Raw genomic sequence first — 72089 nt, 5'->3', positions numbered from 1 at the left:
TGGAAGAACGAGGTGGCAATACTATTTGGGGAAAGATACTGATGATGACATCAACTTGTGTGCAAGTATTTCATTGATACTTTGTTTAATGAAATAAAATAAAGGGAAGGTGTATAAGAAGGATGTCGAATATTTGAGAGGGGAGGCGGCCGCAGAGCCGTTGACAGAGAGAAGAGGCGACAAGGGTTTGGTGTATTTGAGTTTTCTTTTCTCATGGTTTTCTAAGTTGTTTGTTAGGGTTTAGATTGAAGCCAATTTATTTATATGAACTTTACGGTGATATTTCTAATAATGATTCATTGATTAGTGATTTCTCTTCATATAGCTTGGTGTTTAATCGATTATGTGATTTTCTTGATTACTTATACTTTTCAATTGATATAGCGTGCTTGGTTAAATTCTTTGACGCAATATTCTTTAGGATTGATATGTAATACTTTAGAATCATTATCCGTGAAGCGAAGGAAATTACAGTGGAGAAACCATATTTTAGAATTTAAACATATTATCTTCTGAGACATGAGATTGATTTCGAAATTTGTCTTGAGTAATAAATAGAGATTAGTCGAGTTTATATGATTGAATTTGTGGAAATCGAAAACCTTAACAACCCGTTACCCATTTTGTTTATTGTTAGAATTATTTATTATTTCATTTTGTCCCGAATATCTGAAAAATCGTCAAACATCACCTTATTGATTTGTTAGTTTTTGGTATTAGTTAGTAGTAGTATTTTCACACTCCTCGTTGGAACGACCTGTATTTGCCATTATCTACTAGTTAGACACTGTGCACTTGCAGTATTATATTATTGTAGGTTTCCCAACCTACCAAGTTTTTGGCGCCGCTGCCGGGGAGTGGTTGCAAAATACTCTTTTGTTGATATCATTGTATATAGTTTATTTTTAGTTTTTGTAATTAATTTATTTTTATTTTTCCTTTTAGTATTTTTATGCAGTTTGCTTGATTTCTTTTTAGGTACCTTAGTCCAAAGTGCTGCGGGCGAAAAGCAAGTATGTACTCGGCAAGCTTTTGCAAGAGCCACTTGGAAGATCCATTAGAAGTTTGCTTAGAATATTTTGGGTTTGGTTTTGATGATGATAGTGTTATTTGTGAAGTCAATGCCTTGTTAGACTCCGCACCGTTGCTAGACACTAATAAATGGAACCCCAAATTAGAACCTCTAGTTTTGTCCGAGTCTCGACTAGTTCCATCAATCGAAACCTTGACCCTTAAGCCATTAAGTTCTGAATTTTTTCGTCTTGATGATATTAATAATGAAACCATTTTAGATGATAATGGGTCTATGAGTCGTGATATTATTGCTCCTTTGATCTCTTGTTCCGCGAAAATTATTTCAGCTGATTTGGAATCTTATTTAGAGCGTGTTCCGCCAATAAAAACTGTCAAACAATCTTAATTTGTTGCGTATGGGAATGATTTACTTATCCCATATATGCATTATTTGAATATCACGTACAATTTTCGATTGAGAATAAATTTTCATACCGTTTTGGAGGTTTATAGTGTTCACAGGGACATATCTTCAGCTGATCGGATTAGTTGGGATGATCCTCAACTTTTTAGACTCTCTATATATGATTGGATGTCTACTTTGGGGTACCAACCTCACCTTGTTTGAGACTACATGCTATTGGCAAGTAGAAAAATAAATACATTTCGCTTCATGGGAGTCAACCCATCAGATTTGTTCCCTTTACTCTATCTCTTATTTTTATTGTTTATTTTTATATTTCCCATCTTAATTTCTCCGTTGTATGACTCAATTACATTGAAGACAATGTAATGTTTAAGTGTGGGGGAGTGGGTAATTATCCATATTTTTGCAGGTTTTCACTTTTCTTAGAATTAAAAAAAAAATCAATTGCATAATATCTCTGTTTTGCTCGAGGACTAGCAAAATATAAGTGTGGGGGTGTTGATAAGCATGTATATGCTACATTTTATACCCATATTTATATTAGCTATGATACAATATTTTAGTTACTAATACTATTTTAGTGCTTTTGTAGAAAGTACAAGTGAATTCGATCATCCAGCGAATAAACAGCAAAATGTGAGACTTAATGGTGTTTGCGACGAAAATGGAAAAATGTGGTTGGCCTGGTACTTTCATATATCAGCAACCACAATGATGAAATGTGGTTGACCTGGAATTTCCATGTATCAGCAACGACAATGATCAATTATGCTGGCCTGGTATTTCTATATATCAGCATCACTTATTATGCTGGCCTGGTATTTACATGTATCAGCAGCCGGGTTGGCCTGGTATTTCCATGTATCAGCAACCACAGTTATGAAATAGGGTTGGCCTGGTATTTCCATATATCAACAACCATAATGATGAAATGAGGTTGGCCTGGTATTTCCATATATCAGCAACCACAATGAAAAAATGACAAAATGTAGCTGGCCTGGTATCTCCATATATATCAGCAGCATAAAATTGTTTCATGGGCAAGGCACAAACGCAACAAAGGAATTGAAATCAAAATGGGGTTGGCACATGCAAACTGAAAATGAGAAGTATTTTTATCTTTCTTACTTTATTACAAATATATTCCACCGGGAAAGATAATTTATTTGTCATGTGAAGAATTAATTGAGGAATATTTACATGTGAGATTATTTTGGAAATAAAATAATTCTTTCTTCATTTGGGAGATTCTGGAAATAATGAGAGTTTATTATTTCATTGGAAGAACGAGGTGGCAATACTATTTGGGGAAAGATACTGATGATGACATCAACTTGTGTGCAAGTATTTCATAGAATAATTTATTTTGATACTTTGTTTAATGAAATAAAATAAAGGGAATGTGTATAAGAAGGATGTCGAATATTTGAGAGGGGAGGCGGCCGCAGATCTGTTGACAGAGAGAAGAGGCGACAAGGGTTTGGTGTATTTGAGTTTTCTTTTCTCATGGTTTGCTAAGTTGTTTGTTAGGGTTTAGATTGAAGCCAATTTATTTATATGAACTCTACGATGATATTTCTAATAATGATTCATTGATTAGTGATTTCTCTTCATATAGCTTGGTGTTTAATCGATTATGTGCTTTTCTTGATTACTTATACTTTTCAATTGATATAGCGTGCTTGGTTAAATTCTTTGACGCAATATGCTTTAGGATTGATATGTAATACTTTAGAATCATTATCCGTGAAGCGAAGGAAATTACAGCGGAAAAACCATATTTTAGAATTTAAACATATTATCTTCCGAGACATGAGATTGATTTCGAAATTTGTCTTGAGTAATAAATAGAGATTAGTCGAGTTTATATGATTGAATTTGTGGAAATCGAAAACCTTAACAACCCGTTACCCATTTTGTTTATTGTTAGAATTATTTATTATTTCATTTTGTCCCGAATATCTGAAAAATCGTCAAACATCACCTTATTGGTTTGTTAGTTTTTGGTATTAGTTAGTAGTAGTATTTTCACACTCCTCGTGGGAACGACCTGTATTTTCCATTATCTACTAGTTAGACACTGTGCACTTGCAGTATTATATTATTGTAGGTTTTCCAACCTACCATCGGACAGAGCATTATATTTAATAAGGTACAAAATATTTATATTAGAAAGAAAAAAAACAAGAACAAACAATAAAACGGAGCTTCTCGAGTGTGGATCTCGAGTTTGATACCAAATTTTTTAATTTTGTCACTCCATTATCAGAGTGATGCAAATCTGAACTTTTTGAGTTAGTTTATGTGTTAATGTTTTCTTTCGATTTTTCGCTTAAAACTGCAAGGTTATCAACGTGTACCATAACGAAAATTTAAATCGTGTAAGTTTATAAAATTTATGTAAGTCCACATGGTTAGCCTTTTGTTGGAACTATGTATTATGTGTTACATAATATATCAACCTAAAGAATACATGAAATATAATACCTCTTTGTTGATGGTGTTTTTTAGCTTAGGGTTAAAATCGTAAAACCTTACATCTGACATGACGTCACTACGACCACTAGCACATTTATTGGATCATTCAACATGGCTACGTAAAAATTACTGGAGTACCTTTTTTTATATACGATATATTCCACGGCATATCCCTCAATACTGACTGGCAACATCTCCGCGCCAACGCATGCCAACCATGTCAGCCGCACCACCGTGCCAATGGCATACCATGCCATCCAAATCTCCGCTCCAAGGCATGCCAACCATGCCAAACGCACCACAGTGCCAACGACATACCATGCCAGCCACATCTCCGTGCCAAGGCATGCCAACCATGCCAGCCGCACCACAGTGCCAATGACATGCCATGCCAGCCACATATCCGCGCCAAGGCATGCCAACCATGCCATCCGCCCTACAGTGCCAATGACATACCATGCCATCCACACCTACGCGCCAAGGCACGCCAACCATGCCAACCGCACCACAGTGCCAATGACATACCATGCCAGCCACATCTCCGCGCCAAGGCATGCCAACCATGCCAACTGCACCACAGTGCCAATGGCATACCATGCCAGCCATATCTCCGCGCCAAGGCATGCCAACCATGCCAGCCGCACCACAGTGCCAATAGCATACCATGTCAGCCACATCTCCGCGCTAAAGCCATGCCGGCCCTACCACATGCCGCTGGCTGCCTAACGAATGGTTGCAACAATCAACGACTACCCTTCCATCTGAGATGCAGATCTCAGCCGTCCAAGTTCGCCACCTAACGCATGGCAACTTCCGGACCAAGGCCAAATATCACGGTTTTTTCCAAAAACCTAATTTTGGCCGCACCTAAAATATGCCAAAGCCAGGTCGTCCCTACCACATGTCGTTGGCTACCAAACGAAGGGTTGCAACAATCAACGGCTACCCTTCCATCTGATATGCAGATCTCATCCATCCAAGTTCGCCACCTAACGCATGGCAACTTCCGGCCCAAGGCCAAACATCACGGTTTTTTCCAAAACCCTAATTTTGGACGCACCTAAAATATGCCAAAGCCATGCCGGCCCTACCACATGCCGCTGGCTTCTAAACGAAGGGTTGCAACAATCAACGGCTACCATTCCTCATGAGATACGAATCTCAGCTATACAAACTTTCCACCAAACGATTTATGACAATCTCTTGGCCACGGCGCCAATTCTTGGCCACGACGCCAAAACCCTAATTTGGCCGTGCCAAGAGCATGCAAGCGCTGCAACCATGCCGCTGGTTTCCAAAAGAAGGGTTTCAACAATCTACGACTACCCTTTCTCCTGAGATGCAGATCTCATCCGTACAAACCTGCCAGCAAACGACTCGTGGCAATGTCTTGGATGCGATGCTAACTATCTGGTCACAACACCAACCTGGCTACGATGCCTATTCTTTGGTCACGACACCAACTTGGCTACAAACAACAAATCCTTTGGCCACGCCACACGTAGCAACATGCTAAATTTTTCCACGAAAACACTCGAGACATCAAAACATGTCACAAACTGGGGGATGCTCATCACGGTATTGGTCTGGCGGTTTACAGCGTGCGGCGTACACTATGCCCGTTACAGGTAAGTGCCAACCATGCCATCCGCCCTACAGTGCCAATGACATACCATGCCATCCACACCTACGCGCCAAGGCATTCCAACCATGCCAGCCGCACCACAGTGCCAATGACATACCATGCCAGCCACATCTCCGCGCCAAGGCGTGCCAACCATGCCAACCGCACCACAGTGCCAATGGCATACCATGCCAGCCACATCTCCGCGCCAAGGCATGCCAACCATGCCATCCGCACCACAGTGCCAATAACATACCATGTCATCCATATCTCCGCGCTAAAGCCATGCCGGCCCTACCACATGCCGCTGGCTGCCTAACGAATGGTTGCAACAATCAACGACTACCCTTCCATCTGAGATGCAGATCTCAGTCGTCCAAGTTCGCCACCTAACGCATGGCAACTTCCGGACCAAGGCCAAATATCACGGTTTTTGCCAAAAACCTAATTTTGGCCGCACCTAAAATATGCCAAAGCCAGGTCGTCCCTACCACATGTCGTTGGCTACCAAACGAAGGGTTGCAACAATCAACGGCTACCCTTCCATCTGAGATGCAGATTTCAGCCATCCAAGTTCGCCACCTAACGCATGGCAACTTCCGGCCCAAGGCCAAACATCACGATGTTTTCCAAAACCCTAATTTTGGACGCACCTAAAATATGCCAAAGCCATGCCGGCCCTACCACGTGCCGCTGGCTTCTAAACGAAGGGTTGCAACAATCAACGGCTACCCTTCCTCATGAGATACGAATCTCAGCTATACAAACTTGCCACCAAACGATGTATGACAATCTCTTGGCCAAGACGCCAAAACCCTAATTTGGCCGTGCCAAGAGCATGCAAGCACTGCAACCATGCCGCTGGTTGCCAAAAGAAGGGTTTCAACAATCTACGACTACCCTTTCTCCTGAGATGCAGATCTCATCCGTACAAACCTGCCAGCAAACGACTCGTGGCAATGTCTTGGCTGCGATGCTAACTATCTGGTCACGGCACCAACCTGGCTACGATGCCTATTCTTTGGTCACGACACCAACTTGGATACAAACAACAAATCCTTTGGCCGCGCCACACGTAGCAACATGCTAAATGTTTTCCACGAAAACACTCGAGACATCAAAACATGTCACAAACTGGGGGATGCTCATCACGGTATTGGTCTGGCGGTTTACAGCGTGCGGCGTACACTATGCCCGTTACAGGAAAGTGTCATAAAGGTTAGGAGGTTAGTAAATATAAGAATTAATGGTAAAACTTTTCCTTCATCATGGAAACATCAATTCCAGGCGTTACTGATGAGTGCCAAATATTGTATATATTTGCACCTTTTTATTGGCATTTAACTCATCATTTGTGCACTAACGCTCCATTTTATCCCATATTCTGTGTTTTCGTTGTTTTCAAGAATAAATACTTTTCTCAATTAATTTTGCATTTTTAGGTACTAAATAAAGCCTGGTTAACTCACGGAGAGAAAAGAGCAAAGAAACGGCAAAGACTCCCGCAGAAAGGCAGCGAAGAATGATGTTTGCAAGAGACGGATCAACTAGAAGTGGGCTTGAAGAGGAAGAATTGTCCTTAAAGAAGATATGGGATTGGCATACCCAAGGCCCAAAACCCTTACCCAAATCCATTTCCAATATCCAAACCCGCTTCTCTCTTTAGCCGTCATATTGGATCCATTCCATCATCCAACGGTCGCTTTATCAGAGTACATCAAACTCTGAAGTCCCTGTCTAACATCATAGCACCTAAACCCGATCTTCGCCGTCAATTTTGATGTATCTCATCATCCAACGGTCGCTCCACATCCATTCCATCGCGCCGTTGGATCACTCCATCACCTTTTCATCCTACGCTTTTCATCACCGATCATCAAATTTTGATACACCCGCTCAACACCCTAGCACCAAATATCTTCTCCCAAAACCATCGACTTCTCCTCTTCTTCCCAAATTTCTCCTTCTTCCCCGACCAACAGACCTGCAACACCATTCTTCCCCTTCTTCTCGAGATTCACCATCACTACCTTCACCCGACACCACAACAGACTAACCCTAAACCCTAGACTCTCTCTATCTTAGTTTTAGCTTCTCGCAAAGACGCTACAACCAAGAAAGAGAGAACTAGGGTTTGTAGCATAGGCGATGTAAGAGACAATTGGAGCAGGAGGAGTAGCAAAGAAGGAAGACAAGACATGGGTCGAGGGGGAGACAACAAAAGCGGAGACGGGTGAGCTTTAATTTTAATTTTCAATGTAAACCCTAATTTGGGAATTTTGGGGGAAACTGTTAAGAACCCTAATTTTGGGTATAAATAGAACATGGTATTGTGTGTGTGTGGGTATGCCTGGGTTAGCCAGAGCTCAACCCTAGATGCCCGGATTAGCCGGTGCACCAAGCTGTAGTAATTTATGTTTGTTTTCAGTAGTGTTATTATGTTATAATTCAATAACTAGGGTTTAGATGAAACCTTAGCTTTTTGCTGTGTTATTCATACTAATTGTGTTGCTCTTGAATGCTTAAACTGTTAGGATAGTTTCAATCTTAGTACGTCAATTATTTGCTTTCACAGTGTATGCCATGTATCCATTGTAGTCAGGATAAAACAATGTTGATTATGTTGCAGCTCATGCTTTAGAGACTATTGTTAATCCCTTGACTAGTTGTGCTTAATTAGACAGTTAGTGCTCCGGATTGATATTTTAGTTGTGATTGAATCATCCATTGGTGAAACACCTTAGGTAAGTAATAGACTTGACACCTCTACCTTATCTGTTAAAAGGACAAGAGTATCATAATCAGTTGAATACATAGTATGAGTTAATGGTGGATTCGACAATCCTAGAACCTTCATTCTCAGTGTTTACTCTCGGTGTTATTTGCATCTTTTAATTTTATTTATTTTTCTGTTGTAATCCTCACCAACACCTTGTCGTATCGACACATCAAAACAACCCCCATTTTGGTTACTCTTTCTTGTTTAGAATCAGTTTAAGTGAGACCATAGTTTCAGCTTTACACCCACCTTGTCCTTGAGGATCGACCTGTGCTTGCCCTGTGTTACATTATGACACTTTGCACTTGCAGTTAGACATAGTCGTATATACTCTTTCAAGTCCTACCAAGTTTTTGGCGCCGCTGCCGGGGACTCGGTAGCGGTGTGATTGTTTCTTTTCTTCCACTTTACTGATTTTTAATATTCTGCTTGTATATATGTGTTAGATTTTTGGTTTTTCTGTTGTTAAGAGTGTTAGATGTAACTAGTTTATTTGATCTGCCATTTTGTAATAGTTTAATAACATCATCATTCCACTTCATCTTAGTTGTAGTTTATCTGCCATTTGTAGTTGTTAACTTAGCATCACTGCATTTTCATTTTCACTGCACTTTCATTTTCCCTGCATTCCACTTCATCTTGGCTTACTGTTTGTATATATATGTTAGCTTAGCCTGCCATGTGTTAGCTTAGTCTGCCATGTAACATAGTCTGCCTCATTTGCATACTTAGCAAACAGTAACCTTGTGTATATATGTGTTAGCTTTCTCTTTGTTTCTTTCACCTTCATCTCTCTTGATCCATCTCACTCCTGCCACAACTGCATCTATTACTGCATTTGATTGGAGTACTTGAGCATTAAGTCTGCATATTCACCATTGGGTTATTTTTGGTTCTATAACAAGTGCAACTGTGAAGTTCAACATACTGTGAATGCTTGAATGTGCTGCTGTCATCTTGAATGCCTGAAATCTGTTGCTGTGAATGTGGTGTGGTGCTGTCAACTGTGAAATTTGCTGAAATTTGATGCCGTGAATGCCTGAGTTGTATGCTGAGTTAGCAGTGTCATCTTAAATGCATGAAATTTGCTGCTGTGAGAACTAATTCTCTCTTCTGAAAACCACCAGGTACCTGCAACTGCTGTGCAAAACAAGGAGAAGGAGAAGCAGAACAAAACTATTCTAGTGCCTCAAACAGGTGGTGTGGTGCTGTGAAGAAAAGAGCTGAAGAAATTATGAATTGTGGTGATGCATTGGTTTGCCAAAGACAAAGACCCAACTGGTTTGTGCAATGGCTAAAAAGGGGTAAGCCTAAACTTTGGGCTCAACTTCATCCAAACTAAAGTGTAAACCCAACTGAATTGTAAAATGTGGGCTTGTTTAAATTGTATCATGGGCGTGTAATTTTGAATTAAACTGAACTGTGGGTTGTAAAACTGAATTTTGGGCCTGTCCTAAACTGAATTGTGGGCCTCAAAACCCAACTAAAACTTCTCTGTTGGGCTTCGTCCAAACTGCCTAGTGGGCTGTGCAATTCTCCCACCAATGTGGGCTTGCTCCCAATTTTAAAACCAAAGTTTTTCTCCCAATATTAAAAACCAAATTTTTCTTTTTATCTCCCAATGTTAAAACCAAAGTTTTTCTCCCAATATTAAAAACCAAATTTTTCTTTTTATCTCCCAATTAAAACCAAAAGTTTTCTCCCATTCAAAAACCAAGATTTTTCTCCCTCTTTTTAACCAAAAATCCCAAATAGGCTTTACCTTTAAAGCCTAAAAAACCAAAATTTTGAAACCCATAACTGAAAAGTGTGGGCCTTATTTCTCTTTTTGAATTGTGTGATTGTTTGATAAACATAACATGTCTGGATTTTGGTCTGCCACTGGGAATAAATCTATTAGAGAAGCTTACGGGCAAGATTCACCTTATGATACTCCCACAGACCATGATGTCAATAGTTATAGGGATTATTATTATGGACCCTCTGTAGGTCATGAACCTCAATATGCAAACCCTAATGACTATTCACACATGTATCATCCACCATTGAGTGAAAATGAACATCTAGACAATATCCAACTCACACATTCGTCACTTGTGAATCAGTTAGAGGCTCGGATCACTGCTTTAGAAATGCAAACACATGAGAAATCTGTAGCATCTAGTTCACATAGACGACCTGAAATCTATGCATGTACCTTATATGGTGGTTTAGACCACCCTGATAAATATTGCTATATTTTGCATGATTATACGCAATTTAGAGAATCCCATGAAAATCCAAATTATGAAATGCCCACAAATTGTAAGGCTGGTAGTCATTGGGACCATAATCAATCCTTTGAGGGTTGCGATCAATCTTTTATAAACCCTAATGACCATGCACACATGTACCATTCACCACAATTTGAACATGAAGAATTTTGTACTCCCATGAATTTAGACTCCACCACAGAAGCTTTCAGACTCAGTGAGCAAAACTTTGCTAGATCTACATCACGAATTCAGGCATATTTAGATCATATTTTGCTTCACCTACAAAAGGAGGAAATTCATGAGGAAATGTATGTTGTCCCTAATGAAGTGTCTAGTCTCATTCATGTAAATGATGTTGAATATGAACCTAATTTAGAGGAACATGAATCGACTAATGACACCACCACTGTTAATGAGGACCAATATGCATGTTACCATGATGATGATTATGAAGATTATGATGATAATGATGTTATGTTAGAAGAACATGAAAATATTGTGGAACCTTTTGGTTCAATAACATATGACTTCTCGCCCTCGACCTTCATGAATGTTGTTTCTTCTAATACTCATAACAAATCATATGATTTTGATATTGATATGGTACTTGTACAATTGTTCTTCGAAGATGAGCATGACATAGGAATAGTTGAATCTTCTGTAGACACTAATGTTAATATGCATGAAAACAAATTTGATGTGTCTGATTCCTTGCCTAAGTCACAAAATGTTATTTCTTCCGATGTTGATTTGAGTACTACGAACAATCATGATACCGATTTAGGTCTTGATGTTTTGTTCGATGAATGTGAGCATGATTTACCAATTTCTGATTTAGGGGAAATATGTGTTGGTACTATTGATCTTATGCACGTGAACACATCTCTCGATTCCTGGAGTCCCTAGGCGAACACGAATACAACCACGTCCTCCGTATGAGGGAGTTTTCGAAATCGCTTATCGGAAGAGCATACACGTGGTAGAACAGCATCACACCAAACGACATCTCCAACTGGGGTGACATAGTTACAGCTTTCTACAAAAAGTACTTCTTCGTGACTGAGCAGGTTACCTTCTCGGATCTAGGAAGGATGTTCCAACGAGATAACGAACATCCAAATGTTTTGTTAAGAGATTCAGGGTTCAAGTGCTAGACTGTCACGACCCAAACATGACCGAACATCAATTGGTGAATTCCTGCATCAACGGTATGGCTCTCATCTATCGCGCCTTACTAGAGAACCTGCGGTTACAGACGTTCTCTGACCCCCCAGACGCCCACCGACCGAGGCAGAGAAGGAGCACCCCAAATACTGCCGGTATCACCGGTTTGTTCACCACCCGACCAGCGGCTGCAACAGACTAAAGCATATCTTCAAGGAGAAGGTAGAGGCGGGGGAACTTCATCTCGGAAATGAGGGAGTGCATAGAGATCCCCTTCCTTTCAGAAATTGCAGAATCTCTGGGGACTCCGTACACGAAACTGTACAATCCATGATGTAACATGTGTGTGAAATTCTCTACCTTTTCAAGACGCAGCGTCAAGACATATTCACGGTCCTCAATCGTGTTGTGTCAGGCAAACGACTTTTTCCGGTTACGAAAGCTACGCCAGAGCCTCGGCTCTTTTAGGGGACAGCGCTGAAAAACACAACTGGTGACTTCTAACCACGGCCTATCTAAGGGCACTGAATTTGATAACACTTTAATCGATGCAGCCTCTGACTTCAATATCATTACCATCAAAACCCTGAGAGCTGTGGGAATTTTGAAGCAAGAGGCTTCCCACTCCCCATCCGTGGTCAAGAATTCAGAAGGAGAAGCGATGAACGCATACAGCTACATTAGCCTCGAAATCAAGATGGGAGAAGCTATAATGCATGGAAAATTCCACATTGTCAACGAACTTTCAAGTTATGAAATGATCCTGCGGCGTTCTTGGGTATTCGACAACAAAGCCAAATTGGGAGCATCCCCTCTGCCAGTTTCAACGACCGAAAGATTTTCTAACAAGCTGTCCAACCTACTGCCGTACCAACAACTTACCAATGGAACTCGATTGCCCGAGGAAAGCCCATCCGCGCTCGCTCATAGATCCCAAATGCAAGTAAGTCTGGTCAAGTAACCTTTTCTACAACCAGTCACTTCTTCTCTTAACCCCTCGTGGGGACTCGATCCGATTATCAACACGGACACATTTAGGAGATGTGAGTGGGGTGTTGGACCCTTTAAACGCTTCACCAAGAATTTGGAAACTGCAGTCAAAGATGATGGGACCAAGAGTCAAACGGTTACACAACACTCAAACTCGTTTCAAATTAGAGACGTGGTAGTCAAGGCGGCCTCATTTCAAGTTGGAAACATAACAGTAAGGATGGCTGTTCGAACTGGTTCTCCCGAAGAAAGGGAAGATGAGCCATATCTGGTGGCAGACATCCTCTTAGGAGGTTACTGCAAACTCATCAATGCTGATAAGTTGGAAGGCGTAACGATTCACTCACGATGGCTCAAGCCCTTCAATACCTAAAGTGTTGTGCTACTTTATCCTCCAGCGTTTCATCATCAGGAAACCATTACCCATCAAATCATGACCAGAAAATCCGAAGCCCTGCAAAAAATATTTTACCCGAAACTTTGAAGGAAAGAATATACAAGGAATCATCAGACGACAGAAAAGGTATGGAATATCAAACAACTTATTTTGATGAAGGCTTTGGACCCTTTCGAAAAAGAGGTTTTATTCAAAGAATCTAAATAAGCGGGATTTTATTTGGCGAAACCCTAACTTCGCCATAAATACAAAGAAGATAAAAATGAGTCTGTGAAACATCAAAGCGGCTACACGCCAAAGAGAAACGACAAAAAGGGAAACTGGCCATCAGACGCCCGGATCTCCAACGCCTCTGTCAGAGCCCTTTCAAGCACTTTCCCCAATAATATTTCGGACAACAAACGTTCCATTCAGAAGCCGCCTCCGTAACAGCAACTCCGACATCCCACCCAGAAACCGCCTCAGCAGCTACAGTTTCTGCCTCCTGTCCAACACCCACTTCGACAACCGTCTCAGCATATTCCACCACAGCTTCTCCAACGTCCCTGACAGCAGTTTCGGCGTCCACTCCAAAAGCTGCTTCAGTTTCGTCAACCACAACGATGTCTTCCTCGAAAGCTTTTTCAGCGGGCTTTCGAGGGTGTCCCGGTTCATCCTCATCAGAATCAAGGATTATGACACAGTCTTCCGCCGTTTCAACCGAGAGGCGAGTTGTTCAGCCCTAGCGCTGGGCTGTGAAGAAGTTTCGTTACCCTGAGGTCTCTCAACACGCAGAGATGCCTCATCATCTCCACGCTTTTCCTCCATGTCCACCAGAGTCATGAAAGCCTGAGCATACATCCGCACTCCACGTAAATAGGTGGAAGGCATGCCCTGAAGCATTTCTCCAGCTTGACGAAACAGAGAATTAATTCTGCCCAATGCCTCCTCATGAGAAGAAAACCAGTTTTCGTCGATCCCAAAGTTTCTCTCCGAAGAGTCATAGGTACGTTGTCACTGGAGGATCCCATTATCTACCACAGGATCAAAAGATGGGATAAGTTCTCACCCTATCTGCACCAACAATTTACATGAACAAGAAAACAGAGTGAGGAACCAGGAGAAAGCACGATAAGATACTTGTAAAGAGGATAAACGTGATTTCAAGACGATCTGTACGAACGAAGGATTCAAGATCGCCTCTTATATTCAGCAGAGCGATGAAATCCGAAAAAGGAAGACTTTCTACCAGTCATGAATTAAGGAGTGATATCGGCTGGAAAAGATATTTGTCTATGCAAGTCAATTAGGGTTTGATTAAAAAAAAACGCGGAAGTACGTGTTTGTAACATGCTGGCCTGCGTTATCTGTACTGCTCTACTGCCAGCCCCGGAACTTGGAAGCAAAACCGGCGGTATAACATGAGGAGGAGAAGCTAACGCTTTTCATATGGACGTGATACTTTGGGATATGAATAAGGAAAGGATTTCCTACCCGAGCCATGCATGAAAAGAGGAAACCGAGCCAGCAAGAGACACCAACAGTCCGCGCCACGCAGAGCCAACAGCCCGCGCCACGCCAAGCCAGCACCGTGAAAAGCCGACGCCCATCCCTTGCATAGCCAAGCTGAGACCAACCGTTTGCATCCCGGCCAGCAACCACCTCTACCACTCTGCGGCCTACCTAGCAGCACCACGAGAAGAATCTACGCAAAGCCACCAACACAAGAATCACGAATACTCCTTACCTCCCGAAAAAGGTTAGACGGATCTTCCTGATCATATTTTCATGAATTGCCATTTCTATTTTGTTCTTGCCTGTCACCATCTTATGCTTACCTATGCAAAGCCACCAACACAAGAATCACGAATACTCCTTACCTCCCAAAAAAGGTTAGACGGATCTTCCTGATCATATTTTCATAACTTGCCATTTCTATTTTGTCCTTGCCTGTCACCATCTTATGCTTACCTCGCAACAATGCTCTTGTTCCGAGCTAAGCAAGGGACTTAATGTTGATGGTGGTTTTTAGCTTAAGGTTAAAATCGTAAAACCTTACATCTGACATGACGTCACTACGACCACTAGCACATTTATTGTATCATTCAACATGCCTACATAAAAATTACTGGGGTACCTTTTTTTATATACGCTATATTCCACGGCAGAACCCTCAATACTGACCCCAAGGCATGCCAACCATGCCAGCCGCACCACAGTGCCAACGGCATACCATGCCAGCCACATCTCCGCGCCAAGGCATGCCAACCATGCCAGCCGCACCACGGTGCCAATGACATACCATGCCAGCCACATCTCCGTGCCAAGGCATGCCAACCATGCCATCTACACCTCCGCGCCAATGCATGCCAACCATGCCAGCCGCACCACAGTGCCAATGGCATACCATGCCAGCCACATCTCCGTGCCAAGGCATGCCAACCATGCCAGCTACACCTCCGCGCCAAGGCATGCCAACCATGCCAGCCGCACCATAGTGCCAATGGCATGCCATGCCAGCCATATCTCCGCTCCAAGGCATGCCAACCATGCCGGCCGCACCATAGTGCCAATGGCATGCCATGCCAGCCACACCTCCGCACCAAGGCATGCCAACCATGCTAGCCGCACCACAGTGCCAATGGCATACCATACCAGCTGCATCTCCGCGCCAAGGCATGCCAACCATGCCATCCACACCTCCGCGCCAAGGCATGCCAACCGCACCACAGTGCCAATGGCATACCATGCCAGCCGCATATCCGCGCCAAGGCATGCTAACCATGCCAGCCGCACCACAGTGCCAATGGCATACCATGCCTGCCACATCTCCCTGCCAAGGCATGCCAACCATGCCAGCCGCACCACAGTGCCAATGGCATACCATGCCAGCCACATCTCCGTGCCAAAGCCATGCCGGCCCTACCACATGCCTCTGGATGCCAAACGAAGGGTTGCAACAATCAACTGCTACCCTTCCATCTGAGATGCATATCTCAGCCGTCCAAGTTCGCCACCTAATGCATGGAAACTTCCGGCCCAAGTCTAAACATCACGGTTTTTGCCAAAATCCTAATTTTTGCCGCACCTAAAATATGCCAAAGCCATGTCGGCCCTACCACATGCCGCTGGCTTCCAAACGAAGTGTTGCAACAACCAACCGCTACCCTTCCATTTGAGATGCAGATCTCAGCCTTCCAAGTTCGCCACCTAACGCATGGAAACTTCCGGCCCAAGGCCAAACATCACAGTTTTTGTCAAAACCTTAATTTTGGCCGCACCTAAAATATGCCAAAGCCATGCCGGACCTACCACATGCCGCTGGCTACCAAACGAAGGGTTGCAACAATCAACGGTTACCCTTCTATCTAAGATGCAGATCTCAGGCGTCCAAGTTCGCCACCTAACGCATGGCAACTTCCGGCCCAAGGTCAAACATCACGGTTTTTGTCAAAACCCTAATTTTGGACGCACCTAAAATATGCCAAAGCCCTACCACATGTCGCTGGATGCCAAACAAAGGGTTGCAACAATCAACGACCAGCTTTCCATCTGAGATGCATATCTCAGCCGTCCAAGTTCACCACCTAACGCATGGCAACTTCCGGCCCAAGGCCAAACATCACGGTTTTGCCAAAACCCTAATTTTGGCCGCGCCTAAATTATGTCAAAGTCAGGCCGGCACTACCACATGCCGATGGCTGCCAAAAGAAGGGTTGCAACAATCAATGGCCACCCTTCCTCCTGAGATGCAAATCTCAGCCGTACAAGTTTGCCACCTAACACATGTCAACTTTTGGTCCAGTATCAAGCCCAAATTTTGGCCGCTCCTAAACTATTCCAAAACCCTAGTTTTGGTCGCGCCTAAACTACGCCAAAATCTTAGCTCGACCACGCCTAAGCCATGCCCCAGGTTGAAAACGAAGGGTTGCAACAATCAACGGCCATCATTCCTCCTGAGATGAAAATCTCAGCTGTACAAGCTTGCCAACGAACGCATGGAAACTTTTGGCCCAATGCCAAGCCTTAATTTTGGCTGCGCCTAAACCATGCCACTGGATGCAAATGAAGGGTTACAACAATCAACGGCCACCCTTCCTCCTAAGATACGAATCTCATCCATACAAACTTGCCCCCAAACGATTTGTGGCAATCTCTTGGCCATGGCGCCAATTCTTGGCCACGACGCCAAAACCCTAATTTGGCTGTGCCAAGAGCATGCAAGCGCTGCAACCATGCCGCTGGTTGCCAAACGAAGGGTTGCAACAATCTACGACTACCCTTTCTCCTGATATGCAGATCTCATCCGTACAAACCTTCCACCAAACGACTCGTGGCAATGTCTTGTCTGCGATGCTAACTCTTGGTCACGGCACCAACTTGGCTGCGATGCTAACTCTCTGGTCACAACACCAACCTGGCTAAGATGCCTATTCTTTGGTCACGGCACCAACTTGGATACAAACGAAAAATCCTTTGGCCACGCCACACGTAGCATCATGCTACACATTTTCCACGAAAACACTCGATACATCAAAACATGTCACAAACTGGGGGATGCTCATCAGGGTATTGGTCTGACGGTTTATAGCGTGTGGCGTACACTACGCCCGTTACAGGAAAGTGGCATAAGGGTGAGGCGGTTACCAAATACAAGAAGTAATGGTGAAACGTTTCCTTCATCATGGAAACATCAATTTCAGGCGTTACCCGTTACCATTTCTTCCATTTACTCAACCGTTTCCACTTTTTACGAGACCAGGGTACGTTTCGTTGCGACTTGTATAAATAGGTCTCACCTAGTTCCACCAAAATGAGGTTTTTTTGGGGTCAGGAGAATACAACACTCAGAAATCACTTGTTAGCTTTCCCATCTGTTAGCTTTCCACTTTATGATACAAGTCGTCAAACAACTACTCTTCCCGAATCAACTATTCTGGCCTCAACACTCGCTTTGCTTCCCTCCCTAGACCAACCCTTCTCCTTCACTTTGTGACCGAAGCAAGTCTGGAACGACCATTTCTTAGTTTAGGCCGGATTTGTACAGATTGATCTCTCGAATCAAAGTACTCCCTTGCAGTACATTGTTTAGGGTTTAGACTCGTTTCTCACCCACACACTCGAAATTACCAAAATCAGCAGAAACTGTTTTCACCCACAAAAACCCTTTTATCATGCATGGATTCTGACTCGAATTCGGTATAAAATACCTAAAACGTACGACGCCCGGACTTAGCCAACTCGTCCCAAGCCCAAACAAACCACTTATTTGTCTTATCTATGTCTATGTTCAAATTGATAATTTTATTACCGGGGATAAATAAAACTACATTAGAAAAAAGTCTTGACGTTACTTTGACGTGATTTTAAATCCATATAAACCTTAACGAATTCTAACTTTCCATAAAATTAATTTCACCGTTAAACATTTCCGAGATTCATTCCTAAAAAGGCATGGCAAAAACATAAATAAAAAACAGACATCAATTTACTCTTAAAATTTTATCGGACATCATTCACTTATAAATCTTCATTCATTACTTTTCCAGATATAATTTTTCAAGAATTTTGAGGTTGTGATAAGAACCCAATACAACAACTGCATGAAATAAGAAAAATCTGAAAGTCTGTTTTGAAAAAATTATAGTTAATTCATATATCAACCAAATCTAATGAGTCTTACGAATTTGAGAACGTAACCTTTACAAAGGCATCTTTTGCGAAAGGGAAAAGCGTCCTTCCTTGAAAAGCCTATTATTCAAATACATGTAAAATTTTCCAAAAATTCCAAAAACATACATAGTTACAATTATGATACTTCCCAAATATGTTATAAAGTCAGGCTTTTGTTAACTTGTATACCCGTATACATGTTAAGGTTTAATAAAGAACTATTTTATTTCTTTGGAAATTGGGTTCTTTTGCACTAAAAACAACAAATTGTGTTCCCAATGCAAAGAATTACTGTTTCCAATGTAATAAAACAAACAATTCTTATTTCCAATGTAAAAAATTGTTGTTTTAGTGAATCTTAACATGTATACGGGTATACAAGTTAACAAGACCCATAAAGTCAAAACAGAAAAAATTTTGATGAAAATCCAAACATCATTTAAAATATATTATTTCTACGATATTTTGAAAAAAAATTTATTACAGTCAACTATACATTTCCATTAACTAGACACCACAAATTTATTAATCATGCTCATAATAACAACATCAATATCATGATCAACTATCAACTTCATTGAAAACCACTATATACCCGTAAAATGATAAAAACATGATAACATGTATTTAATCACATGAAACTTAATTATAAAAAAGGCTTAGGTTTGTGGTGTGCCTACCTCAAATGCTAGCACCAAAGATATCATAAAAGAACAATAAAGATAGAAGAATGAAATCCCTCGGTAAAGAAAAGCCAGTCTTCCAACTTCCGTAAGGACCATAACTGTTCTCCTCAATATCATAGCAAAGTCTTATATATCTTTTTCTTTCATGCGGCCAAGAAAGAAGAGAACTTTACAGCTACAACCTAAAAGATGACGCAAGTCTAATATATAATGTGAAGTGTTCCGGCCAGCACACTTGATTCCAAGCCCTCTAACAACCTTTGCGCGATTCAAATGATATACCAATGAAATATATATCGAGATGGGAAGGAAAGTGTAGCGCCCCTAATCTAGCAGCTGACTAATTCAAGGAATTAACTAAATAAGAGGCATTAAAAAAAATCTAACTCGTTACTTAAATATTCAATTAAGAAAACTGTTATAAAATTTAACCCAAAACTAACCCCGCTCAGAAATATATATATACAAGAACTCCTCTCATATGATACATATACAATAGTCTTTTGGTATACAAATACGATATGCAATATAATATACATAGTAAAAGTTATCCAACTAACGAAATCAATCCTTGAAGCTTTCACTGCGCAACTTTGATCTGTCTCTGAAACTGAAAGAGGGAATGAGTGAGCACATCATCCCTAAAAGGGGTGCCCCGCAGGAATAACATCTAACTTTCAAGCAATCATGACAAGATTTGGAAAACAATAATGTTTTCCCGAACATTAAAAAGTGACCAAGTCACTGAAATAAACAAACATGCATAAGGACAAGCTCTTTCTTCAAAAAATGTATAATATTCGTGCTAACCACACTCATTAGCTATTGATATCACCAAGACCATGATGACCCACTCTAAACAATAAAAGCTGAATTCATGTAGGTATAAATGCGAAAGAGCCTATCCTGACTGAAATAAACAAACATGTATATGGACAAACTCCTTCTTCAAACAATGTATAATATTCGTGCTAACCACACTCAATAGCTATTGATATCACCAAGACCATGATGACCCACTCTAAGCAATAAAACGTAGGTATAAATGTGAAGGAGCGTATCATATATACCACGCATGGAAATTCTCATTTCCCATAACAATTCATATTGACAACGCAACATTACAGGTCCTTTCCAAACCATGGAAAGCTTAACAGAATCAACAGAGTAATCATAATGCAACTTAAATAAAGCATGTAATGCATAAACTGACAATGCATAAGTTTATTAAACAAAGACTTTTGTAAGAGAAACAACAATGGTTACAAAAGAGTCGAATGTATTCCCACCTTTTTTATGACAAGCCACGCCTACTTCGAGATCCATGATCCACTAGTTCGTCCTTTGAATCGATCATTGTTAAGATAGACTAACTGTTAATCACACAAGAAGTCTAAGAATCTAACCAAAAGGCTCATACAACAATCATACAAGTCTATCTAATGTTTCTAAGCCCATTTGTGGTTTAACACATCTTCATTATCCATCTCTTGTATATTTAAAGATTTACTAATTCCATTAGGTTGGTTCTATAGTTTATTAGCGAAGTCGTATGAATGTCTACAACTTGTAGAATAAGCCAAAGGCTAATTCAGACCACAAAAGGTTTGAAACATCTAATTAAGAAAGACTAATCTTAAGCCCAAGTCCACTAATCCGGCCCATTAATCTAAGGCCCAGTATACCTGAGTTGACCAACGGTCACTAACAGTCAACGGGTCAATTAACAGTCAACGTTGGTGAGAGTCCCGGGTCAACGAGTCAAACTAGAATCGGTCCAACTCAGGTCGAGACAAGTAACTCGTGAGTCCACAGATTCGACTCAGTCAGATACACCGAGTCAGCTAATAATTGACTAGGATGACTAATAGGCAACAGTTCTACTTCAATTTCACTTAAACTATAGTACTTCCATTCTCATCTTCTAGTTTAAAAGTTCAATAATAATTCATTCATCTTAAACAAACTTCATATTTCAATTACAACACTAAACTAAGTTTACCTGATCTGCAATTGCAGGCTCTCACAACTACTTTCAACACAACATTACAACTACTCTTTTTCCATCTCACTTCACCTATAACATTTCAATTCAATCAAAATACAGCTACAGACCCATTACAATAATAACACATTAAGTTAAACTTCATAACTAATTTACAACAATAAACACAGCTTACCTGCAATGGAAGTTGCAATCCTCTACTGAAGTTATTACCCCCAACAACCACCATTACCAACACAATTCAATTCTGCTCAACCCCATATCCACACTCGGCAAAACCCATCAATAGTTCTTGTATTCCATACCCAATTCATATCAGCAGCACCACAAACATTGTTATCTCATAAACTAGCCATGGCATCTCCACCTGAAATTTCAGCTTCACTGCCATCTCAACTCTTAACTTATTCATATCCATCTGCCACCAGACTTGTCTCAATTCAATCATTCTTTCCATCTATAATCATAGACTTATGCCCAAATCCAAACTCAGCCAATTAAACCATATTCACTGCTAATTCAGTTACATTCAACAAGAATATCTATGCATTCATTCTTATAACTCAAACCACCAGCCTTTTCACTTACACAGTTCATACACATATCCATCACTACCAAACTCATTAACTTCAAATCACATAAAACTTATCCATTTAAGCACAATGAATATATAATCTCATTCATGTTCTTCATATATATCAGTTTATAGCAATACCACAAAAACCTTCAATTCAATTACCAGACTACTGTAAAACCAATATAACAGTTCTTTGCAACACCATCTCAACCTCATAGCTTAGCTTCATTAACAACAAATAAAATACATAACTCAATAATCCTCATTTACCACCATTTCAATGTTATTATCAACAACAAGAAATACTCTTACAAAATTTATAGAGGAAAACCAATTACCTCAATCATTAGCACGTTCAGCTTCTACCAATCAAATTCCTCTTCAAACCACGCCTCATAGTCTTCATCAACTTCAATTCAATTCCCAATTACCCATACTATGAACACAAAGCAATTGAACTCAAACTATTATAATTAAGATAAATCGGAGACTTACCCAGTATCAACATCCTCTGACTTATTAATTCACCACTTACTTCAATTAAAGCGCTAGAATTATTGTTCTAGACCTGGAATTCATCAGCATCACTAATTTCATCATCTGAAACTTTGATTCCTCATGCAAATCCATTCCAATGCTCTTCCAAACCCATCATTTAATTTAATCCCCTAAATCGACAACTTCATCTGTTGATTCTTCTTTGAACTTTTTATAAATCCCAATTCTAATTTGGAGAAGAACAAGACGAACCATAATTCTCAATTTCACCTCCAAACAGCTTCAGAGCTTTAATTAAATCTCAACCCAATCGTTCTTCATCTAACAATAACCCAAATCATCTCTCAATTCTACACAAACCCTAACCATAAATCCTAACTTCGATTTACAGTGGCTATTCTATCATCTCATGTTCAATCAACCGCAACATCATCACAAACGGTCAGCTCTTGACATTTTCCCCTAATTTACGTTCTCAAATTCACTCAGTCTTCTCAGAAATTGACGAGCATGAAGAACATAGGAAAGAGAGGAAGAAAAGAAGAAATGAAGAAGAATAAGAAGAAGATAGAGGAGAAAGAATAAGAGAAACAGATTTCTCTTCGACACGTTTCTGATGATAAAGCCAGCGACCAATGATAAAGTCACCTTCCCAAACGATAAGGTGAAACCCGGCGGTTTAAAGGAAAATGACTTGTTTGTCCTTCATACAAAACTGATAATATCTTCTTCATCCGATATCCGATTGACACGTTCGAACAGCCCATTGCGCATAACTTTTCGATACATATTCAACGGTACTATTTTCGTGTCTAGATCGTTGTTATATTAATTCCTATTAATTAAGGTTCGTGTTAAACTAATCGAATCATTATCGACTAAAACATCTCTTGACTATCGTTATTCCAGTCAAATAGCATTGACGAGATTAAGGGTCTTTACATTCTCCCCACCTTATACATTTTCGTCCTCGAGAATCAAACCATCCTTCTGGTCTTCAAAAACTACCCACCTTATAGATTAATCTCATCTCTTATCTAAGCGCAAACAACATGAAACAAAACGCAAACCTACATGGCTTTCTACATCTAAAATTTGTGGCTCTAAGTTCAACTATACTAATTTAAGTTTTATCCAAGAGGGAAGTTCTAAGTTTCTTACATGAAGCTTTATAACGGAAACTATGATTTTTAGATTTAAATTCTCTACACTAACTTCTATTTCAGTAAGTCACTGGTTCTAATTACAAGAGAAAATATTCTATAAGCTTCTAAATAAAATTCCGGATCTATAAGTTCACTATCAGAAGCAAGCTTTCCTTCTATTCCTGGTGATAAAAGAATGCAGACGCCCTGTCTAGGTTCGCGACGCCTGACAATGCCTACCTACGTAACAAGTATCATATGAACATATCAGAATTACCAACCTCACTACTCCCCAATGCTGGATTAACTAAGTGCAAACTTATTCCGATTTATTAAGTATTAATTTATTAAGATTAATTAGTCTTTAACTTCTATCTTAACTAATGTAAGTATGATAAATTTACTTCGTAAAATGTATAAGCAGTCCACATCATCTTAAACAATTTAGTCCTCTGAATTTATTTATTTTATCAATACATGTAATCCAAATTCGATTTCAGCCTAATTTATAATATCTAACATTTTAATTTACTGCTATATAATATATAAGTTTTTCCAAATATTATCTATTTTAGATTTGCTATTAGTATAATTATTGAAAAGTCATTATCAACTGTGTTACTGTTCCCATTATTATTCTTATTATCGTTATTGATTTATTGATACTAGGTCTTAGTCTTTAAATATGATTCTACATTCACGTAAAGATTATTATAGTTGACTTTATTTATTCCTATTGAATTTGTATACTACAACTTATAAAATAATGGCGTTAACGTTGGTAATTATTATGATTTAATTTGAGTCTTCATAAAAATTTAACGTACGTTGGTAGTCTTTAGATTTTGATATTAACAATAAGCATATTATTCATAGGCAATTTTATTATCCTTTAAGTATAACGCCTAATACGTGTTATATTAATTATCTAGATTAAACGAAAAACATATATCTCTAATTTATAATTAATTTAATTCGTTAATAATAATTATTAATCGTTATTATATATTTAATAACTATTTTAATCATAATTATTATTTCTATATCTTTAATGAAATTTTAGTTAAGCTAAGTTCAATATGATACTAATTGATAAATGCTAGCGTTGCTTTATTAAAAATTATTATTACTATCATTTTCATCGTTAATTACTAATATAATATTTTACTATTGACATTGATGGTTGAACTATTATTCTAACTACTCTTACAAAAATTATTAAGTCCCAAAATATCATTAACATTTATGTAATTAGAATTTGTTTACTCTTTATATAAGTCAATGTGTTCAGTAAGTTTTTATGTGATTTACATGATCCATCAATAATACTAATTTCACTATTTTTAGAGTATTAAATTGTTTACGTGTTCATACTTTTTATAGATTAATTATTATTAAATCCTATAGCTAGAGTTACTGGTGTATCCTACAATTTTTACTTCATTACATACACAAACAACCAAACAAGCAAATCAATCAATCGAATAATTCTTTTAATTATTGATAGTTTTTAGTGATTAAGATTTATCTCACCACCCAACCCAGTTCTAAACTAATCTAGTTCACTAACTGCCACTGGCTATTTCTATATTTTCCCATGTAAGATCTAATAGCGAGCTCCGATACCAACAATGTAGCGCCCCCTAATCTAGCAGCTGACTAATCCAAGGAATTAACTAAATAAGAGGCACTAAAAAAAATCTAACTCGTTACTTAAAAATTCGATTAAGAAAACTGCTACAAAATTTAACCAAAAACTATCCCCGCTCAAAAATATATATATACAAGAACTCCTCTCATATGATACATATACAATAGTCTTTTGGTTTACAAGTACGATATGCAATATAATATACATAGTAAAAGTTATCCAACTAACGAAATCAATCCTTGAAGCTTTCACTGCGCAACTCTGATCTGTCTCTGAAACTGAAAGAGGGAATGAGTGAGCACATCATCCCTAAAAGGGGTGCCCCGCAGGAATAACATCTAACTTTCAAGTAATCATGACAAGATTTGTTTTCCCGAACATCAAAAAGTGACCAAGTCACTGAAATAAACAAACATGAATATGGACAAACTCTTTCTTCAAAAAATGTATAATATTCGTGCTAACCACACTCATTAGCTATTGATATCACCAAGACCATGATGACCCACTCTAAGCAATAAAAGCTGAATTCATGTAGGTATAAATGCGAAAGAGCCTATCCTCACTGAAATAAACAAACATGTACATGGACAAACTCCTTCTTCAAACAATGTATAATATTCGTGCTAACCACACTCAATAGCTATTGATATCACCAAGACCATGATGACCCACTCTAAGCAATAAAATGTAGGTATAAATGTGAAGGAGCGTATCCTATATACCACGCATGGAAATTCTCATTTCCCATAACAATTCATATTGACAACGCAACATTACAGGTCCTTTCCAAACCATGGAAAGATTAACAGAATCAACAGAGTAATCATAATGCAACTTAAATAAAGCATGGAATGCATAAGTTTATTAAACAAATATTTTTGTAAAAGAAACAACAATGGTTACAAAAGAGTCGAATGTATTCCCACCTTTTTGATGACAAGCCACGCCTACCTCGAGATCCACGATCCACTAGTTCGTCCTTTGAATCGATCGTTGTTAATATAGACTAACTGTTAATCACACAAGAAGTCCAAGAATCTAACCAAAGGCTCATACAAGAATCATACAAGTCTATTTAATGTTTCTAAGCCCATTTGTGGTTTAACACATCTTCATTATCCATCTCTTGTATATCTAAAGATTTACTAATTCTATTGATTTACTAATTCTATTAGGTTGGTTCTATAGTCTATTAGCTAAGTTTTATGAATGTCTACAACTTGTAGAAGAAGCCAAAGGCTAATTCAGACCACAAGAGGTTTGAAACATCTAATTAAGAAAGACTAATCTCAAGCCCAAGTCTACTAATCCGGCCCATTAATCTAAGGCCCAGTCTATCTGAGTTGGCTAACGGTCATTAACGGTCGACGGGTCAATTAAAAGTCAACGTTAGTCGAAGTCCAGGGTCAAAGGTCAACGAGTCAAACTAGAATCGGTCCAACTCAGGTCAAGACAAGTAACTCAGTGAGTCGACAGATTCGACTCAGTCAGATACACTGAGTCAGCTAATAATTGACTAGAATGACTAATAGGCAACAGTTCTGTTTCAATTTCACTTGAACTATAGTTCTTCCATTCTCATCTTCTAGTTTAACAGTTCAATAGTAATTCATTCATCTTAAACAAACTTCATATTTCAATTACAACACTAAACTAAGTTTACCTGATCTGCAATTGCGGCTCTCACAACTACTTCCAACACAACATTACAACTACTCTTTTTCCATCTCACTTCACCTATAACATTTCAGTTCAATCAAAATACATTTACAAACCCATTACAATAATAACACATTAAGTTAAACTTCATAACTTATTTACAACAATAAGCTCAGCTTACCTGCAATGGCAGTTGCAAGCCTCTACTGAAGTTATTACCCTCAACAACCACCATTACCAACACAATTCAATTCTGCTCAACCCCATTTCCACATTCGGAAAAACCCACCAACAGTTCTTGTATTCCATACCCAATTCATATCAGCAGCACCACAAACATTGTTATCTCATAAACTAGCCACGGCATCTACACCTGAAATTTCAGCTCCACTGCCATCTCAACTCTTAACTTATTCATATCCATCTGCCACCAGACTTGTCTCAATTCAATCATTCTTTCCATCTATAACTCATAGACTTATGCCCAAATCCAAACTCATCCAATTAAACCATATTCACTGCTAATTCAGTTACATTCAACAAGAATATCTATGCATTCATTCTTATAACTCAAACCACCAGCCTTTTCACTTACACAGTTCATACACATATCCATCACCACCAAAATCGTTAAATTCAAATCACATACAACTTATCCATTTAAGCACAATGAATATATAATCTCATTCATGTTCTTCATATGTATCAGTTTATAGCAATACCACAAAAACCTTCAATTCAATTACCAGACTACTGTAAAACCAATATAACAGTTCTCTGCAACACCATCTCAACCTCATATCTTAGCTTCATTAACAACATATACTTCAACAAATAGAATACATAACTCAATAATCCTCATTTACCACCATTTCAATGTTATTATCAACGACAAGAAATACTCTTACAAAATTTATAGAGGAAACCTCAATCATTAGCACGTTCAGCTTCTACCAATCAAATTCCTCTTCAAACCATGCCTCATAGTTTTCATCAACTTCAATTCAATTCCCAATTACCCATACTATGAACACGAAGCAATTGAACTCAAAACTATTATAATTAAGACAAATCGGAGACTTACCCAGTATCAGCATCCTCTGACTTATTACTTCACCACTTACTTCAATTAAAACCCTAGAATTATCGTTCTAGACCTGGAATTCATCACCATCGCTAATTTCATCATATGAAACTTTGATTCCTCATGCAACTCCATTCCAATGCTCTTCAAAACCCATCATTTAATTTAATCCCCTAAATCGACAACTTCATCTGTTGATTTTTCTTTGAACTTTTTACAAATCCTAATTCTAATTTGGAGAAGAACGGGACGAACCCTAATTCTCAATTTCACCTCCAAACAGCTTCAGAGCTTTAATTAAATCTCAACCCAATCGTTCTTCATCTAACAACAACCCAAATCATCTCTCAATTCTATACAAACCCTAACCAGAAATCCTAACTTCGATTTACAGTAGCTATTCTATCATCTCCTGTTCAATCAACCGTAACATCATCACAAACGGTCAGCTCTTGACATTTTCCCCTAATTTCCGTCCTCAAATTCACTCAGTCTTCTCAAAAATTGACGAGCATGAAGAACATAGGAAAGAGAGGAAGAAAAGAAGAAATGAAGAAAAAGAAGAAGAACCGAGAAGAAGAAGATATAGGAGAAAGAATAAGAGAAACTGATTTCTCTTCGACACGTATCTGATGATAAAGCCAGCGACCAATGATAAAGCCACCTTCCCAAACGATAAGGGGAAACCAGGCGGTTTAAAGGAAAATAACTTGTTTTTCCTTCATACAAAACTGATAATATCTTCTTCATCCGATATCCGATTGACACGTTCGAATAGCCCATTGCGCATAACTTTTCGATACCTACGTATCTATATCGTTGTTAGATTAATTCCTATTAATTAAGGTTCGTGTTAAACTAATCGAATCATTATCGACTAAAACGTCTCTTGACTATCGTTATTCCAGTCAAATAGCATTGACGAGCTTAAGGCTCTTTACAGAAAGTGATGGAAAACTAGATTCCCCAGGCATTCTATCGTGGCCAATATGATCTAGCTTGGTGTTTAAATTTCATACATCGACGGTAGTGGTCAAGGAGGCCAGGTGTAGAATGGGATGTTTGGTAACCATTATTTTAATGGATTATCATCCCATAATCCATTATGCATGTGATAATGGATTCTATATGTGTTTGGTAACCATTATAATAATTGATAATTTTAATCATAATTGAAAAAATCCATTATTTAAACAAAAAAAAAGTTGTTTTAAAAATTTATTATGATCAATTATTTTTCAAACAAACTCAAATTGAAGTTTTTCTTCTTATTTTCTCTAAACTATCAAGAGACAGACAAAAAAACAACAACATAGGACTAAAAAAAAAATATCCTAGATCATTGTTCTTTCGTTTCTTTTTTGAGATCATCATTCTAAGATGATAATCATTTAAAAAAAGCGTTTGGAAAAATTTATTTTAAAAATGATTATCTATAATCATAAATAGATAATCATAAATTTTACCAAACAAGGCCATAAATTTTGCTTTATAATTTGTGAAAGCAATTATAAGATTAAATCAAAATGGACTTTACAGAGATTTAGAAATAAAATTTGTCTTCTCTTAAATATAGCCGATGTTGTAACCCACATAAAATAAGTCATTAATCTAACTAAACGGATTCTTATAATTATTAACATAACCCATAAAATTATACACAATTTTATATATATCCCAAAATAAATTATCAAATCTCTAAATCAAAAATTAAAATTAAATTTGTTTAGATCAACCACATAATTGATAAGAATACTCAATTTAATGTAATCATGATTGAGAAAAAAAACTTCATCTTAGAAATTTTTTTGTAGAATAATGTTAGTTGATTTCATTTCAGTTTTCGATTGTTATTGTTGTGGAAAATTTTTAAGAGAATAATTAGAATATATAACCTCAATCGATATTGTTGTAATCATGATTTAGAAAAAATAACATCGTTTTAAAGAAAATGTGAAAAGTTGAGTTTAATTATTTTAGGGGAAAAGTAAGAATAATGGAACAATAAGGAAAAGTTGGATTTATAATGGGACAATTTGTAAGAATAAGAAGATAACAATTGGAAATAAATTGAAGTATAATTTAGTTTGGATCTAAGAAAAATAATTAGGGGTTATATTTTGATTTTGTGGAAGAAGCAGGATTATTAGTGAAAAAAGTTAAGACGCGTTTGGTAACTTTTGTTTTTCATTTTAACTTAAGCTTTTTCGGATATAGTTAATAAAAATGTAGACTACATTTAAGAGAAGCCTAAAATTTTCATTTAAGTTCAGCTTCTAGTAATTACAAAGATATAAAAAATCAAAACTACGTTTGTGGAATTTTCATTAAGCTGTCTGATTCCGCATTAAACCAAAGTGATGCAGTCTAATTTGCATTACAAGTGGAAAGAAAAAATAAGGATGTAGATCAAATCTCCATCTTGAAACACAGTACTACTACTCGGTACATTATTCGTTTTGACATTCTACATATGAGTAATGCAACGTAAAAGGTCCAGCGGTTAAAGTTTGGCTAGATGTTTATAGTATTATTGACAAGCCAAATTCTGTGAGATTCGAGCCCGCTGCATTAGAAATTTATGTGTTTAGGCCTCGTTATATGACTTGCACAAACCTCTGCTACCAAACTACAATAACCTTCAACTGCCAACAATCTCCTGTAGAGACAATAAGCGATTAATTCAGTGAGAATAAGTAATTTGTATTTCTTTGATTTTACTTGGTGAACTTGAAATGTGAGATGCTTAGTTGCTTACATTGTTAGCAATGTTGTTGGAAAGCCAATCCAAACCCTCGTATATGTTAAATAGTACCACATCGCCTAGAGCAACCTAGGATCCATGTTTAATAAGCCATGGGCAATCCTAACCTTGAAAGCCGGTTTTCGAGGTTAGTTAGGTCCGGGGATTTCTAACATGGTACCAGAGCCAGGCCCCTCTCAACCCACCCATGTCCATCCGTGTGTCCGTGATTTCCGTATCACCCATCAGTGTAGCCCAGTCAGCGGCTTTTGTATCATACCCGTCAGTGTAGCCCAATCAGCGGCTGTCATACCCATCAGTTCAGTATAGCCCTAGTCGTTGAGGGGGGTGTTAAATAGTACCACATCGCCTAGGACAACCTAGGATCCATGCTTAATAAGCCATGTGCACCCCTAACCTTGCAAGCCGGTTTTCGAGGTTAGTTAGGCCCGGGGATTTCTAACAATATAGACCTTCTCCAGAGGTTGCACATGTGCTCTGGATGTGCCTGCAAAATCGCAGACTTATAAGTGGGAGAACAAAACGGAACAGGAAAATATAGCTGTGATCAATACCACAAGGAAAGTTTACCATTTACGATTGTTGAGTGAGTTAAGATCTAGCTTCTCAGATATCTCAGCAACATTCATCGCATTAGGAATGTCTTGTTTGTTAGCTAAAATCAGCAACACAGCATCTGGCCACCCATCCTGGAAACGGATACTAACAGCTAAGGAACATCTAGTTAACTTTTACAAATCCTAAATGGTTTTACCCAAAATATTTAAATTTCGAAAATTAAAGCTTTACTGAAGCTCCAAATACCAGATTCAGCATCCAGTGCAATTGATCTCTTGCCTCATCAACTCGATCTCTGTTATTGCTATCCACCACATAGATCAAACCTTGCGGGGATTGGAGGAAGGACAAGAACGTATTCAAATAACTGATATAGAAGATAAGATGGCATTAGTATTCAAATATATCCGGGCATAAACTAAGTTTTACAAAGATGGTAGAAGAATCAAATGATAACATGCTCGACTTTTAAATAATTTTAAGGCGAAACTAGAAAGAATATGTAGAAACAGGGGAGTGGTGAAACTGCGAAAGAGACGCACCAAGTGCGCATAGCTATATAGGAGTATATTGAGATTTGGTGTTACCAAAAAAAATGAAAATGAAGAAATTTCTACCTTGCACTCATCATCTGACCTCCAACGTCTAAAAAGGTGAAATTGATGTTCTTGTATTCCACCGACTCTTTATTAAAACCTGAAAAGTAGTAGTAGCATGGTTCGGCATTCAGATCAGCTCTCTTGAGAAAATCTGAAGCATGACTAAGTCATGTGTGTAAATCCTTTTAGAACAAGAACATACCAACAGTCGGAATGCTAATGGTAGGAATGTCAACGGCAGGATTATTTGTAACGCTTTCTCCCAGCTTGAGTTTGTCCAAGATTGTAGTCTTCCCAGCGGCACCCAGACCAACCAGTAGAATACGCAACTCATTCTTTGCGATAAAAAGTCGACTGAAAAACTTCGTGAATGTCAGACCCATCTGTACTTCACTGAGTCACACTCTATAGCGTGTCCGAAAACCTAAAAAAATGAAATGCAGCTAACCATAAAATATAGTAAAAACACAAAGATGAGTGATAATATTAGTAAGAAAGAGACGTTCGAGAGTGATGAGTTAAATTGATTACCTTGATCAAATTGAGGTCTCAGAGAGAAACAAAATGATGTGTTCATTAGTGAAGGAAACATATCCTTAACATAATCAACGAAAATATAGTTTATTGAATATTAGAAAAATAGAGGAAGGAGTGGAGGAATCAAGCAAAGAAAAATATAGATTTTATTAAATACAATAAAAATAGGAGTGGAGGAATCAAGGTAAGATTGGGGGCTTAGAGATCACGTTAATTGATTCTTCAATTTAATCTTCAGCTGATTGTATATTTCTACTATATTCCACGGTGAAAACGTTTTTACATCCATAATAGAAGTATACAGTGAGTTTACTATATTCCACGGTGAAAACGTTTTTACATCCATAGTAGAAGTATACAGTAAGCTGAAGATAGAGTTTGAATTTACTTAATAATATCTGAATAACATGCATCTCTAACCTGTCAAATTACACATTAATTTATTATGACATTACAAAAACATTCTTAGGCTGTAATGAACATGCATCTCTGAGGATAAGTTGTCAAATTTCACATTAATTTATTGCGACATTGCAAAAAATTCTTAGGTTTACTTTGACCAATTAGAGTTAGGTTCAATTTTGTATTGCCGTGTTTTTTATAAAAGCGATTTTTTGTTGTGCGCTGTTGGGCTATTCTGTCTAAAAAAACAGTTGAACGTTCGGTAAAATATAAATTAAAATTAAAATTTAATAAAAATTTCTTAGGCTTATTTTAACAAATAAGAGTCAGAAAACCTAAAAAATTCAAGAATGTGTTTATTTTTTTGCTGACTCTGTGTCTGAATCTGACTCGGCTAAAGTCAGATATCAGACCACTTGTTTTTTTATTTTGAGTCGGATCTGACTCGCGATCTGATCCCTGACTCGGATGCCCCTGATCCATGGGACCAAGCACTGACTCATGTATATTTGAGTCAGATTAAAAATCAACACACATTGAGTCGGACCCAAATGAAACAGATGATATCGATCAGATCCAGACGAGTTAGATTCAAATGAGTTAGGAAGATACAAATAAGGTGTAAATTAGAATGCTTTTAACACTACGAGTCTGCCCAAAACAGAGTTCTTAGAGCAACCACAGTCACGACCAAATTTGGAAACTATAACCAAATTTTGTCCGAAAGTGAAACGCAATGGGACTGACTGAAGCTAAATTTGGTATGATTTTTTAGGGTTTAAGACTAAATGTAGTCACCGACCGAGAAGATAACTAAATTTAATGGGTAGGTATAATGTGCGTTGTAGGTTAGGCATGAATATAATGAGATTATGGGATCGGGCGTAAGTATTGTGTGTGTTTGAGAGTGGAGCGCTAATACAAAGAACGTCTCAGTGGGGCTTCGCCAAACTGAACGTTCACAAAATGTATGCATGATATCAGGCGTTGATATTATTCCCGCCTCATGTTTTTTTTCCATCAAACTCTCTTAATACTTCTGTGTCACACTTGGACTCACGCTAGGATGGTGATTTTGTCAACGCCCCATGTCTGGCGATGATAATACTTATGCCCCACATGGAGCGTGATTAATACTTACGCCCCATCCATGCGTTCACAATAACTATGCCTAACCTTCATAAGTTCTAGCGGATGCGGGGGAAGAAGGGAGCTCTTTCTCTCTCTAGGCGATTGAATCGGCGATGTCAACTCAGTAAACCAAGTTTGCAATTTCTCCCTTGTTTCCATGATTAATTGCAGATTCCATGATTTTTAAATAGTTTTAACCCGAATGCATCTCTTCCTAATACTATTGTTTCTTCTTTCGTTCATGACTAACTGATTAAAAGGCTTTCTCAATCTTTTTTGTGTTTCATTACAGACTGTTTATTATTGTTTTAAAAGAATGTTTTTCTAATTATCCTCCTTTTTCCCTAATGTGTTTACAGATTGTTATCTCCTTAATGACGTTTGCCTTTATTAATGTTATGATTACAGTGTTTGCTCTGCTAGATAAGAAGCTTTTTGAAGCCATGTTGTTGCCACTGTTCTTCCATTATGAGAGTTCTCAACTCGTTCAAGACCGATTCAGTACTATCTGTTCAAAAAGTCAAAGAAAGAAAAGGCGTAAGAAAATGAATTTTGGAATTCAAAATCACAGTTACAAGTTTGGTATTAATTTCCTAATTTTACTCATTGGGTTCTAGGTCATATACTCTGTTACCGTAATTAGAAGAGCTGATATTAATCATCGTATATCCTCAGTCCAAAATTCTCGCATAGGATTTTGCAATTTTAGTAGGAAATACCCTAATTCTATAGGGTTATTCTTATCTAAAAGTTCTCCATATACTCTTGGGGAACACAGTAAACCACTCAATTACAAAAAACGTCATGGCGGCTGAAAATGATGAAAGGATTACTTCCCTAGTTGAAAGATTTAAACAAGCTGCTCTGGATCTTGATGAGGATACTGAAATATCAAATCAGCCAGTAGAAGAAGTTGCAACTGGAGCTGCAGATGAATGAGAAAACTTACTTATTGGTTTGATAATAATGGAAGAAGGATCAATGGGTTTTAAAGCAGTACAACATCATATGAAGTTTATCTGGTATTTTATCCCAGAAGAAGAAGTTAAGGTGGTTGAGATTGAAAAAAACATAATGGTTTTTAAGTTCAAAGATGAAGATACAAAAACAAAATCTTCATAACTAGGTCATGGTGTATCAATAATAATCTAGTCATCCTTCATACTTATAACTCTGAAGTCATCTACAAAGAACTAGATTGGGATCACCGATGTTTTTGGATTCAACTTAAGAAGCTACTACCTGAACACATGAATGAATTCTCTGTTACAAAGATTGGAAAACTGATGGGTGAGGTGATAGCCATTAAAACAAAAGATGCCATTCCTGTGGACAAGGATGGTGTTAAAGTTTATGTTTTTATTGACATAAACAACCCATTAAGAAGAGGAGTCTTGGCAAAAACAAATGCATGGTACATTGGATAGATCAAGTTTTTCTATGAAAAACAGCCCCATAATATTTGCCCTAGTTGTTACATCATAAAACACACAAGAGGTGCCTGCCAGGCAGCAACTGAGTTTTTAGCAAAAGCTCATGCTAAACCATATCCTGTTGGTAAACCTATTTCCAATACCAAGAAATTGATAAAAGACAAAGGTATTGCAATTGCTCCAAGCTTCCAAAAGAAGAAGGGTACAAAACATGTCCCATTTATCCCTCCAAAAGACGACATTCTCATTGTTCCAAGGATTGAAAGCTCAGTAATACAAGAGGAAGAAAATGAACCAACTAGAGCAGGAAAGAGGCTTAGAATTACAGAAGCTCAGGAATCTGAATCAGGAGGATGGATAAATATCTCTCAAGATGGAAAAACTTTGGTAACACAAGCTGCAGACAGAATCATAACCAAGGAGAAACATGAAAACAACACTAAAGGGGAAAATAAGGTAACCATCAAAACTCTCTCTTCAAAACCTTTTATCATTCATATTCTAGATTTACTCTGCTTGAATCTTAGATCAATCTCTCTATTTTCAAAAATCTGCACTGCTTATTTCAAACTCTTTGAAAGCATGAAAATCATATCATGGAATGTCAGTGGGTTTGGAAACAAGGATACCAGAAATCATTTGAACATGCTCATAAAATCTCAAAACCCTGATAATATTTTTTTTAGAAACCAAAAATCAGGAAAAAAAGAATGAGTTATCTTTTGAAAAGATTATAATACCCCAACATCCATATTGTCAACCCTATTGGTCTCTCAGGAGGTTTGTGTTTGGTATGGAAAGATGGCATTGATCTTCAGATTATTGACACTCAGTTAAAAGTGATAAACTTCTTAGTTAAGTTTGACAGTCAAAATGCAAGCTCTCTTTTGACTTGTATGTATGGTGCCTTAGATGTCACTGAGAAAAATAATCAATGGGATCATCTTAGAGATATTAGATTGTCTTACAACAATCCTTGGATAGTCATAGGTGATATAAATTCATTTTGCATAGTAAAGAAAAAGAAGGTGGTAATCCTCACAGCCAGTCTGATATTGATGCTAATAATTTACTCATTGATTATAATAGCCTTAGCATCATGAATTATATTGGTAACCCTTTTACTTGGTCTAATAGAAGGAGTGGTGAAGAACTTATCCTAGAGAGACTTGATAAGGCCCTTATCTCTCATGACTGGTCTAGGAATTATCCTAATGAAGCCCTTTATCACTTAACTGTTTTAGGTAGTGACCACTTCCCAATAATGCTAATTACTAGCAAAATGGAAGCCAGTACCAAAAAGCCTTTTAGAGTCAATAAATCCTGGTTTAGAGACCCTACCTGCTCTGAATTAATCAAATCTGAATGGAAATGCAATGTCTCTGGTTCTAATGCTTTTATTCTTGCAAATTGCCTTCACTCTACAAAATACATTCTCAGAAATTGGAACTATCAGCATTTTGGTAACATCTCTTTTCAAATATATAATCTAGAAGCTCAGTTATTCAATATTACTGGAAATGGTAGGAATCCTAATGATAACAGAGTTGAGGAGTTAACTAAGAAACTAAAGTATTGGTAAGATGTTGAGGCAGACTTCTGGAGGAAAAAATGAAAAGATGATTCCATACTGCTAGATGATAGAAACACTGCTTACTTCCATAAAAAGGCTAATTTTAGGAGACAAAGAACTCAGATTGAATCCTTACAAAATAATATGGGTATTTGGCTGAATGATAGAGAAGATATTGAGGCTGAGTTACTAAGGAATTTTAGCAACATGAGTAGAACCACCCATCCTCCTAATTTTGATCTGTTCCTAACTAATATTGTTTTGTTATATCTGATCAGGATAATTCCATGTTAACTGTCATCCCTTCTAGTGAGGAAATTAAGAAAATTGTTTTTGATATGAAGCCATGGACAACTCTAGGGCCCGATGGCTTCCCACCTAGTTTCTACCAATTGATGTGGGAAACAGTTGGCCCTGAAGTTATAAAAATGGTCCAATCTTTCTTTCATTCCCATCATATTTTGAAACAGCTAAATCACCATTTCACCACTTTAATTCCTAAGAGCAATTGTCCTAAAAGTGTTGTGGATTTTATACCTATTAGTCTTTGTAATGTGACATACAAGATTATCTCTAAATTGTTAGCTTCTAGACTAAAAGGTGTCCTACATAAGATCATATCACCAACACAAACAACTTTCATTTCTAGTAGATTAATACATGATAACATTATTATTTCTCATGAGATGATAACATTATTATTTCTCATGAGATGATAACATTATTAATACATGATACATTATATGAAAAAAGCTAAGGAAAAAGATGGTGGTGTGCTATTAAGCTAGACATGTCAAAAGCTTTTGACAGAATAGAATTGTCTTTCCTTCTAGATAGTCTTAAAAAACTTGGTTTCTCTGATGATTAGTGTGACATGATTAATCAATGTATTTCTACAGTTTCTACTTCTATTCTTCTCAATGGTGCTCCTGGTAAAGTTTATTACCCTCAAAGATGTTTGAGACAAGGAGATCCCTCTCCATACCTCTTCATTCTTTGTATGGAAGCTTTATCCATAGGTTTGATTCAAGCTCAAAAGGATAACCTTATTCATGGATTCAAAGCTAACAAACATTGTCCTTCTATCTCTCACCTTTTTTTGCAGATGACTGCTTAATTTTCATTAATGCAAGAACCACAGAAGCTAGGAACTTAGCTTATTTATTAGAACAATTCAGTAAGTTCTCTGGACAGTCTATCAGTTTTGATAAATCTTCCTTAGCTTTTAGAAAAAAGGTCCCAAATGATGTGAAAAATGAGATAGCTAATATTCTCAGAATAAGAAGAATGTCCTTAAATGAGAAGTATTTAGGTGTCCCATTATTATTGCAAAAAAGAAAATTTGATTCTTTTAAACACTTATTGGATAACTCAAAGAATAGATTTGCTCAGTGGAAACCAACTTATCTTGCTCCACCAGGAAGAACTATTATGAACCAATATGTGATCGGGACTTTAGCTAGTCACCACCTTATTGTATTTCCCATGCCAAAGGAGTTAACTGATAAATTAGATAATATTCAAATGAGATTCTGGTGGGGAAAGAAAGAGGGTGATAAAGGCTGCTATATTAAGGGATGGAAAGATATTGCCTTACCTAAAGAATGAGGAGGTTTAAACATAAGAAGAACTGAGATTCTTAATATTGCTTTACTGGAAAAACTTGCATGGAGAATGATTACCAATCCAGATGAGGAATGGGTTAAACTTCTCAGAGGTAAGCACTTTAAGAACTTAACCCCTTTGACTGACAGTGTCTCTAAACAGGGGTCTTGGATCTAGAATGGCATCTGCACAGGTTTGGATATAATTAAAAAATTTCATGTTTGGGAAATTGGTAGTGGTGATTCTGCGCATATTTGGAAAGACAATTGGATTCCTAATATGAACAGTCCTTCAACATCTAATTTTATTTCCTCTTATATGGTGAAAGTAAGTGAGTTAATCAATCATGATCTGAAGTGCTGGAATTTGGATGTCCTTAATAATCTTTTTGATAATACAACAGTGAATGAAATCTTAAAGATTAGAATTCCTTTTGCAGGTGAAGACAAATTGAGATGGGAATCTAACAGAAATGGTCTGTTACAAATCCTAATAACAACTCTGAAAAGGCGAGGGTACCCAAATATACCTCAAGCTAAAACTTTTCCTACTTATAAGCCCTTTCTCCGAAAGTGATTGTCTATGGACTGACTCGAGACAATACAACTAATCTGTTCACACTTCGTGTGATCGTCTATGGATACGAAATCGATAAAATACAACAACAAAGTATGTTTACTTGATATAAAGGTTCGGACTTAACCAAACACAATAGGATTGCTTATCAAGTAAATAGGAATTAACGTTTGTGTAATTTACTTTAATTATAATAAAACAATTATAATGCGGAAAATAAAAGTAAATGACACGCAAGATTTTTTTAACGAGGTAACCACAAATGCAGAAAAACCCCGAGACCTAGTCCACAATTGAATACTCTCGGGATTAAGCCGCTACACAAAATTACACTTAACTTGTATAGTTGAGACCAAGTAACTAACCCTATAGTTCACCCAGTTCCATCTGTATACCCACGCCTCCGACTTATGAATAAGTCACGTACTTGGAACAATCCCTTTGGTTCGTATTCCAAACAGTAAAGGAACAAGAAATCTGTTTGGTATCAACTCTATTCAACCAAGTGATATGGGTCAGACAAAGTCTCTTCCGATTATCTCAACATAAACTCCTTCGTCGGGTCTAGATATATCTTATGTTCAATCACCCAAAGGTATCTGATTAAGATTAAGCCAACAACACCTTTAATCCGAAGAACTGTGTTGATGCCGGTTTACTCAATTAATCAATCCAATCTACCACAAGGATAAACCGATTATTAATTGGATCCTCTTTTACCCAAACAAGTATTGTACACACCAAAGATTGTAAAACCCAAGTCAGATCTTCAATATCTTCTTTGTCTTCATATCTTCTTAAATCTTCAATAAAAACCTGCACACAATCACCTGAATCTCTTGTGATCAATCAAGCACAGAACAGAGTCTGTTAACAATGGATTATCACAAGATCGTCTTTAGAACTAACAACGGTCTAAAGATCCATGTCGAAACTATGAACTAGTTTGAGTGAATCTTATTTCAGAAGAGAATATTCTCAAGAATAAACAAACTAGGAGCAATCAGATTTCAACCACCGTTAGTCAATTAAATCAATCGAAAACAAAGATAAACCGCAATTATCTAGTTTCCCACCAACGGGTCGCGCTAGAGCTTCTCAATCCCAAAGAAGACTTTAAAACGCGGCCGTAAGAGATTTCACCTAATTAGATTACTCTTCTCTCTGATAGGAGGCTACACCAGTAACAAAGACAAAAGATGAAGTTTGTTGTTACGAAGGATGATGATATTTTTCAATGATGTTGTAGTAATAAGTTCGTTGAGACTTGTGAAAGCAAAATATTTTAGATTTATAAAACTTAAAAATAGAAAACTTATTGCAAAATTGATTTCAAGATATTAAAAGTAACCAAGACACTAGATTCCACTATTACACATGAATGAACGATACCAAATATGTTTCAAAACTCTAACTATCCTTTAAGTCCTTTATTTCTTAATTTACACATAATCAAACATATTCCCAAATATTAATTGTATTCCCTAAGAATAGACTATCAATCAATTAAACAAAGTATAGTCTATCAAATTGAATCACAAGTAATTAAGAAAATTATGTGAACATTTAGAACTCCGCAAAAGCGGTGATTGAATGAATTATAAATTGTAAATTAGAAAAAATAAAATTGTTACCAATCATTCATGCATAGATAGCTTCATCCATTGCCTTGGTTGCGCGAGAATTAGCTCATCATCATGGAAACACGCTCAAAATTCTTTTTTATTGCCCAAAGGGTGTTTACAAAGATGAAACCGGAGAAACAAAGATAAAACAGTGATTTTCTTTTCTCTCCCAAAAACTCTCTCCAAATGTGCTCTCTAGCTCTCTATTTATACACACAAATACACATCACTCAAATATATTCTTCCGTAACTCCAAAATCTTCTTCTTTTTAATTTAAAATATCTTCAGAATTTTTCCTTCTCTTTATTCTATATATTTCTTTACTAAACTCATATCTTCTTTGATTCGCAGAATAAAATCCAAGATAAAATCTTCTAAGGATATCTTTCTTGTTTAATACAAGATAACTTCCTTTTTCTTCAAAACTTCATGTTTGTAAGGCAAGAAGATATTCTTATCTTAAAGATAATAAATCCTTTACCGTTGAAACCAAATTTCCCGCCAATTTTTTCTTTTCAAATCAAGGAAGAAGATGGAGCCCCCTTAACCAATAATGAGGTGCGATTAGCAGTTGGTTCCCTGGGGTGCCCCTTATCAGCTAGGTGCCCCTTATCCAAAACTGAGAGTCCGAATAACATGTATCCTCCGGGTGCCTATACAACTTTTCGAGCCGAATTTTCCAAAAATACCTACAAACACATAAAACACCATAATAAGTAGAAAATCGAGTACCAACAATACTGAAAATTGAGGACAATTTGGTCACAAAAATGTGTCTATCAAATACCCCCAAACTTATTATTTGCTAGTTCTCGAGCAAATCTAATCTAGAAAAATAAAAATGACTACACTTAGCACGTGCAACAAGCCGTTAAACCGCTAGGTGGCCCTAGCGGCGGAGTGTTGTCTCCGGAGGGTTTACCAGAGGTGTACCCACAAAACCTTTACTCCAGACCCTAGTTATCTACGTAGAACTTTGGAAGGCACTAAAGAATCTCCTTGGTTGGCATAAAATCATTGACTATATGAGGAAGTACCCTGATGCGAAATTCCAATTGTTGTACACGAGTTTGCACTCAGCATACTAAAATTCATATATAAGTGACAGAGCTCTACTCAGATAGTTTTTAGACATCATAACCGGAGTCAACCAATCAAATGAAAAGATTAAGAGGATGGATAAAGAGAAAAATAGATGGTTCAAAGTGAACGGTGTTTCCCATATCTGTCTGAAGGACTCTGCCAAGATGAACCTATCCTAATGGACTGAGATACCGGTCTGACTAATATCAACACAACTGGCATATACAAGGGGACCAGTGGTCGATAAACCTAACTCTAGGTCAACACAACTGGCATATACAAGGGCACCAGTGGTCGACTTTATTGATTTTATTCCGGTTGGTCTGATGGTCTGGTCTCAAACTTTTTTTTTTCTCTTTTTTATTATTATTATTATTATTATTATTTTTAGGTATCTCAATCAACCTATTTCACCCTAGCAATGGTAACAACTTGAGTCGTGTGCCCCACCAAATCACTTAAGAAATAAAAACAGAAGGGATTAGGATTCAACGAGTTATGGCGAAACTACCATGTTTTTTTTTAATTCTAACACCTGAGCTCTGTGCTTTTATGAATAGACTCTTTAGATGTTTCCATCTAATCAGATTGGTTCCTCAACTCCTACAACCAAGATGTTCACATCCACTTAGATTGGTTAGTGCCAACCTTAATAAGCATAAATTTCTAGGCTCTGGAGTTTATTTATTGCAACTAATAGCTAACAAAAAGTTTCTTCCCCACCCCCAAACTTAAATCTAACATTTTCCTCAATGTTTCTAATGAAAGAGCAATACCAAAAAGTAAGGTAACACGAGGAATCAGTAAAGAGAGAAGTCGGAAAGATAGTACCTGGGTGAAGAGAGAAATCAAAACTAATATAAAACATACAATCGCCTCGATGGTCAATCAAGGGTAAACAGGGTCCTCCAGAGGGACCTCCTCAACATCACCTGTAGGAAAGGGCTCTAAAAAGGGTTTCAATATCTGACCGTTAACCTTCGAAGAACTACTACCATCTGGTGTCTCGATCTCAACAGCTTCATGAGGAAAGACAGTGCGAACAATAAAAGGACCCGTCCACCGAGAACGTAACTTCCCAGGGAAAAGATGCAAGCGGGTATTATACAGAAGAACTTTTTGACCTGGAGAAAATGACTTTCTTAAAATATTCTTATCATGCACAAGTTTCATTTTGTTCTTATACTCCTTCACACTATCGTAAGCATCTATACGAATCTCTTCCAACTCATTGAGCTGGAGTTTCCTATGGGATCCTGCCTTGTCAAGTGAAAAATTTAGCTTCTTAACAGCCCAATAAGATCTATGTTCTAACTCAACAGGTAAATGACATGCCTTCCATACACAAGCCGATAAGGCGACATTCCAATGGGGGTCTTAAACGCAGTACGGTAAGCCCATAAGGCATCAGTAAGCCTAGACGACCAGTCTTTCCGATTAGGATTAACTGTTTTCTCTAATATACGCTTTATCTCCCTATTGGAAACCTCTACCTGACCACTAGTCTGTGGATGATATGGGGTCTACCTTATGTGTAATACCATATTTCTTCATCAAAAGCCTAAAAGGTCCATTACAAAAGTGCGACCCTCCATCACTAATTATAGCTCGCGGTGTACCAAAACGTGTAAGTATATTATTTTCAAGAACTCAATCACAACCCTATGGTCATTGGTTTTACACGCAACCGCCTCAATCCACTTAGAGACATAGTCTACAGCGACAAGGATGTATAAGTTACCAAAAGAATTAGGAAACGGACCCATAAAGTCAATACCCCACACATCAAAGACCTCAACAACTAAAATAGGGTTCAAGGGCATCATGTTCCTACGGGAAATGGTTCCTAATTTCTGGCAACGTTCACAAGTAACACAGTAACTGTGGAGTCTTTAAACAACGAAGGCCAATAGAATCCACACTGCAATATTTTAGCAGCAGTCTTCTTAGCACTAAAGTGACCCCCACAAGCATGATCATGACAAAAGGAAATAATACTGGACTGGTCATTCTCAGGTATACATCTCCTAATAATCTGGTCTGGACAATACTTAAACAAATAAGGATCATCCCAAAAGAAGTGCTTCACCTCGGCTAAAAACCTAGAACGATCTTGTTTACCCCAATGTTGGGGCATTCGACCAGTAACAAGATAATTCACTATATTCGCATACCAAGGTGCTTGGGTAACAAAGAACAGTTGTTCATCAGAAACTATCCCTAACAGGAGGAGAATCATTAAGGGTATCCACAACAAGCCTAGACAAGTGGTCTGCTACTACATTTTCTGCACCTTTTTTATCTCTAATGTCTAAGGAAAATTCCTGCAACAATAGGATCCATCTAATCAATCTAGGTTTAGTATCCTTCTTGGAAAGAAGATACTTCAAAGCAGCATGATCAGTAAAGATTATGACCTTAGAACCTAAGAGGTAGGATCTAAACTTGTCTAAGGCAAACACAATAGCTAATAGTTCCTTCTCCGTAGTGGTATAGTTCAACTGGGCATCATTCAGAGTTTTGCTAGCATAGTAAATCACATGAAGTAACTTATTTTCTCGCTGACCTAGCACAACACCAATAGCATAATCTGAAGCATCACACATGATCTCAAAGGGTAGGTTCCAGTTGGGTGCCTGGACTATGGGGGCGGTAGTGAGTAAATTCTTAAGCTTCTCAAAAGCCTCTAAACAAGCATCATCAAAGACAAACTTAACGTCTTTTGCAAGCAAATTGCAAAGAGGTCTAGAAATTAAGCTAAAATCCTTAATGAATCGACGATAAAAACCTGCATGCCCTAAGAATGACCTAATATCTCTTACGGTTTTTGGGACCTGTAAAGTTTTAATAAGGTCAACTTTGGCTCTATCTACCTCTATACCCTTCGAAGATACGATATGCCCTAGAACAATTCCTGAACGAACCATAAAGTGACATTTCTCCCAATTAAGCACTAAATTTTTTCCTTACCTAGTCAAAACTAATGACAAATGATGCAAGCACTCATCGAAAGACGAACCAAACACTGAAAAATCATCCATAAAGACCTCTAAGAACCGTTCTACCATGTCAGAAAATATGCTCAGCATACAACGCTGAAAGGTCGCAGGGCATTACATAGCCCGAAAGGCATGCGTCTATACGCAAAGGTACCAAAGGGACAGGTAAAAGTGGTTTTCTCTTGGTCTTCTGGGGCAATAACAACCTGATTATAACCGCAGTATCCATCTAAAAAGCAATAATGGCTACGTCCAGCTAATCTCTCTAGCATTTGGTCGATGAAGGGAAGGGGAAAGTGGTCCTTCCTAGTGACCTTGTTCAATTTCCTATAGTCATACAGACACACGCCACCCGTGGTCACCCGGGTTGGGATTAACTCATTGTTATCATTCTGGACTACAGTAATACCGGATTTCTTGGGAACAACCTGAACGGGGCTGACCCACTTACTGTCTGAAATGGGGTAGATAATGCCTGCATCTAACAGCTTAAGAACCTCGGTTCGAACTACTTCTTTCATATTAGGGTTCAGTCGACGTTGCATCTCCCTAGAAGGTTTGGTGTCACTCTCTAAATAGATATGATGCATACAATCAGTAGGACTTATACCCTTAATGTCTGCTATGGTCCACCCTAAAGCTTCCTTGTTATTCTGAAGGACAGTCACTAGCCTACTTTCCTGATCACTATCCAAGTCGGATGCTATAATCCAGGTAAAGTTTCAGATGGGCCTAAAAACACATACTTCAGGGAATCTGGTAATGGTTTAAGGTCCAACTTAGGAGGCTTTTCTAACGAAGGAACTAGGGTAGACTCAGAAACGGGTAGAGGTTCGAACTTAGGTTTCCATCCATTATAGTGTCTATCAAAGGGGTTGAATCCAACAAAGCATTCACCTCATTAATCACATTATCATCATCAAAATCAATCCCAAAGTGGCTAGGCATTTCTCTAATGGATCTTCTAACAAAGTGTTTGGTAATGACTCCTCGACTAATGTTCCTATCATGTTCACCTCTTCTATGTTCGAGTCATCTAGTTCAGAGGGTAGCTTACTAATATTAAAAATGTTCAGCTCAATAGTCATATTACCAAAAGACAAATTCATAATACCATTTCGACAGTTAATGATCGCATTGGATAGCTAAAAACGGGCGACCTAAAATCACTGGTATTTGGTTCTCTGGGTCAGGGACAGGTTGGGTATCTAGGATAACAAAATCCACTGGATAAATAAACTTGTCGACCTCAATAAGAACGTCCTCGATCACACCACGAGGAATTTTAACGGACCTATCAGCTAACTGAAGTGTCATCTGGGTAGGTTTCATCTCACCAAGTCCTAGCTTAAGGTACACATGGTATGGCAGTAAGTTCACACTGGCTCCTAAGTCAAGCAAAGCTTTCTCACACGGTATTTACCTATTGTGCAAGAAATAGTAGGGGACCCTGGGTCTTTATACTTAGGAGTAGTGGTATTCTGAATAATAGAACTCACATGACTAGCTAGGAAGGCTTTTTCTGGACACTAAGTTTTCGCTTTCGCGTACACATATCCTTAAGAAACTTGGCATAAGCGGGAATCTGCTTAATCGCATCTAACAATGGGAGGTTGATAGTAACCTGCTTAAAAACCTCCAATATATCATTAAAGTTGGACTCCCTCTTAGTTGGAACTAGCAGCTGGGGGAACGGGGCTCTGGGAACAAATCCGGGCTCAGCAGGACCCTCATTGGTCTCTTTGGAGACTCTATCAGTCTCCTCATTTTCTGGCTCAGAAGGGTGAACTACAACATGTTCACTATCAGGCATGGCAACCTTATTGTCAACTTTCTTTCCACTCCTAAGGGTTGTTATAGAATTCACATGATTGTACGATTTCTCTCCTTTAGGGTTAGGATCAGTTTGACTAGGGAACTTCCATCTTCTCTTTCACTAAGAAACTTAGCTATTTGGCCGACTTGAAGTTCTAAGTTAGCAAGAGACTGGGAATTATTCTTAAAATTCTGCCTGGTTTCTTCTTGAAAACCACAGTGGTTCTTTGATAACATCTCATGGTTCTTTGCTAACATAGTAAGGGTTTCTTCTAAGGTGGAGATCTTTTTCTCATTCTGAAACTGGGGTTGACCTGAAGAGTTCTTAGCATAACCAAAACCTGGGGGAGGCTGAGAATTACTAGACTGTCCTTGATTCTGACCCTTAGACCAAGAAAAATTAGGATGGTTTCTCCAACCAGGGTTGTAAGTCTCTGAGTATGGGTCAAACTTCTGTCGGTTCTCAAACCTAGCATTGTTATAGACAACATGGGCTTGCTCTTCACTAACCTGACCTTCCCAAAACGAGTTATTGGGTTCTACTCCACAACTAGACACTTGAGAGGCTCTAAACCTATCATCAGGTTCAACAAGAGACCTATGTTTAGGATGATTCAATTCCAAAGCTTCTAACCTTCTAGACAAAGCAGCAAACTTAGCATCAGACCCGAAGCTTGTATCTACCACATTGGTGCTACTTCTATTGACCAAGAGTCTTTTGGGGGGTTCAACACAAGACTCCCACTGTTGGGATTTTTCAGCGACAGCTCCTAAGAAGGTGAAAGCATCATCACACTTTTACTAGTGAACTCACCAGCGCACATAGACTCAACCATGGCTTTGGTTGAATAGTCTAAACCATCATAAATAATCTCTACGAGTTTCATCTTATCAAATCCATGGTGAGGACACTGGGATAGGAGATCATTGAATCTCTCTAAGAACCTATAAAGAGACTCTCCCTCTTGTTGCACACTAGCACTAATTTTCTGCCTAACAGACGCAGTTTTATGCTTAGGGTAGAATTTCATATAGAAAGCAGCAATAAGTTCCTGCCATGTTTCAATGGATTCAGATGGTAGGTTGTTCAGCCAGGTCTTGGCTTTATCTCTCAAGGAAAAGGGAAACATCTTAAGTTTCAAGACTTCATCAGTAAGGTCTTTTATTCTAATTGTCCCACAAATTTCCTCAAAGTCCCTAATATGAAAATAAGGGTTCTCATCATCTTTCCCTAAGAATATAGGGATCATCTGAAGAATACTAGGTTTTATCTCGAAATTAGCCGTAGTGGCTGGCAATTTAATGCACGAAGCTCGGGTGGACCTAGTTGGGAACATGTAATCTTTCAAAGTTGCCATCGCTGGCAGCTGAAGTACTAGGGGATTTTCCTCACGAAGAGACAGATTCTCAAAACTGAAGTTTCCAAAAACAGGGCTCTCAAAAGAAGAGTCTTCGAGCTCCCCGCCTTCACAAGAAGACTACTAGGTTTATCACTAATCAAACGACCTAGAGTGTTTCTTTTCCAAGCCCGCTCTTTAATAACCTTGGGCATACACTAGAAAAACAAAAGAAAAAGAAAGAAATCCTAAAAGGAAGGGAAGTTCTATGCAAACACAAACAAGGCTGACTCCACCAAAGCAAACCTAAAGATTTCTAGCAAACAAAAAGCATGATGGCTCCACTTAGATTGTTTCTAGACCAGCTTCTAATCCTTCGAAAGGGAATTCGTTACAATTTAAGCAAACCCCTCTGGAATCAATCCGAGTTTAAGTAAGTTGAATCGAGACGAGGGAAGCTCAATGGAGCTTTGATACCCAAGGCCTCACCGGCGTTACAAGGCGGCGTATTCAACTCACAGAAACCATCATGAACTTTGAAGCATGCTTAAAAGAGTAACCAATATTTTTCGAATGACTTTCCTATTAAGCTCGTTACCCTATAGGTCTCGTTCTAGTCAAATTTTAGGCTTAGGTTCGCGTTTGGTTTCGTTTTCCTAAGGCGGGCAAGAAGGGAACGGTGATGAAATCCGAACCCTTATCTTGTATGGCCAGTCCTTGCCCTTTACTAGGAAATTAAAGCAGCCGTTTTCAAATCCTCAGCATATATGCAAACGAAGGAATACAGTAACTCGCTGACAGGAGATTCGCGAGTGTTTCGACAAACTTACCTCCCGTACCATACGGGGGATGAACCGCTGAAGTCGACTCGGGCCACGACTCCTATGTCATGTACGAACCCGAGGGGCCGAGGAGATATCGTAATCGTCGTCCTTCTTTGCAAACAGTTGATATTTAAAATACCCTTCTGTAGGGTTTAAAAAAAAATAAAGTCCCAAAGTCCACAGTCCAAAGTCCAAAAATAAAGTACAAAAGAAATAGATAATCTAAAAGAAATAAAAAAAAATGTCTCTCTCTCTCTTTTTAATTAATTTTTATTCTCCTTTTCTTTCGCTCTTTTCGCTTTGCCTTTACTCCAAATCTTTAAGTATTCACCAAAAGCTTTGGAAAAAATTTCTTTCGCTCCAAATTCCAAAATCTGTAAGGAAAAGACAAAAACCCAAAAACGTAAAGAAGAACAAATAAAATCAAAATCAAAAACAAATAAAAACCTAAAAAAAAAATCTAAAAACTCTAGCCTAAAGACAAGTCCGCGTCGGCGGCGCCAAAAACTGATGATATTTTTCAATGATGTTGTAGTAATAAGTTCGTTGAGACTTGTGAAAGCAAAAGATTTTAGACTTATAAAACTTAAAAATAGAAAACTTATTGCAAAATTGATTTCAAGATATTAAAAGTAACCAAGACACTAGATTCCACTATTACACATGAATGAACGATACCAAATATGTTTCAAAACTCTAACTATCCTTTAAGTCCTTTATTTCTTAATTCACACATAATCAAACATATTCCCAAATATTAATTGTATTCCCTAAGAATAGACTATCAATCAATTAAACAAAGTATAATCTATCAAATTGAATCACAAGTAATTAAGAAAATTATGTGAACATTTAGAACTCCGCAAAAGCGGTGATTGAATGAATTATAAATTGTAAATTAGAGAAAATAAAATTGTTACCAATCATTCATGCATAGATAGCTTCATCCATTGCCTTGGTTGCGCGAGAATTAGCTCATCATCATGGAAACACGCTCAAAATTCATTTTTATTGCTCAAAGGGTGTTTACAAAGATGAAATGGGAGAAACAATGATAAAACAGTGATTTTCTTTTCTCTCCCAAAAACTCTCCCAAATGTGCTCTCTAGCTCTCTATTTATACACACAAATACACATCACTCAAATATATTCTTCCATAACTCAAAAATCTTCTTCTTTTTAATTAAAAATATCTTCAGAATTTTTCCTTCTCTTTATTTTATATATTTCTTTACTAAACCCATATCTTCTTTAATTCGCAGAATAAAATCCAAGATAAAATCTTCTAAGGATATCTTTCTTGTTTAATACAAGATAACTTCCTTTTTCTTCAAAACTTCATGTTTGTAAGGAAAGAAGATATTCTTATCTTAAAGATAATAAATCCTTCACCGTTGAAACCAAAAATTTCCCGCCAATTTTTTCTTTTCAAATCAAGAAAGAAGATGGAGCCCCCTTAACTAGTAATGGGGTGCGATTAGCAGTTGGCTCCATGTGATGCCCCTTATCAGTTGGGTGACCCTTATCCAAAACTGAGAGTCCGAATAACATGTGTGCTCCGGGTGCCTATACCAACTTTTCGAGCCGAATTTTCCAAAAATGTTTATTTTCCAAAAATACCTACTAACACCATAATGAGTAGAAAATCGAGTACCAACAATACTGAAAATTGAGGACAATTTGGTTACTGTCAAAAGATTAGTTTGCTAGAAAGGCAAACTTCATGTATTTATAGACAAGGAAATTTGGACACCAAGGAATTTCCAAAACCGAAAATATTCTCAAGATATTCATTAGAGCACAAATTCGGTTTCCATAATTCCTGGAAATGCTCTGTCCAAATTTAACAATCGAAATCTCTCGGAAAATGTAATTAGTAAATGCACATTACTAATTATTTAATTTCCCTACAAAGATAAATTAATAACATTAATTAAAAGATTCTTAACTTACTTATGCTTCGATCCTGGGATTCTCTTCCCTTAGCCGTTAAGGAATATCTTTGAACAATTATAGAAATAAACATTCAAAACACGTATTCAAATTTTGTCGACATCTTTACTTTGTAAGTTCTCTTTCACACTTACAACCTTGAAACCGATTTGCCACACTTCCAAACAAGTTTAGAATCGGTTCATCTGACTTTGAAGAACTATGTGATTGATCAAACCAACATTCAATCACAATCATGGGTTTACGGTTCTACCAAAACAAGTTCTGGTTCTACCTCCATGTGAGTACTACGCATAGTCACACTAGATTCCCAAAGATTCGGTTGACTAGGTATTAGGATCGGTTCTCCACATATATATGGTATCTAACTTATATGTGTTGCACATGTCCATAGGATCAGTCCCCCTTTATGCTATAAACCTTGCTGCACCCCATACAAGGATCGGTTCCCCTTGATGTATTGCACCCCTTACAAGGATCGGTTCCTTTTGCATTACTAGGATTAGTTCCCTTTGCCTTACTAGGATCGGTTCCCTTTCCCTTACAAGTATCGGTTCCCTTTCCCTTACTAGGATCGGTTCCCTTTCCCCAAGGTAGACATAATCCGATCATACCACAGGTGATTACTTAAGATTGGTTTTACTAATAAAAATACCAATATAAAAGTTAGGACTTTGTGAATAGTTCTACCAAGAACACAACAAGTTGTGAGCGGTTATACTCTATCACACATATTGGTTGTTCATAAGATATACAATGAATAACAATTTTACCAATAACTCCTGGAAATTTCCTTTTCGGTCCACAAACAAGTTTATGAACTTACTTCCTTAGAACACACGTAAACGTTGTTCCCTAGGATGAAATCCTCACCTCATACCCACACATAATCACAATAGCATTCAAATGATTATGGCGATGTCTTATCTCTAAAGTTTAGTGGTTAAGCAATAAACCTCGTGTTGTATTCCTTAATACTATGTATATCTAGAGTTCATATATGCTTCGCAGTTATGTTTTCAATATGCACGACTTGAAAGATACGTTAGGGAATGAAACAGTTCAAGTCAAATATCACTAACCACAAGTGGAAGGATGATTGTTGTCGTTGTATCTCCTTTCTTCTTCACATCTTCAAGACTTCGCAATACTTGTAATGTCTCATATCCTAATGCTTTCAAGCTAACCTATACGAAGTTTAACTTTAGTACATAATCAAGCGACTCTTAACATGAGTTTTGATTCACTAAAATATGACAACCAAACTTGACAAACGCTTGGTGGGTTCAACCGAGTAATGCTCTAAAAACCTCCCCCTTTGTCAATTTTAGTGACAAAACTCTTACATCATATGGATAAACAAATTACAAGAATTCATTACACTCTGCTTGATTCCCGGTTCAACAAAACAGTAAAACTGCTTACACTCAATCCTTGAAAATGCCGATGTTGACATTATAATAACAAAGCTAATACTCCCCCTAAGGAAGATAGGTAGATATTCGATCCGCACGTCTTTGTTATACCAATCAATATGACATGTTACTCCCCCTTAGTTTGTGCTTTCACTCTTTCGTTAGATAAAACATTCAAGTACCAATGTTCTTTTCCTTAGTGATACCAATTAATATAAAATCAATGCCAGTATCACTTGTTTACTCCATATATTTCTCCCCCTTTTGTCACAAAAATGACAAAGAAACGAAAAAATAAAGGACAACACGAAAAGAATCTTACAAATCTCAGAATAGACTTGCAAACCTGTAGAGTTAGGCACAAGGGTTCCACACATCATGTTCTGATAACCAATATCAAAACCGAAACTACAAGTAGTCTTATTTTGATATGTTACCAAGGAAACAATTGCCCGAAACATTTTTTCCCATTTAGTTTAGAAAACCAAAAACAACTAATCACATTAGTCCCTTTGATAAACCGATTGTTCAAAAACAACCGCTTAATTCGATAAGACCAAAATAAAGATAAACTCCATTTTTCTCATCAGGTTCTAATTATCCATAAACTTAGACCTTTCAATTTTAAACAAACCAAATACTAGGTTATTTAACTAGCATTTCCTTGTTTAGGCATTCGATTAGACTTGAATAACTGAAACCTCACTTTGATAAGACAAACTAAGATCAGAATTAACTTAATTTCTTATCCGGAATAGAATTGGACTAAACAACTCATCACATACACATATTATTTCGTGAAGCCATAAATAATTCATACAAACCAACATAAATCAACTTGCGTAATTATTCACCTCAACCGGAAGCAATTGAAACAACATATACATTAAAAGCACCGATATTGCACCGTAATTTTGTAAGCCTAAACCATTGAAACTATACAAAAGCAAGATAACAATAGTTTTTCTTGACCGGAACCAATTGAATCACACACACATCAATTGTACCGAAATTTTGTAAGCCTAAACGATTGATATCACATAATAAAGCAAGATAACAATAATTTTTCTTAACAGGAACCAATTGAAACACACATCCACACAAACATCATGGAATAAATATCAATTGAACCTAAAATTTTGTTAAGAAAAAACAACAAATATATATCATATAAACTCAGGCTTTTCTTAAACAGAAGAACAATTAACTAACAAGATTGTTGCCTCAAATTTCGCATCCACTTCTCCAATATGATAGCATCTTCGTCCAAGGAGAATTGATATCGAAATGTCACCACGTTGTCATCCTTATGCATAAATAAAATAATAACAACACACCCTACCTTTACCATAGAAAGGTTGAAAACCGGTTTTAATAATTGCAAGCAAAAGTTGAAAACCGTTGAAACACATATGCTTTTATGCTAAACCAAAATCGATTCAACATATTGTGACTTTTTCACATACTTTTTCTATTAGAACCCTTCAAATACTTTCATAAATCCTATATACTAGGGCTAGAACTTAATATCGCTAAATCAAAAAGTCACCCAAACCATGAAGGTTCACAATCTATGAGATCGAATATTAAGGTAGTAAAACCAAAATCAAACATCCCATAAATAAATTTGCAATACACCATAAATATTCAACATAAAATCAAGTATTGCAATTACTTCAATCTTTTAGGAAATTGAATTATGAAACCAACGCAAAAAGAATGAGGTCATTCCGAGTTCGGACGAAGAAGTTATGCGCAAAACAGTTTTTACACTTCTTCGTAAGGGGACCTCTCACTAGGATCGGTTCCCTCACCATGACATGGTACTAGGATCGGTTCCCTCACTATGACAGGGCACTAGAATCAGTTCCCAAGAGTTACTTGTGACAGATCACAACACTAAACTGTTTTCGACATAACTTTTGCATACGATGTCCGAATTTAGTGATTTTTGGCTTGTTTTAACCGTAAAAACAAGAGATACACATATATGATCAGTAGATATCAACATCATAAACTCACAATTACCGTTTATATCAAAACTCAAATATATATAGAGAAAGTATGAGTATAGAAGAAAAGAAATCTCTCTAAAGATGTTAATTAGTCATATAATAACCGAGAGATCATGTGCTCAGTTTTTCATGTGCTTCCTCACCTTTCAAAAGATTGAGCACCAAGGTGAGCATGCACATTCCAACACAACTAGGTTATTCTAATTTGATCCTTGTCTTGTTCGTCACGAGTTACTAAGACCGAATCATCATTCTTGACCTCTTGCTTGGTTTGTTTTCTCTTGTTACATCTCTTGTTTTTCTTCTTTGACTTGTGATGAAGAGTGTCATTATCACAATCTTTACTAGTACAAGAGATTTCTTACATAATGTCTTTCTTTAGTATTTCAAGAAGACTCTTGTAATTATTGTCACCAATAATTAACAACCGAGAGTCATTCTTGTGACTAACTTTTGGTCCCTTCTTGTCTATGGAGGACTTAGGGACCCATTTACAGTTGGGTTTCGCAGGAGCAACTTTCTCCTTCATAATACCATTAGGACGATTGTCCTTTTGCAAAACATCCTATCTCCAATTTGGAACATCAGATCTTGTCTTTGCATTTGAAACGTCATCTCTATTTCTATAATTGGGTATTTTATGAGATGACCTTGTCGAGTGATATGCAAAATTTGAACTATCATTATAATAATTATTTTTCCTAAACTTAGGACAATAACGATCTGAGTTCTTATGAGGAGCAAACTTAGCCAATTCATTTGATACAAAAGAAAGTGCATCTTGCATCTTACGAAATTTGCATCCACATTGCAAGTATCCTATATTACCACAATAAAAACAATGCTTAGTATAAATATATGAAGTATGAGTTTTAATGTTACCTTTTTGTGGATCCTCTTGCATTGGAGCTTGATGAGTTTTCTTCTTCTTCTTCTTCTTCTTCTTCTTATCCTTGTTCAACATTGTTGCCTTCTTGAAAAACTTCTCTTCTTTACAAGGAATATGAGAATCTTTGTCATCAGTGGAAGCCTCTGATTGAGAAGAATTTGTAGCTTTAACAAATTTTACCTCTTCGTTAATATTTGAAGCATCTATTCCCTTATAGCCCAATCCTCGTGTATCACGATGATTTCTACTTGCTTCTAACATTGAGGTTAAATTGTTTGAGCTGGCATTGTACTTTTTAAGGTCCAAATTTTCTTCTTCCAATATCTTGATTTTATCAAGAGCATTGGCTAGATCATCCTCAAGGCGTTTTTCTTGTGAGAAATATACACCTTATTTCTCTTCAAAACTTTTGTTGAGAGTTAATACTTGCATCAGATTCAACAAGTTTCTCTTCCAATAAGTGAATTTTTTCAAGAGCAAAATCACACTCTTTGTCTAACAGTTTTGTTTGAGAGAGACTAGCACTGGCTTTTTCTTCAAGACCCTGTACTTGTTGAGAATTAAACATTGCTTCCGATTCAGCACGTTTCTTTTCCGACAAAAACAGTTATCTTCGAAGATTTTCACATTCTAATTTCTTAGAATTTAGATCGTTTGTACGATCTTTAAGAAGATAATCACAGTTTTGGAAACCAATACAATATCCTTGAAAAACCTTCTTCAATTTCTTGTTCTCACGACAAAGAGGAGTTATAAAACCAAGTACATCTGAAGTTCTCAGCTTTTCATTTTTCAAAGGTTCCAGCAGTTCAGAGTATTCTGAGACATCCTCTTCTACTTCTTGTTCAAAATCTGAGTCATCATCATCGGAAATTTCATCTAATCTTTCTTGTAGACGTATTTTCCAGTCATCATCGGTTTCTACATTATTAACAAGATTAACTTGTCTAGTAGAATCTCTAGTGATGATATCTTCAGATATTGATTCGTAGATGCCATCATCAAGTGTTAATTCAGAACTCTTGATGTCTTGCTTTATGTTAACTGAATCATTCATTAGATTCAATTCTTATAGGTTGGATCGCACCAAACACAGATTGTTAGATCTTTTCGTGTTTGCCTGCTCTGATACCAATTGAAAAGGCGAGGGTACCCAAATATACCTCAAGCTAAAACTTTTCCTACCTATAAGTCCTTTCTCCGAAAGTGATTGTCTATGGACTGAGTCGATACAATACAACTAATCGGTTCACACTTCATGTGATCGTCTATGGATCGAATCGAGACAATACAACAACGAAGTATGTTTACTTGATATAAAGGTTCGGACTTAACCAAACACAATAGGATTGCTTATCAAGTAAATAGGAATAACGTTTGTGTAATTTACTTTAATTATAATAAAACAATTATAATGCGTAAAATAAAAGTAAATGACACAACAAGATTTTTTAACGAGGAAACCAAAAATGCAGAAAACCATGGGATCTAGTCCACAATTGAATACTCTCAGGATTAATCCGGTACACAAAATTACACTTAACTTCGTATAGTTGAGACCAAGTAACTAACCCTATAGTTCACCTAGTTCCGTCTGTATTCCCACGCCTCCGACTTATGAATAAGTCACGTACTTGGAACAATCCCTTTGGTTCGTATTCCAAATAGTAAAGGAACAAGAAATCTGTTTGGTGTCAACTCTATTCAACCAAGTGATATGAGTTGGACAAAGGCTCTTCCGTTTATCTCAACATAAACTCCTTCGCCGGGTCTAGATCTATCTTATGTTCAATCACCCAAAGGTAACCGATTAAGATTAAGCTAATAACACCTTTAATCCGAAGAACCGTGTTGATGCCGATCTACTCAATTAATCAATCCATATACCACAAGGATAAACCGATTATAATTGGATCCTCTTTTACCCAAACAAGTATTGTGCACACCAAAGATTATAAAACCCAAGTCAGATCTTCAATATCTTCTTTGTATTCAAATCTTCTTAAATCTTCAATAAAAACCTGCACACAATCACTTGAATATCTTGTGATCAATCAAGTACAAACAGAGTCTGTTAACAATGGATTATCACAAGATCGTATTTAGAACTAACAACAGTCTAAAGATCCTTCTCGAAACTATGAACTAGTTTGAGTGAATCTTATATCAGAAGAGAAGATTCTCAAGAATAAACAAACTAGGTGCAATCATATTTCAACCACCGTTAGTCAATCAAATCAATCGAAAACAAAGATAAACCGCAATTATCTAGTTTCCCTCCAACGGGTCGCGCTAGAGCTTCTCAATCCCAAAGAAGACTTTAAAACGAGCGGCCGTAAGAGATTTCACCTAATTAGATTACTCTCCTCTCCGATAGGCGGCTACACCAGTAACAAAGACAAAAGAGGAAGTCTGTTGTTACGAAGGATTAGTTTGCTAGAAAGGCAAACTTCGTGTATTTATAGACTAGGAAGTTTGGACACCAAGGAATTTCCAAAACCTAAAATATTCTCAAGATATTCATTAAAGCACAAATTCGGTTTCCATAATTCCTGGAAATGCTCTGTCCAAAAATAATAATCGAAATCTCTCGGAAAATCTAATTAGTAAATGCACATTACTAGTTATGTAATTTCCCTACAAAGATAAATTAATAACCTTAATTAAAAGATTCTTAACTTAGTTATGTTTCGATCCTGGGATTCTCTTCCCTTAGCCGTTAAGGAATATCTTTGAACTTATAGAAATAAACATTCACGCACGTGTTCAAAGTTTGTCGACATCTTTACTTTGTAAGTTCTCTTTCACACTTACAACCTTGAAACTGATTTGCCACACTTCCAAACAAGTTTAGAATTGGTTCATCAGACTTTGAAGAACTATGTGATTGATCAAACTAACATTCAATCACAATCATGGGTTTACAGTTCTACCAAAACAAGTTTCGGTTCTACCTCCATGTGAGTACTACGCATAGTCACACTAGATTCCCAAAGATTCGGTTGACTAGGTACTAGGATCGGTTCCCCACATATACATGGTATCTAACTTATATGTGTTGCACATGTCCATAGGATCGGTTCCCCTTTCTTCTATAAACCTTGCTGCACCCCATACAAGGATCGGTTCCCCTTGATGTACTGCACCCTTTACAAGGATCGGTTCCCTTACCCTTACTAGGATCGGTTCCCTTTCGCCAAGGCAGACATAATACGATCATACCACAGGTGATTACTTAAGATTGGTTTTACTAATAAAAGTTATACCAATACAAAAGTCAGGACTTTGTGAATAGTTCTACCAAGAACACAACAAATTGTGAGCGGTAATACTCTATCACACATATTGGTTGTTCATAAGATATGCAATGAATAACAAAACCAATAACTCCTGGCAATTTCCTTTTCGGTCCACAAACAAGTTTATGAACTTACTTCCTTAGAACACATGTAAACATTGTTCCCTAAGATGAAATCCTCACCTCATACCCATACATAATCGCAATAGCATTTCAAATGATTATGGTGATGTCTTATCTACAAAGTTTAATGGTTAAGCAATAAACCTCGTGTTGTATTCCTTAATACTATGTCTATCTAGAGTTCATATATGCTTCGAAGTTATGTTTTCAATATGCACGACTTGAAAGATACGTTAGGGAATGAAATAGTTCAAGTCGAATATCACTAACCTCAAGTGGAAGGATGATTGTTGTCGTTGTAGCTCCTTGCTTCTTCACATGTTCAATACTTCGCAATACTTGTAATGTCTCATATCCTAATGCTTTCAAGCTAACATATATGAATTTTAACTCTAGTACATAATCAAGCGACTCTTAACATGAGTTTTGATTCACTGAAATATGATAACCAAACTTGACATACCAACGCTTGGTGGGTTCAACCGAGTAATGCTTTAACAAACTCTATGTCAATAAACTGGAGATCTTTCTGGAAACACAAACTGCCTCCTATAATTCATCATTTTATGTGGAAGTTTATACATAAGTGTTTACCAACTAGGTCTAAACTAGCAAGGATCACAAGACACCAAGAAACCTCATGTCCAGTTTGTGATCAGAATATAGAGTGTCCTCAACACTTGTTTCTTAACTGCATTGTTGCTAGGGGTGTTTGGAATAAAATCGATGGTAGTCAGTTCAATCAGCTCATTAATAATGACTTACACCAATGGGTGAGTCAATTTTTCCCAACTGGGAATACTTCAGCATCACTAGATTTTAACTAATATGAAACTACTGCTTTCTGTATGTGGTCTTTGTGGAAAGAAAGATGTGCTAAAGCTTTTGATAATGTGCAGATTAATATTGATAGTATTTCTAACTCTATCATAATGCAGAAAAATGAATGGAAAGGTACTCTGAGTACACATCATAACAATAATGTGATACCAAGACAGATACAACATCACTGGTCTTCCCCTCATAATGATATTATCAAAATTAATTTTGATGCTTCACATATTGACAGCAATTCTCTTTCTGGATGGGCTCTAATAGCAAGAAATTTTGCAAGTGATTGCAATGGACTACGAGGAGGTGCATCTACTGCAATAGACCCTGAACAAGCAGAAGCTCAAGCACTATTACAAGCAGTTATGTGGGCTCAACAAGTTGGACTGACCAAGATTCATCTGGAGGGAGATTGCCAGAACGTGATTAATGTTGTGAACGGCCATTTAACTACTGTGAAATGAAAAACTGGCAACATAATAAAATATGCATTAAGCATCCTTATTACTTTAACTTTTTGGTCTCGCACTCACTCTTACAGAGATGCAAACCATTTAGCAGATAGCCTTGCTAAACTTGTAAGAACTCGGAATTTTTGTTTTTAGTAAAACATATTTCCTGACTGGATTACAACGTTGATTCAGCAGGATAAAACTCTGATGTCATCTTAAATTCATTTTAATATATCTTTCCTATTAAAAAAAACCCTTCATACGTTCACTATAACTCCGCTCACTGTCAAATGTTCACCGTAACTACGCCAGACTAAATTATAGTCTTTTATCGTTGTTCATGGTTGTGGTTGCTCTTAGAAGCATTTAATATCTTTACTCATAAGCCTGGGCCGTGGGTGCTTAAATGATGTTATGTTTTATTCCGAAATCTGGAGATTTTCTCTGCATTTTGCAAAGAACCCTGATTTTGGACATACTGAAATCTTGCAAGGCATACTGCATCAAGACAAAAAAAGGTTGTGAAATAGAAAAATCAGATTACCTCTTAACCCAATTTTTTTTAATGGAAAATCTGCCCTTTACGTATTAGTGTTAGTAATATTGATTAGTGATTAAATATTTTGTTTAGTGATTAAGATAATTTTCAGAATTATAAAGGTTGTTTAGATGATTTTTTGTATCATGGTTCGGCGAAACAAGTTGAGGTTCGACTCACATCTATGAGCCGAATCTACCAATTGATGAACGGTTCGGCTCACTGAATCTGTTTACTGCATGCGCCGAACCTATAATTTTCAATTCCAACCCTTTTGCTAGACACTAGTTCGGCTTATATGAAAGTTTCATAGTAAGTCGAACAACAACCTGAATATCCCGGAAAAAAAATAATTACTGGTTCGGCATATATTTCGAAAATCGTATGAGCCGAACATCAATTTGTTATTTTTTGGGTTAAAATATTGTTATTGGTTCGGCACATATTGAGAATATCGTAATAGCCGAACCTCGTAAATGTGCTAGGTTCGGCACATATTATGATTATCGAATACGCCGAACCCCTATGCATCTCTATCTTGATTAGGTTCATCTTGAAATTTCATGAAATTTCATGCCGAACTGTTCATATACACTTATAGGAAACTTTTGTGAAGAACAGTTCGGCTAAAAACGCAACTCAATTTTGAGCCGAACCCAACACTGTAACCGTCATTTAATCGATGAAAAACAGCAAATATGAGATTGGGTTTGTAAAACTTACTTTCTTATCCTCATTTCCGGAGTTGGAGATGCAGTTGGTTCAATTTCTGGTTCAATTGGTGGTTGATTTTCAGTTTCTACACATTCATCTTCAATTGGTTCTTCTTCTTCAATTGATGGATTAGAAGACGATTTTGTTTGCCTAGTCCCTGCTTTTCTTTGTACGAGTCATTATGTGATTGAGTTTAATCGACGATCAAATTTTTACGAATCGACAATTAATTACGATGATGAATTTTGTTTTCGCAGGAGGGGAAGAGTTCGGCTAGAGGAGGAGGAAGAAGAAGAGATGTTAAGGGAAACTGATTTTGATTTTTTAGAAAACTGATTTTAGATTTTTGTATTAAGGGTATATAGGTAATTGAATTACCCATAGGGTACCTCTTATAAGGTCATCCAAGATGAGACTATTGTTTTGTATGCCTAGAAATATTTAGGTACGCCCAAAATCAGGGTTCTTTGCAAAAGGTACGGGAAAAAGAAAGTTTCATCAGAGATAACTCCGTCTTCTTGGGGATTTTCTTTTTGCAAAAGGTATGAAAAAAATGAAACGAAAAAAGAGATAACTCCGTCTTCTTGGGTGAGCCATTCTTTATGGTCCGACGGGATGCTTAAATCTTTCATAAGTTTGTGTTTAGATTCTTACTGGATGCCAGTGATTCATTTCACCAAATGTAAGAGTTCTATCTCGTGTGTTTCTAGTCTTCGTCATGTCTAGAAACAGTTATCTTCGAAGATTTTCACATTCTAATTTCTTAGAATTTAGATCGTTTGTACGATCTTTAAGAAGATAATCACAGTTTTGGAAACCAATACAATATCCTTGAAAAACCTTCTTCAATTTCTTGTTCTCACGACAAAGAGGAGTTATAAAACCAAGTACATCTGAAGTTCTCAGCTTTTCATTTTTCAAAGGTTCCAGCAGTTCAGAGTATTCTGAGATATCCTCTTCTACTTCTTGTTCAAAATCTGAGTCATCATCATCGGAAATTTCATCTAATCTTTCTTGTAGACGTATTTTCCAGTCATCATCGGTTTCTACATTATTAACAAGATTAACTTGTCTAGTAGAATCTCTAGTGATGATATCTTCAGATATTGATTCGTAGATGCCATCATCAAGTGTTAATTCAGAACTCTTGATGTCTTGCTTTATGTTAACTGAATCATTCATTAGATTCAATTCTTATAGGTTGGATCGCACCAAACACATATTGTTAGATCTTTTCGTGTTTGCCTGCTCTGATACCAATTGAAAAGGCGAGGGTACCCAAATATACCTCAAGCTAAAACTTTTCCTACCTATAAGTCCTTTCTCCGAAAGTGATTGTCTATGGACTGAGTTGATACAATACAACTAATCGGTTCACACTTCATGTGATCGTCTATGGATCGAAATCGAGACAATACAACAACGAAGTATGTTTACTTGATATAAAGGTTCGGACTTAACCAAACACAATAGGATTGCTTATCAAGTAAATAGGAACTAACGTTTGTGTAATTTACTTTAATTATAATAAAACAATTATAATGCGTAAAATAAAAGTAAATGACACAACAAGATTTTATTAACGAGGAAACCAAAAATGCAGAAAAACCATGGGATCTAGTCCACAATTGAATACTCTCAGGATTAATCCGGTACACAAAATTACACTTAACTTCGTATAGTTGAGACCAAGTAAATAACCCTATAGTTCACCTAGTTCCGTCTGTATTCCCACGCCTCCGACTTATGAATAAGTCACGTACTTGGAACAATCCCTTTGGTTCGTATTCCAAATAGTAAAGGAACAAGAAATCTGTTTGGTGTCAACTCTATTCAACCAAGTGATATGAGTTGGACAAAGGCTCTTCCGTTTATCTCAACATAAACTCCTTCGCCGGGTCTAGATCTATCTTATGTTCAATCACCCAAAGGTAACCGATTAAGATTAAGCTAATAACACCTTTAATCCGAAGAACCGTGTTGATGCCGGTCTACTCAATTAATCAATCCAATATACCACAAGGATAAACCGATTAATAATTGGATCCTCTTTTACCCAAACAAGTATTGTGCACACCAAAGATTATAAAACCCAAGTCAGATCTTCAATATCTTCTTTGTATTCAAATCTTCTTAAATCTTCAATAAAAACCTGCACACAATCACTTGAATATCTTGTGATCAATCAAGTACAGAACAGAGTCTGTTAACAATGGATTATCACAAGATCGTATTTAGAACTAACAACAGTCTAAAGATCCTTCTCGAAACTATGAACTAGTTTGAGTGAATCTTATATCAGAAGAGAAGATTCTCAAGAATAAACAAACTAGGTGCAATCATATTTCAACCACCGTTAGTCAATCAAATCAATCGAAAACAAAGATAAACCGCAATTATCTAGTTTCCCTCCAACGGGTCGCGCTAGAGCTTCTCAATCCCAAAGAAGACTTTAAAACGAGCGGCCGTAAGAGATTTCACCTAATTAGATTACTCTCCTCTCCGATAGGCGGCTACACCAGTAACAAAGACAAAAGAGGAAGTCTGTTGTTACGAAGGATTAGTTTGCTAGAAAGGCAAACTTCGTGTATTTATAGACTAGGAAGTTTGGACACCAAGGAATTTCCAAAACCTAAAATATTCTCAAGATATTCATTAAAGCACAAATTCGGTTTCCATAATTCCTGGAAATGCTCTGTCCAAAAATAATAATCGAAATCTCTCGGAAAATCTAATTAGTAAATGCACATTACTAGTTCTGTAATTTCCCTACAAAGATAAATTAATAACCTTAATTAAAAGATTCTTAACTTAGTTATGTTTCGATCCTGGGATTCTCTTCCCTTAGCCGTTAAGGAATATCTTTGAACAATTATAGAAATAAACATTCACAGCACGTGTTCAAAGTTTGTCGACATCTTTACTTTGTAAGTTCTCTTTCACACTTACAACCTTGAAACTGATTTGCCACACTTCCAAACAAGTTTAGAATTGGTTCATCTGACTTTGAAGAACTATGTGATTGATCAAACTAACATTCAATCACAATCATGGGTTTACAGTTCTACCAAAACAAGTTTCGGTTCTACCTCCATGTGAGTACTACGCATAGTCACACTAGATTCCCAAAGATTCGGTTGACTAGGTACTAGGATCGGTTCCCCACATATACATGGTATCTAACTTATATGTGTTGCACATGTCCATAGGATCGGTTCCCCTTTCTTCTATAAACCTTGCTGCACCCCATACAAGGATCGGTTCCCCTTGATGTACTGCACCCTTTACAAGGATCGGTTCCCTTACCCTTACTAGGATCGGTTCCCTTTCGCCAAGGCAGACATAATACGATCATACCACAGGTGATTACTTAAGATTGGTTTTACTAATAAAAGTTATACCAATACAAAAGTCAGGACTTTGTGAATAGTTCTACCAAGAACACAACAAATTGTGAGCGGTAATACTCTATCACACATATTGGTTGTTCATAAGATATGCAATGAATAACAAAACCAATAACTCCTGGCAATTTCCTTTTCGGTCCACAAACAAGTTTATGAACTTACTTCCTTAGAACACATGTAAACATTGTTCCCTAAGATGAAATCCTCACCTCATACCCATACATAATCGCAATAGCATTTCAAATGATTATGGTGATGTCTTATCTACAAAGTTTAATGGTTAAGCAATAAACCTCGTGTTGTATTCCTTAATACTATGTCTATCTAGAGTTCATATATGCTTCGAAGTTATGTTTTCAATATGCACGACTTGAAAGATACGTTAGGGAATGAAATAGTTCAAGTCGAATATCACTAACCTCAAGTGGAAGGATGATTGTTGTCGTTGTAGCTCCTTGCTTCTTCACATGTTCAATACTTCGCAATACTTGTAATGTCTCATATCCTAATGCTTTCAAGCTAACATATATGAATTTTAACTCTAGTACATAATCAAGCGACTCTTAACATGAGTTTTGATTCACTGAAATATGATAACCAAACTTGACATACCAACGCTTGGTGGGTTCAACCGAGTAATGCTTTAACAAACTCTATGTCAATAAACTGGAGATCTTTCTGGAAACACAAACTGCCTCCTATAATTCATCATTTTATGTGGAAGTTTATACATAAGTGTTTACCAACTAGGTCTAAACTAGCAAGGATCACAAGACACCAAGAAACCTCATGTCCAGTTTGTGATCAGAATATAGAGTGTCCTCAACACTTGTTTCTTAACTGCATTGTTGCTAGGGGTGTTTGGAATAAAATCGATGGTAGTCAGTTCAATCAGCTCATTAATAATGACTTACACCAATGGGTGAGTCAATTTTTCCCAACTGGGAATACTTCAGCATCACTAGATTTTAACTAATATGAAACTACTGCTTTCTGTATGTGTGTCTTTGTGGAAAGAAAGATGTGCTAAAGCTTTTGATAATGTGCAGATTAATATTGATAGTATTTCTAACTCTATCATAATGCAGAAAAATGAATGGAAAGGTACTCTGAGTACACATCATAACAATAATGTGATACCAAGACAGATACAACATCACTGGTCTTCCCCTCATAATGATATTATCAAAATTAATTTTGATGCTTCACATATTGACAGCAATTCTCTTTCTGGATGGGCTCTAATAGCAAGAAATTTTGCAAGTGATTGCAATGGACTACGAGGAGGTGCATCTACTGCAATAGACCCTGAACAAGCAGAAGCTCAAGCACTATTACAAGCAGTTATGTGGGCTCAACAAGTTGGACTGACCAAGATTCATCTGGAGGGAGATTGCCAGAACGTGATTAATGTTGTGAACGGCCATTTAACTACTGTGAAATGAAAAACTGGCAACATAATAAAATATGCATTAAGCATCCTTATTACTTTAACTTTTTGGTCTCGCACTCACTCTTACAGAGATGCAAACCATTTAGCAGATAGCCTTGCTAAACTTGTAAGAACTCGGAATTTTTGTTTTTTAAAACATATTTCCTGACTGGATTACAACGTTGATTCAGCAGGATAAAACTCTGATGTCATCTTAAATTCATTTTAATATATCTTTCCTATTAAAAAAAACCCTTCATACGTTCACTATAACTCCCTCACTGTCAAATGTTCACCGTAACTACGCCAGACTAAATTATAGTCTTTTATCGTTGTTCATGGTGTGGTTGCTCTTAGAAGCATTTAATATCTTTACTCATAAGCCTGGGCCGTGGGTGCTTAAATGATGTTATGTTTTATTCCGAAATCTGGAGATTTTCTCTGCATTTTGCAAAGAACCCTGATTTTGGACATACTGAAATCTTGCAAGGCATACTGCATCAAGACAAAAAAAGGTTGTGAAATAGAAAAATCAGATTACCTCTTAACCCAATTTTTTTTAATGGAAAATCTGCCCTTTACGTATTAGTGTTAGTAATATTGATTAGTGATTAAATATTTTGTTTAGTGATTAAGATAATTTTCAGAATTATAAAGGTTGTTTAGATGATTTTTTGTATCATGGTTCGGCGAAACAAGTTGAGGTTCGACTCACATCTATGAGCCGAATCTACCAATTGATGAACGGTTCGGCTCACTGAATCTGTTTACTGCATGCGCCGAACCTATAATTTTCAATTCCAACCCTTTTGCTAGACACTAGTTCGGCTTATATGAAAGTTTCATAGTAAGTCGAACAACAACCTGAATATCCCGGAAAAAAAATAATTACTGGTTCGGCATATATTTCGAAAATCGTATGAGCCGAACATCAATTTGTTATTTTTTGGGTTAAAATATTGTTATTGGTTCGGCACATATTGAGAATATCGTAATAGCCGAACCTCGTAAATGTGCTAGGTTCGGCACATATTATGATTATCGAATACGCCGAACCCCTATGCATCTCTATCTTGATTAGGTTCATCTTGAAATTTCATGAAATTTCATGCCGAACTGTTCATATACACTTATAGGAAACTTTTGTGAAGAACAGTTCGGCTAAAAACGCAACTCAATTTTGAGCCGAACCCAACACTGTAACCGTCATTTAATCGATGAAAAACAGCAAATATGAGATTGGGTTTGTAAAACTTACTTTCTTATCCTCATTTCCGGAGTTGGAGATGCAGTTGGTTCAATTTCTGGTTCAATTGGTGGTTGATTTTCAGTTTCTACACATTCATCTTCAATTGGTTCTTCTTCTTCAATTGATGGATTAGAAGACGATTTTGTTTGCCTAGTCCCTGCTTTTCTTTGTACGAGTCATTATGTGATTGAGTTTAATCGACGATCAAATTTTTACGAATCGACAATTAATTACGATGATGAATTTTGTTTTCGCAGGAGGGGAAGAGTTCGGCTAGAGGAGGAGGAAGAAGAAGAGATGTTAAGGGAAACTGATTTTGATTTTTTAGAAAACTGATTTTAGATTTTTGTATTAAGGGTATATAGGTAATTGAATTACCCATAGGGTACCTCTTATAAGGTCATCCAAGATGAGACTATTGTTTTGTATGCCTAGAAATATTTAGGTACGCCCAAAATCAGGGTTCTTTGCAAAAGGTACGGGAAAAAGAAAGTTTCATCAGAGATAACTCCGTCTTCTTGGGGATTTTCTTTTTGCAAAAGGTATGAAAAAAATGAAACGAAAAAAGAGATAACTCCGTCTTCTTGGGTGAGCCATTCTTTATGGTCCGACGGGATGCTTAAATCTTTCATAAGTTTGTGTTTAGATTCTTACTGGATGCCAGTGATTCATTTCACCAAATGTAAGAGTTCTATCTCGTGTGTTTCTAGTCTTCGTCATGTCTAGGGATGCACAACGGGTAGGGTGGGTAGGATATGGCCTATACCCGCCACCCTACCCGTTTACTGGCGGTTAAGAAAATTTTTACCCGCCACCCTACCCGCCATTAAACGGTTAAGATCCTACCCAACCCATTCTCTGGCGGGTCGGGTAGGGTAGGGTGGCGGGTATAACCGTTTACTACCACCAACACAACCTCCAATTCCAGTTCATCAGCAACTGCACCACCTCTTCATACCCTTTAGTTTCTCAACTGACACAAATTCATAGATTCCTTCATTCCACTTACAATTCAATTTCATTCATCTGCACCAAACAAACTTCCTCACTGCAGTCTGGCATTCAATTACCAAAGACCCCAAAGCAACAAAATCTGTAGAAAACCTAGGTAATACTCAGCTCAACCACTACAGCTCAGCATAGCTCTGTGAGTTTCTCAGCATCAGAATATCTCCATTCCATTTCAGCAGTCACACTCAACACCCCAGGCTCTTTGCATTCCAGTCAACAATTCCTTATCTACCACCTGATCTGACTGCCATAAGACATCACCTCCTGCAACAACATTTTCCCACCTTCTTCAACAACATTTTCCCACTATCTTCTGCTGCTTCTTTACAGTGCCCATTTCAGATCCATCTAAGATGCTTCCATAATTCCTTACCTGTAACCAATGGCAGAAACCACTTCAAGCACCAACATTACCATTGAAGCAGCTCAAGCCTGCTCCTGCCATCTCAACAGAGCCTCAACCACAAGTATAAACATGTCTAACAATGGACATGCGAAACACAGCAATGATGGTCCATGGTACTGCTAAACCACAGAGAAGCACCAGAATAACTTGTATATCTAGTAATCACTTGATTAAGCGTAAAAATAGATGTTGTGCTAGTAGACCAACGATGAATTTAGAAACAAAAGCATAACCATAAAAAATGTACAAACAAAAGTATTCTCAAGAAAAGAGTTGTATTCTTTTTGAAATAGACGATGAATCCCAGCTCAATTCCATGTTCTTCACGTGACCTTGTTCTTCATATAACAGTATCATCACCAAAAGCTCTTCATATTGACCTTCTTCTTCAATCATCATCTACGATGATGGAATAAGTACTAAGATCACCAAATAAATCTGCATACAAGTTATCTCTTGTTAGATTCAGTCATAATAGTGAATGATTTGATGCAAAGTTCAGTCATAATACCAACATCAAGTAATATCACAACAAGTTCTGTATTTGTTAGAAGAGAGATATCACAACATCCTACTATGGAATACAATTTTTCAGACTTTTGGTTCAGTCACAATATCAAGTAATATCACAACATAATTCAGTCATAATACCAACATCAAGTAATAATACCAACATCCTACTATGGAATATAATATGGGTAAAGAAAAATTGTATTCCATAGTTCTATCACAATATCTCCAAAATGCAATATGGGTAAAGAAACAAGAGAGAGGGAAGAGGAGCACTCAGGTTTCAGACTTTTGGTTGGTTCACTATTTCAACATGCAATCGCAACAGTGGACAGTCTCATTAGAAGAGGAGTGGCAATTACAGATGAGAATGGACCATCTTATGGGTAAAAAAAAAACAACAACAGCGGACAGTCTCAAACTGGTTTCTGTTCATTTCATTTAAGGAACTCATATGCTTCAATTTTTTTTCTTTTGAAGGAACTCATCACTTGTTGGTCTGACATCCTTATGCTTATGCTCGTCTCTTTAGATTCTAAGCTTTAGATTCAGGAATATACATATGGTTATACTATATTGTAAGAAACTGAAAACAACAGAGACTTGACGAATGTAGGAGAATCAATGTAGGAAAGTTGTATACCTGACTCTAAGACATCATCCTCTTTCTCTTCATCTCCAAATGTAGATGGATCCATATGAATCGGTGTCCTTAACCAGTTTTGTAGGAGAATCAATGCTTCCACAGTTCGGGGTTTTAAAGAACTTCGGAAATGACCAAGTATTCGCTTTCCAGTACTGAAAGCAGATTCACTTGCAACTAAAGAGACGGGAATAGCAAGTATATCTCTTGCTATAAGTGATAGAATATCAAATCTTGCAGCATTGCTTTTCCACCAAGTGAGTATATCAAAATTCGAACCATTTTTGTTGTCTTTTGTTGGTGAGTAAATCTGTTCCGATAAGTATCTTTCCACCTCTGATTTGTCAACATCCTCCGTTATAGATAACTAGGTTTTACGTTCTTCTCTATGGGCCTTATGTCTTCTCTTTCTATGTGACGTAGAACTAGAACTACAACTATCTTGACTAGGACTACCACCAGTATCACCTACGGACTCCGACGAGGCTAACACACTTCCTACACCTATATATTCTGCCTTATAAGCTGTGAATAATTCATTAAAATCCTTTTTCACTTCATCCAACCAATTGTTTACCAATCTTTGTTTCATCCAAGGAATATCATGCACAATCAGGTCTTCTAGTATTACTTGCAGTCCACGTTCTTTTTCTCTTGGGTCAAGAAGCACAGCAATAAACAATAAAGGATTCATGTTCTTATGCTCACCCCAATACTTGTTGTATTTAATTAACATCTTCTCACCCATATGGCTTAAGTGAGGATCATGATGAGATTTTTTCCATTCATTTAACTCTCCATGTATATCACAAATTTCCCCCAAAAATGTATGCGAAGTGACATACGTAGAACCAGAAAACTCAACAGTGGCTTCAAAAAATACCTGTAGAAACAGTTTTAATTGTTATAGAAACTTCATATACAGATCGTATTAACTCGTAAGCAAAGACCAAAACATCTAGACGCCTCAACAGTGGCTTCAAAAATGTTTACAGATGGCTAAATATTATGAACTAAGAAATATAAAAACTACTGAAACTAAATTAGGCTACAACTAGTATACAGGGACTAAAAGAGTGCACACCGAAATGGAATCACTGAAATTAAAAGTTGCAACTAATATACAGGGCTAAAATGCAGTTATCTAAGTGAAATTAAAAAGCAAAGCAAGAGCTATTCTTTACCACTAGTATGAACAGGCACAGATTGACTCTTTAAAACAATACACATAAAAACTAAAAATAAGGAATATAATTAAAGTACTAAAGTTTAGGGATTACTAAAGTAATAATGTTTTAAGATTGCTAAAACTAATTAGTGGTGAAATGTGTTAGGCAATATCAAGTTTAGGGATATTTGATCAAATGGATATAATCATGCTGATAATTAAAGAGAATGAAATTTAAAATACCTGTAGAAACTGAACTAGGACTCGAGCATTAGCCCAGTCATACTTTTCAGGAGCATGCACGCGAGGCTTTTTCTTGATTTTATTGACAGTAATTTGATGAATACTTCTTTACAATCCTTGATCTTTGAAACTTAATTCGTGGGTCTTGTTTAGAATACTTAGTCCATGCTTTGACAGAAAATACTGTTAGAAATTTTCCATTTATAGTTTCTTAAGTGACTCTTCCATCAAGAGTCAACAGGCATGAGAACTAATTCCAAAAGACATGTTCTTTCAATACAAATGGACACAACCTAAATGGAAGAGACACATCGGTTACACAAAACCATTCCTTATTATGATGTGGCACATGGGCCACATTACTGTTTTCTAACAACAATGAGAACGAGTGGTGCTGAAAATGAGAAATGCGATTTCGAGTGCTTGTTGTCACTAAGGAGCTCAAGGTGCTTGCAGAAATGGTCGTTAGAACCTTAGTTCCTTTTTCTCAATGTTTGAAGAATTCGTTGTTAACACCTTCCTTTCGGTAATTGTTATATTTTGATGATAGCTCAATTATTTCATGTTCGTAAATGCTGACTTCAAGCATTAACCCTTGTTGATATTGGAATAAGTTAGCTACTGGTTGGAAGCCATGTGCATTTTAGGAGGCGATAAAAGCTTCCTTTTTTCCTCTTTTCCGGCATGAGGTAAGAGCATGGACCTGTTATGTAGTTTTGAGTTTCATGAACGCCACTAGTATATGTGGGGAATTGCAATTTTATCCAACTTATATGTGGGGAATTGCAATTTTATCCAACTTTTAGAAGTTTTCTGCTGATGATTGTCTAAAAAGAAAATAG

At 37.2% G+C, this 72089-nt stretch overlaps 1 protein-coding gene and 1 long non-coding RNA gene across 2 annotated transcripts; both read right to left on the bottom strand.

Annotated features, from left to right (window-relative positions):
* Nucleotides 1-25385: 25385 nt before the first annotated feature.
* LOC113275269 lies at nucleotides 25386-28664 on the bottom strand. The gene is made up of 3 exons (XR_003323520.1): nucleotides 27009-28664; nucleotides 26272-26355; nucleotides 25386-25620 (listed from the first exon to the last, which is right to left on the bottom strand). It is a non-coding gene; the product is annotated as an uncharacterized LOC113275269 (long non-coding RNA).
* A 2170-nt stretch (nucleotides 28665-30834) lies between these two features.
* LOC113273780 (ADP-ribosylation factor 2-like) lies at nucleotides 30835-32392 on the bottom strand. Its single transcript, XM_026523390.1, has 6 exons — nucleotides 32212-32392; nucleotides 32028-32106; nucleotides 31657-31777; nucleotides 31423-31541; nucleotides 31305-31339; nucleotides 30835-30911 (listed from the first exon to the last, which is right to left on the bottom strand). The coding sequence occupies exons 1-6, from the start codon at nucleotides 32390-32392 to the stop codon at nucleotides 30835-30837; spliced, it is 612 nt and encodes a 203-aa protein (XP_026379175.1).
* Between the last annotated feature and the right edge of the window lie 39697 nt (nucleotides 32393-72089).

This window comes from Papaver somniferum, chromosome 4 (genome assembly GCF_003573695.1).
Source record: "Papaver somniferum cultivar HN1 chromosome 4, ASM357369v1, whole genome shotgun sequence".
Taxonomy (NCBI): domain Eukaryota; kingdom Viridiplantae; phylum Streptophyta; class Magnoliopsida; order Ranunculales; family Papaveraceae; genus Papaver; species Papaver somniferum.
Note: the sequence above shows the minus strand (reverse complement) of the source record. Positions and strands in the feature narration are given on the sequence as shown.

Bases quoted from the DNA above. Each gene is read 5' to 3' on its own strand.
- LOC113273780 (XM_026523390.1), bottom strand. From the start codon at position 32,392: ATGGGTCTGACATTCACGAAGTTTTTCAGTCGACTTTTTATCGCAAAG. The intron at 31,778-32,027 runs GTAGAAATTTCT...CTTCTATATCAG, and splicing joins GGTCAGATGATGAGTGCAAG to TTATTTGAATACGTTCTTGT. The intron at 31,340-31,422 runs GTAAACTTTCCT...GCGATTTTGCAG, and splicing joins TCACTCAACAATCGTAAATG to GCACATCCAGAGCACATGTG.